Genomic DNA, 72,089 nt, shown 5'->3' with positions numbered 1-72,089 from the left:
ATGCAACTTGCAACCCATTAGGAGTTCAGCAGGTGAAGAACCAGAGTCTAAAGGTGAGGCTCGGTAGCTCAGCAGGGCGAGATAAGGATCAGACTTGCTTTCTGTCGCTTTCTTCAGTAGCTGTTTGAGAACTTGAACACCTTTCTCTGCCTTACCATTCGACTGAGCATACAGAGGACTGGATGTGATGTGTTGAAAGTCATAATGTGCTGCAAACTGTTGCCACTCCTTACAGTTGAAACACGGACCATTGTCGCTAATGGCAATCCTAGGAATTCCATGTCTGGCGAAGATGGATTTCACATGCATTATGACATTGCTTGCTGTGGTGCTTGAGAGCAGCGCCATCTCAGGATAGTTAGAATAGTAGTCAATCACTATTAGATATTCTTTACCATTCAAATGAAAGAGGTCTATGCCAACCTTTTGCCATGGTGCTGTTGGTAAGTCAGCTACTATCATTTGTTCCTTTGTTTGTTTGTTTTGGTGTTTCTGACATGTCTCACATTTGCCTATCATGTTCTCAATGTCCTTATTTATGCCAGGCCAATAAACAGTGTCTCTTGCTCTCCTTTTGCATTTTTCAATTCCGAGGTGTCCCTCATGAATCCTTTTGAGCATGTCTTGACGTAGAGCCTGTGGCATGACTATTCTGTTCTGTATTAGTAATCGTCCACTTGCGACACTCAATTCTGACCTTATGTGAAAGTAATTTGGACAGGAACCTTTTGGCCAACCATGATGAATGTTCTCTATTACTGTTTGTAACACTGTATCTTTTACTGTTTCTTCTGCTATTTGCTTTGATTTTGTGTCTGACACGGGCAGTGCAGCAGTGACCATACTCACATGAATATCCACGTCTTTTTCAGTACAGCTCACATGACTCATTGTGGGTGCTCGGGATAGTGCATCTGCTAACACTATGTGTTTGCCTGGTGTGTAGATCAGTACAAAGTCATATCTTTGCAGCTTCAGCATAAGTCGTTGAATCCTTGGAGACATCCCATACAGATTTTTTTTTATGATGGCAACCAGTGGGCAGTGGTCTGTCTCAACTGTGAAGGTGGGAAGTCCATATATGTAGCCATGGAACTTTTCTAGTCCAACTACCAAGCCTAGAAATTCCTTTTCAATTTGAGCGTATCGACACTCAGAGTCAGTCATAGACCTGGAGGCATAGGCAACAGGCTTCCAATCTTCACCCTCTGCTTGTAGCAAGATCGCGCCTAGGCCATCTTTTGATGCATCCGTTGACACTTTGATTCTCTTTGTTGGGTCAAAGAAGGTGAGTACAGGTGTGGTTGTCAGCACTGTTTTGAAGTTCATCCATTCTTGTTCATGTCTTTCTGTCCATGCGAACTCATTTGTTTTATGTAGCAGGTCTCGCAGACAGGCTGTCTTGGCTGACAAGTTAGGAATGAACTTTCCAATGAAATTTATCATCCCCATGATGCGTAGCACTCCTTTTTTGTTAGTGGGTCGGGGCATTTTGAGTATGGCATTTACTTTTTCCATATCTGGCTCTATTCCTTTACCAGATAGCTTATCTCCTAGGAAAGTGACTTCCTGGATGCCAAACTGACACTTGGCTTTGTTGAGCCTCAGTCCATTCCGGCGTATGCTCTGTAGCACTTTAGTCAGTCTCTCATTGTGTTCTTTCAGTGTGGAGCCCCAGATGATGATGTCATCAACATAGACCTGAACTCCTTCCAGACCTTCAATTATGTGTTCCATCGCTCTATGAGAGATTTCAGATGCAGATATTATCCCGAAAGGCATTCTGAGGAAACAATACCTGCCAAATGGTGTGTTGAAGGTACAGTATTTGGTGCTTTCTTCATCCAGTTTTAGTTGCCAACATCCTTGTGAGGCATCGAGCTTTGTGAAGTATCTGGCACCTGCCATTTCACTGGTGATTTCTTCTCGTTTGGGAATCTGGTAGTGTTCACGTTTTAAGTCCTTTGGATCCATGCATATTCTTAGATCATTGTTCTTTTTCTTTACACATACCATGGAGTTAACCCAGTCTGTTGGCTCTTCGACTTTCCTGATGACTCCTAGTGTGGTCATTCTGTCCAGTTCTTTCTTGAGCCGGTCACGCAGGGTTGCTGGAACTGTCTGTGGAGCATGTACCACTGGCTGAGCATTCTCCTTTAGCTGGATCTTGTAAGTGAATGGTAGAACTCCAAATCCTTTGAACACATCCTGGAAATTACTCACTACAGAATTCATCGAGTCATCTGGTCTGCTTATGGCACAGTTTATACGGTAGACTCTCTTGACCAGTTCTAAGTCCTCACAAGCTTTGTCACCTAGTAGTGAATCAAGTCCTTCAGCCACAACAGAATACATGAGATGATGCACTTTGTCTTTGACTGTCACTTAAATCTGCATACACCTAAGCTATCTATTTTCTGTCCATTATAGACCTTCAGTAGTACTGACTTTTTCTGTATTTTGGGCTTTTCTTTCATATTTTTAATGTCACTCATACTGATTATGTTTGCTTTTGCCCCAGTGTCTAGTTTCAATGTAACGAATGCTCCATTTACCTGCAGTGGGATCATCCATTTGTCCTCTTTTACTGCATTAACTTTATGTTCAGCATTGTCCCTTCCTGAGGGCTGCACATTTTCTGTATCCTTTTTGATATTGTCACGTGACACCATTCGTACAAAAAATGTCTCACTTAAATCAGTGTCCTCAATCACATTAACTCGTTGCCCTTTCTTAGTTTTTACTTTTGAAAAGCATTTTTTGGCAAAGTGATTCTTTCCATGACATTTTGTGCACATTTTCTCAAACACAGGGCATTGTCGTGACTGGTGTTTGTAACCACAGCGTTTAGAATTAAAAATTCCTTCCTCCGATTGCTTTTCATTTCTGTTCTGCCCATGTTTTTTTCCTTTGTAGGACACAGCACCGACAGCAGCACTATCACTTACTGCAATCGCATCATTATTAATTTCACTGAAAGTCTTTGCGTGCTTTTGAGCTAGCTCACTGGCTTGGCATATTTTCACAGCATTTTCCAATGTTAGTTCTCTTTCTCTCAACAGACGTTCCCTGGCCTTTTTATCATGAATACCAAACCCAATCTGGTCACGAATCATGGATGATTTCAGTTCACAGAAATTACATGTCTGTGCTTTCAGTTTTAGATTGGTCACAAAGCTATCAAAAGTCTCATTTTGCTGCTGTGTCTGTGAACAGAACACGTACCTCTCATAGGTTTCGTTCTTTTTGGGAGAACAATGTGTATCAAATTTCTTTAGCACATCGTCCATTTTTTCTCTGTCCTCCTCTTGATTAAATACAAATGTATGAAATACCTCTATCCGATGGCAGCAATGTAGAGTTTGAATTGTTGTTTGGAAGTCCGCCAATTGCAGTCGACATTCCCCGTGAGTTTCAAACCCTCCGGTGGCTTCAAAGTCTCCATGTCGCGTTTCACAATTTTCAGCAGATTTTTTCCAATCCTGGTACCATGTTATGTTCATTAATAACTAGACATTATCATTATGAACAGCTAGCTTCAGCGAGTCACTTTATTCATGCCATGTGGACTTCTACAACATCCATCTTGACTACTTCCTTCTGGGTAGCCTAGTGCATCATGGGTAGTCCACTCTTATATATACAGCTCCTACATATAGCAACATACAGCTCCACCTAGTGTACCATTCCAGAATGACATGTTACTGATCATTACATTGATGTCTGATGGGTTTTGGAAGACCAGTGCTCCCTTTTGCAGCCGAAGCTCCTGACCCCAGTTAGGAACCTCCTAAAGCAGCAGAACACAGTTATAACAACTCCCATTCCACCACCCAACTCACTGCAGAGCACACGATATGGATGCTTAAACAATGGTTGTGTTATTGGATACTTTGGCATGGTGCTGTTCTACAGTCCAGCCAAGATGGACAAGTTATCACCATCTACGGCAAGCTACTTATGGAGGACACCAAGGTTGAACTTAATATCTTGTGCTCTTGCATTAACCCATGTCTGAAGGCAGGCACAATAGAATATCAATTCCTTGTCCATCCTGTCATCTACTTCTCATACTTTTTCCACTTGCTCCTCCTTACTTGTAAATAATGCTTCACTCGGCACCTTTTCCTCAAAGTATTAGTTGCTGGGTACAAGCGAGAGGGCTTTACACAATGCACTGTGCTGCGTGAGAGGCCCTGTTGTCACTGTGTCCAGGACTCTCATCTTGAGAAAAACCTACAGGAAGAGAAAAGAACAGCCAGTTCTAATGGATCCCAAGACATGACCTTCAAAGAGAGGTGGAGGAAAACAAGGAGTGTAGGAAAGATGTCCATAACATAGAAACAGAGAAGATAGGAGCAGGAGTAGGCCATTCAGCCCCTCAAGCCTGCTCCGCCATTCAATGCGATCATGGCTGATCATCCAAATTCAGTACCCTGTCCCTGCTTTCTCCCCATACCATTGATCCCTTCAGCCTTAAGAAATATATTCAACTCCTTCTTGAATATATTTAATGAATTGGCCTCTACTGCCTTCTGTGGTAGAGAATTCCACAGGTTCACCACACTCTGGGTGCAGAAATTCCTCCTCATTTCTGTCCTAAATGGCTTGCCCCTTATCCTTAGACTGTGACCCCTGGTTCTGGACTCCCCGACCAACAGGAACATCCTTCCTGCATCTAGTCTGTCCAGTCCTGTCAGAATTTTAAAAGGTTCAATGAGATCCCCTCTCATTCTTCTAAACTCCAGCGAGTATAAGCCCAATCGACCCAATCTCTCCTCATACGTCATTCCTGCCATCCCAGGTATCAGCCTGGTGAATCTTCACTGAACTCCTTCCATGGCAAGAACATCCTTCCGCAGATAAGGCAACCAAAACTGCACACAATACTCAAGATGTGGTCTCACCAAGGCCCTGTACAACTGCAGCAAGACATCCTTGTTCCTGTACTTAAACCCTCTCACTACGAAGGCCAACATACCATTTGCCTTCTTAACCGCCTGCTGCACCTGCATGCTTACCTTCAGCGACTGGTGCACAAGGACACCCAGGTCTCGTTGCACTTCCTCTTTTCCCAATCTATTGCCATTCAGATAATAATCTGCCTTCCTGTTTTTGCCACCAAAGTGGATAACCTCGCATTTATCCACGTTATATTGCATCTGCCATGCTTCTGCCCAATCACCCAACCTGTCCAAATCATCCTGGAGTTTCTTGGCATCCTCCTCACAGCACACACGCCCACCCAGCTTTGTGTCATCTGCAAACTTGGAGATATTACATCTAGTTCCCTTGTCCAGATCATTAATATATATTGTGTATAGCTGGGGTCCAAGGACCGATCCCTGCGGTACCCCACTAGTCACTTCCTGCCACTCAGAAAAAGACCTGTTTATTCAACAAGGAGGATGCTTGCTGGGTGGTTGGAAATGTGGTGCCATGCTTCCAAAATCAGCATCATCAATGCCTTCAACTGTCTCCATCAGGAATAGAGTGGAATCATTTGGTTGTTTGGAGTGAGGATCTTGATAATTGCCAGCACACCACATGTCATCATCTTCTTCGGGTGTTTATGTGCAGCCTTAGCCTACAAGCAGGACCCGGCAACTCATCCTGGATTGCAAACAGCACCCCTATGCTGATGACATCTCTGTTCTGGGGCCAACACTTTGCAAATTACATAGAAAGTACAATAGAGAGACAGGCCGTTCAGCTGAACCATTCTGTGTTGATGTTTATTGTCTCACATGAGCAGTAGTCCTAATCCCATGTGCTTTCTCCATTCCCATATCCCGTTAACCCCTTTTCCTTCAGCTACCTATCTAACATTTACTGAAACCTGTCATCGTCTCTGCTTCAATCATTGGCCCAGAAATTTGGGTCTCCACAGGTGAGTATGCATGGGGTACTCACCCGTAGGCCCAATGGAAGTGCCGGTTTCCTGCATGCACTGATCCCCTGAACGAAGGGGTTCAGAGGTCGAACGCGTGTGCATCGAACTTCGTTTTTTTTTGCAGGTTTTCCCGGGAGGGTAAGTCTGCAGAAGTTAGACATATAGGCCTAGAAATTCAGCTGTTTGCGCCAGCCGTTAGCGCCAGATTTCCGGCGCTATCCACTTAGCGGCCGGGCACCGCCGGATCTGCGCCTACGCCGAAATTCAGCTGGGCTTTAGCGCCGGCGCAAAGTGTTAGCGCCCGCTCAGCTGCGCGCGCATCTTATGACGTCATTCCGTCGTGCAACGCCGTTTGTGCGCCCCAAACCGGAAATTCAGTGGCGCCCGGCCGATGTGGGCGTGGCGCTGCTAAGAACTGTGAAATGGAACTCAACAGAGGCCCTGTGGGATTCGGGGAGCGCTAATTAAAGGGCACATCCACTCACCCATAAAAGCCAGCCATTTCGCTGCAATGACTTTACTGCTTTGGACTTCTGCACAGAGAGCAAGGCACAGAGATTACTGATTTCGGACACCATAGGAGAGGTATTTTTGGCTTCTAGCCAGTGCTTTGACATTTGCATCCTTGTGATTTTGCTGTTTGGAACTTTGTAATGGGGGCTGCATGGGGGGCCAACCCTCAGTTGCTACATTTTGTGCGAAGGGCTCGCAGACGCTTTGAGAGAGGGCCAGGCATGCCTAGACGCAGAGGGGCCATTAGGCGTCGCCAACGTAGGCCTTACCCAGTCAGGCAATACCGGGAGCAGGTCTCATATCTCACCATGACTGCGGCGCATTGTGTTAAGAGGCTGCGCTTCAGAAGGGAGGTGGTTGGAGAGATCTGCCAGCTGCTTCACGCAGATTTGCAGCCACAGCTCATGTCCAGGGCGTCTCTCTCGGTGGAAGTGAAGGTCACGGTGGCTCTCAGCTTTTATGCAAGCGGCTCCTTCCAAGCCGCTGCTGGGGACATTGCGAACATCTCCCAGTTCGCCGTGCATCGCTGCATCCGACAGGTCACCGAAGCACTTTTCGTGAGGAGGCACCAATTCATCTCCTTCCCCATGACCCAACACAAGCAGGAGCAGCGCGCAGTCGGATTTGCCAGGATCGCGGCCTTCCCCATGGTGCAGGGCGCCATTGACTGCACACATGTGGCTATGCGGGCACCTATCCACAATGCCGAGCAATACCGCAACCGGAAGGGCTACTATTCCCTAAATGTGCAGCTGGTGTGTGACCACAGGCAGCGCATCCTAGCTGTCAATGCCCGCTTCCCAGGAAGCAGACACGATGCCTTTATCCTGCGCCAGACTACTGTGGCTGACATGTTCCAGGCACAGCCTCCACCAAGGGGATGGCTTATCGGGGACAAGGGCTACCCTTTGTGCACATGGCTCATGACCCCGCTCCGCGCGCCCAGGACCCCAGCGGAGCTGGCATACAACGAAAGCCATCAAGCCACAAGGAACCTAATAGAGCAAACGATAGGCGTCCTCAAGCAACGGTTCCGTTGCCTGGATCGTTCGGGCGGATCTCTTCAGTATTCGCCGGATAGAGTCTCCCAGTTCGTCGTGGTGTGCTGCATGCTCCACAACCTGGCTATCCACAGGACTCAGGCACTGCCACCTGACATTGGCCCACCACCTCAGGAGGACGAGCAGGAGGACCCTGAGGAGGAGGAGCACCAGGCCAGGAGGGAGCGACAAGGTCCAAGGGCCGTCCGCCGGGGGCTTATTGCTCGACACTTCTAGGCCCCCTGTCAGGGAATGGCCTGGGCCACTGAACGCAGCTGAAGGCAGCCGCTCCGCAAGCCCTCAGCCGGTTAACCCAACAACCACTTGAAACATGACACCTGCACATGGTGAATAAATAAACATCTTTATTTCAAAAACTCAGGGCCCTTCCCACATGGAAGAGCAAAACAGAGAAGACCCCCAAAAAACAGTCACAAACTTCTGTCACTCCCAAAACCTGGGGAGGACTAACAAAACATCAACATCCAAATGGCCTTCCTCACTGGCCTAACAAAAACAAGCCCCCCCCACAACACAAACACCCCCATAAAACCAAACAACATAATGCCCCCCAGAACAGAAGCCCCCGCATCACCCAAACCCTCGCTCACCACACTCTATTCGGTGTGGCGAGAGGGCGAGTCCGTCGACAGCCGTCTTTTGCCCCGGCCCCTCCTGCTGCTGCGCCTCAAGCTGGGCCGTGAGGCTGTGGCGAGGCTGGGGGAAGGATCTTCAGGGCGACAAGGCGTCTCGCCAGATGCCCTTGGGGGTCGGCCTACACGAGGGTGGGCCCGGGAGGGGCCGGCTGGTGGCTGCTGCAGCTGTGGGTGGCCCTCTTCACTGCCTGCAGCAGCTCCTTGCACCCTGGCTGGGGGAGTGGCAGGCTCGCCTGCACCAATGGGGACAAGGTGGGTGATGCCAGGCGCGCGCTGCTCGCCAGACACACGTGCACTCGGGCGGCCTGGCCGGGGAGCAAGCGCGCCAAACTGTTGGTCGCCAGACCGGTGTGCGGCAGCAGGGCGGCGGCTGGCCTGGCGACGCCTCCGCGCCAGTGCGAGGGTGGCAGAAGTCAGTGCCCCAACTGCGCCGGCATGTGCCCGCATCTGCAGTGCCATTGTCTGCCCAGCACCTCTCAGCTGGCGACTGGCGTGCTGCGCTGCCTCGAGTTGTTGCACCCCCCTCTCATGCGCTGCCACAAGGAGCTCCACCCCCCTGGCGTGCGCTGCTGCGATTTGCTCCAGCCCCCTGGCCTGGGATTGGCCGAAAGCCACCACACTTTGTGCGAGGCTTTCGATGGCGTGAGGCATCTGTGCCACCACCTCCATGAATTCGACGTGCCGCCGCTCCGACGCCGCCGACATCTCGTCCAGGAGGCGCACCTCCTGGGCGACGTCCGAGTCCGGACTGGAGGGCACCTCCACCCTCTGGCCAGAAGGCTGGCGTGCCGCTGGAGCCTTGCCGCGTGCGGCCACGCCACTGGGAGCAGGTTCTACCCTCCCCTCCACCGCCTCCCCCCTCTGGGCAGAAGGCTGGCGTGCCGCCGGAGCCTTGCCGCGAGCGTCCATGCCACTGGGACCAGGTTCGGGGCTCCCCTCCCCCGCCTCCCCCTGGTTCTCCGGCACGCCAGACGTCTCCCCTTCATTGCCATCTCCTGGAGCGGAGGAGGGTTCCCCCGAGGTGGCGCCTTCCTGCTGCTCCTCGACGTCCTCCTCCTCCGAGGGCCTGGCTGTCTGGGCTTCAGGGAGCACCTCCTCCTCACCAGCTGAAAGCAGGAAGGCACAAGTGTAGCTTTAGAGTGAGGACAGGCCGACAGCGAGGGAGGCCGCACTGGTGCATTATGCGCATTTTTCGGCCAGTGGGGAAGGATGTAGATCTGATGCGCGAGGGCAAGGAGAGAGGTGCACCCGGTCCTGTCCTTACCAGTGGGTTCCAGTGTAGGGTCGGCGTCGCCGAGCGCCACAGGCCCAGTCACCGGGTGACGCAGGAGTCGGGCCACCCTCTCTTCCAGAACCGTTAGCTCCTGGTAATCGTGAGGGCCTCCACCAGTGACACGCAGGCTCCTGGCATTCCTCGCCAGCTTGGCCTGCAAGAGAAAGGAAGGCGTCTAAGTACAGTGTGGTGCCCCGTTGGTGTGTGTGAGTCCTCCCATGGTGGAATAGCTTGGACAGTGTGGTGCCCTGTTGCTGTGTGTGAGTCCTCCCATGGTGGAATAGCTTGGACAGTGTGGTGCCCTGTTGCTGTGTGTGAGGCCTCCCATGGTGGAATAGCTTGGACAGTGTGGTGCCCTGTTGCTGTGTGTGAGGCCTCCCATGGTGGAATAGCTTGGACAGTGTGGTGCCCTGTTGCTGTGTGTGAGGCCTCCCATGGTGGAATAGCTTGGACAGTGTGGTGCCCTGTTGCTGTGTGTGAGGCCTCCCATGGTGGAATAGCTTGGACAGTGTGGTGCCCTGTTGCTGTATGTGAGGCCTCCCATGGTGGAATAGCTTGGACAGTGTGGTGCCCTGTTGCTGTGTGTGAGGCCTCCCATGGTGGAATAGCTTGGACAGTGTGGTGCCCTGTTGCTGTGTGTGAGGCCTCCCATGGTGGAATAGCTTGGACAGTGTGGTGCCCTGTTGCTGTGTGTGAGGCCTCCCATGGTGGAATAGCTTGGACAGTGTGATAAGTGCAGAAAGAGCTATTGATTAACATGCAAGTGCCATTGCAGCGGCAGGAGGGCTGGGCATTAGACCTTTGACGTCCCTTTGGCCCTAATGGGAGGTGCACATGCAAGGATGAGGGGGACACTGGAAAGGGTACTCACCTTGACCAGCCGACATAGGTCATTGTATTTCTTGCGGCACTGGTCCGCACTCCTGGGAACATCGGAGTTGGAGGAGACCCTCCGGGCAATTTTGGTCCACGCCTCCCTGAACTGGCTCCTGGGAGCCTTCCTGCCACTAGCCGGGCACACGACCCGTCTTCTCTTGCGTACCCCATGAAGGAGCACACCCAACGCATGGTCAGAAAACCGCTGGGCTCTTTCACGGGCCCTCTCCATTACCTCCAGGCGTTGATTTGGTACACAACCAGTCCTGAGGCCTACTTGCAGGGCTACAGCATGCAGGGCGTGGCTGCAGTCAAAGTTGACCCTTCCCCCTTTAAGAGCTGGCCGGCGTCAGGGTGTCTGCTGACACTCACCACATGATCGCACCTGCGCTGCGCCCGGAATCGGCGTTATCAGGCCGCATCGCCGGATTAGCGCCTGAACACAGGGTTCCAACGCCTATTGCAGCGCTCGGCCAAAAAGTTGGCCAAATCTACTGAATTTCGGCGAGCTCGCCTGCACTTTCCGGCGGCTGCTAAATTTGCCGAGCGCCCGACTTTAGCGCCGCAATAGCGTCCGAACTGAATTTCTAGGCCATAAATTTTTGAAAAATGAATTACAGTTTCTAACATGCTAAAAATAAACTTACCTTTCTTTAAAGTATTTAAAAATAATAAACCTGTGGAAAAAATGTTTTAATTTTACTTAATTCACCACTTACTGTGTTAAAAGCAGGCCTTGCAACTGCTTTTTATAAGCATAGCTGCTGGAGACTTACCCTCCCGGAAAAACCTGGGAAAAAAATGGAAATTCCAGGCGTACACGCTGCCTCTCCGGCGCATACGTTTGACCTGTGAACCCCTTCCTTTAAGAGAACAGAAGTTCCGGTTTCCCGCGCATGTGCAGTGCATGCACGAAACCGGCACTTTCGTTGGGCCGACACGTGAGTACTCAGTGCGTACTCACCCGTGGGGACCCGAATTTCTGGGCCTTTAAAGTATCAAGTCTCGCTTACACTGAATAAAGTTTAATCACTGTCACCAATAAGGGTCAAGTCGAATCTTTCGAAACTTAAGAGTGAAAGGGTTAATTGGGACAGACCCAGAAACTCAACGCACTCAAGGAAATTAATGCATTATGTGTGTTTTTCCATTTTTCCCACAAAAGACACTGTGGTATGTGAAGAGTTTCTAGAACCTCCTTCTGTATAAAGTTCCCATTACCTATAACAGGTGTGTTGGTGTTAACACAATTTGCCCGCTATACACAGAGGACGGTTAAACCATAATAGCTTGTACTGTACACCAATGTCCAGTGCGAAGCCTCATTATTTTGTTTCTATGCAGCACCGCACTGTTGCTCTAACAGACTGAAGCTTAATAACATATTCTCGACAGCAAAGGAATTCTTTTCAAGGATGAAATCAAACAATATTCAGGTGCTAAGGATTAAACGACAGCCTGTGAGTTCATGTCCCATTTCGATTATGCTTTCCTTTCTTGCTCTCTTCCCCCCCTCCATGGCTCTATTTTGATGCCTTTGATGAATGGAAGCCTTGTTGGAACTTGTTTCATTCTCAGCTGGAATCCAATTATCAAGACAAAGGGCTGATTTCACAAATGCTGTAGTTAAAGGGTATGCATGCCATTAGCGCTTTACATGCATAAATCGATAAATACAGGGGATTAATGAGGTGCAAATTTATTGAAGAACCAACCGAATTGCCCAAAATAGCCTACATGCTTAATATGTTATAAGCAACACCTTTGTAATTGACTCTTATGATACTGGCAAATGGTTGGTGCCATTTTCCCGATATAGACGGCTGCCTGTGATAAGCGTGGACGGTGTAAGTGGACTTTAATCGATTTGGATCTATTTCAAGTTTTTTCTAAACTAACCCAAATCTCAGAATAAAAGTGGGCCATATTTATATATTTAAAAAAAAATAACAGCTATATTTAATTTTGCTATGCTTATGCCAAGAAAACAAATTTTAAAACAGTACATTTTTTCATTACTTTTCTAAAACCAGGTTATTTTAGATGAATTTACATAGTGATAAATAGAGTGAGGTAGATGGTATTACTCATATGATTTATATTTCATTCTAATATTAAGATACATATATTCTCCATTTTTATACCCCAGATAGGACTAGTACAGTGCAATGCTGAGCTGACAGACTCAACTGGCTGCACCTCGATCTGCATCATGCTCCGGTCGCATTTGCACAAATGCGCGGTCTGCTCTCGGCCAGTTCATTATTAAGGTTATGAGAGCACAGGCAGGAGTGTCCTCTTTCTCCCAACAATGAAACGACGGGATACTGAGTTTCAAAAGCTCCCAGTAGGTTCAATAAAGCACTTTTTAAACTCGGCTTCACACCAAACTGGAACTGTACTGTTCTACGCCTCATGCAAAATGCATTTAGCATAAAACTACATTCTGAAGGTCACCTCACAGCTCCTACTTTGGAGCATCCAGCAGTCATATTGCTGGCCTGACTCCCGAGTTATATTGTTACTATTGACGCACACCCAAAACCACTTTCAATGTACATCCGATACCATTTTGCATTGCAGTGAACCTTGTGGTATACCAGCAGCCTTAGAAAGATGAGGGAGAAAAGGATAGAAGGATATGCTGATAGGGTTAGATGAAGAGAGGTGGGAGGAGGCTCGTGTGGTACATAAGCGCCGACATGGACCAGTTGGGCTGAATGGCCTGTTTCTGTGCTGTAAATTCTATGTAATATGTATATGTAAAAAATAGCTGCACTGCACTTTCTTTTGTGAATGAAATTTATAATTAAATTTTACCCTTCATTTTGCCTTTCAGCCAATGTAACAATGGTCCTATTTACATGAAGGCACCAGAGAAATGACTAATATCCTTGTGACCAGGCTTGCTTAATTCTTCTGGTCCAGTGCCTAAACGTTTTGTGAAGTGATAGTATAGGCAGAATTATAAAATTTGTACATGAAGCAACAGGATTAATCACCACAAAATAAATGATCCCCTGCACCTAGCGATGCTTAACAATTGAGCACCTCGTTTAAATGGAGCATTGCAATTGGTAGCCAATTACACAACCTCACCTAAAGTGCTTCGTTTAATGTATGTCAACTTCTTTAGAACTTAGGGGGAATTTTAACCTGAAAAAACAGGTGGGTTGGAGGCTGGGGGTGTGGGGGAAAAGTTAAGGTATTAAAAATCTAAATCCCGATCCCAACCCGCCTCCAACCCACCCACTTCCAGGTTTAACGGAGGCGGGACGGGGCGCGGGCAGCCAACCAGCTGCCAGGAGGTGGGTTGGCACTTGAAATATGATAATGAGGCCCTGAGGCCTCTGATTTAACCTGCTGTGTAGGTTTAACTGTGGCCAGCCGGGGACCCCGGGCCTCAGGATGCCCGGTAGCTGCAGCGAGGTGAGGACAGCTTTGGGGAGCAATCCTTGTGGGTCGGGAGGAGCTGGAGCTCCCCCCCACCGGGGTCGAGGATTGGACCTCCCCCCCCACCCCCGCCAGAATCGGAACTTCCCCCCCCCCCCCCCATGCCCCACGCCTCCCCCCCACTCCACCACTCCAGGCGGGTCAGAAACTTTAAACTTCTGGCCAATATGAGGCAGAAAAGGAAAAAAAGGATAGTTGGCCCATTGAGTCTACTCCTTAAAATGTACAACTGGCACTGCCATGGACTCACACTGTTATAAAATCTCCAGAGGAAAGCTGATTACCATGAATACACCCTGATAAATTTCACCTTAAACCCCCAAAGGTAATCAAGTGGAAACTTCAGGATATCAATTCCTTCTGACCTTCAATCCAGCTCCTTGTTAAAGGAGCTATTCAACGTGGCACTAATTACATTAAATGGGAACATATTCCTCATAATTTCTGTTACTTTTTTTTAACTAGATTATATTTCCATCTGAGTTTACATATTTGGGTAAATCCTGGTGCATACTAGAACATTTTTACATATATTCATATTCAAATCCAAATTTTAGATCTAAATGATTCATGAGAAGGCATACGGGATACTTTCCTTTATTAGCTGAGGCATAGAATATAAGAGCAGGGAGGTTATGCTTGAACTGTATAAAACACTAGTTAGAGCACAGCTAGAGTATTGCGTACAGTTCGAGTCACCACATTACAAGAAAGATGTGATTGCACCAGAGAAGGTACAGTGGCGATTTATGAGGATGTTGCCAAGACTGGAGAATTTTAGCTATGAGGAAAGATAGGCTGGGGCTGTTTTCTTTGGAACAGAGGAGGCTGAGGGGAGATTTAATTGAGGTGTATAAAATTATGAGGGGCCTAGATAAAGTGGATAGGAAGGACCTATTTCCCTAAGCAGAGAGGTCAATAACCAGGGAGCATAGATTTAAAGTAATTGATAGAAGGATTAGAGGGGAGTTGAGGAGAAATGTTTTCACCCAGAGGATGGTGGGGGTCTGGAACTCACTGCCTGAAAGGGTGGTAGAGGCAGAAATCCTCAGCACATTTAAAAAGTACTTGGATATGCACTTGAAGTGCTGTAACCTACAAGGCTACGGACCAAGAGCTGGAAAGTGGCATTAGGCTGAATAGCACTTTTTCGGCCGGCACAGATACGATGGGCCAAATGGCCCCCTGCTGTTCTGTATATTTCTATGATCCTATGAGATACAAACTCGCACATAATTTGCAAATATATATATGGAGACGGATCCATTAATATGTGTACAGTTAGATGGGTTGAGGAAGCTTCCTGCTGGCTGGCTGCAGCCTGAAAAGGGAGGCGGCAACCCTAAGGCTTAAACTGCAGAGGAGTGGCTCTGAATTTGTTGTAATGTTTGGGAAAATAAAGGAAAGCTGGTGATTCCCCTGTAACTCTTGACTTTCCTGAGATATAGGGGTCGATTATCATTAAGCTGTCGGGAAGGAGGCAGGACTACAACTTTCGGGTTTTAGTCCTGCCTACATCGAGATGCGGCCAATCCACGTGATTTTCCCTTGATTGACCTTGTTGAGCCCGCCCAGCGGGCTCAGCAGGCCAATTAAGGGCCACCCGGCAACATCACAGGTGACATCACAGACTGAAATTTCATCTGTCAAGAGGTCTTGACAGATGAAATATCAGTGTTTCACAGCTGTTTGAAGCTGTCAAACACTGACAGTCTGACTTCTAACCTGAGTCCTTCTACACAGACTCAGTTAGAACTGTCACCGGCACTCAAAGCTGAAGGCTGCCACTTTTGACAGCTCGCAGCCATTCGGCTTTCAGTGCCGGCTGAGTGATGGACTCCCGACGCCTACAGGAAGAAAAGCTGTTAAGGTAAGTACAGGTAATTTAAACTTCTTTACACACTTTAGACACACCAAACACACTTACCTTTGCACTCATGCACCCATCACTCACCTGAACACCGACATCTCGACCCCTCCAAGTCCTTCAACCCGACGGCCCGTCTCCTCTAACATGGCGTGGTTTGGAGCCGTCAGGAATCCCACACGACACCCCTCAAAATAGGGATTAGGCTAAAAACTGCCTGTTAACTACCTGGTAACAGGCAGTTAATTGGCATTAATCCCTTCCCGCCTCGGGTCGGCGGGTCCCAGTGCGGGGCGGGTACCCGCCTCCTCTGAAACTTACGTGGAGGCGGGTTTTGGGTGGTTATTATTTGAATGGCAATAGATTGGGAGAAGGGGAAGTGCAAAGAGACCTGGGTGTTCTTGTACACCAGTCGCTGAATGTAAGCATGCAGGTGCAGCAGGCGGTTAAGAAGGCAAATGGTATGTTGGCCTTCGTAGCAAGAGGGTTCGAGTACAAGAAGAAGGATGTCTTGCTGCAGTTGTACAGGGCCTTGGTGAGACCACACCTTGAGTATTGTGTGCAGTTTTGGTCGCCTTACCTGAAGAAGGACGTTCTTGCCATGGAAGGAGTGCAGCGAAGATTCACCAGGCTGATACCTGGGATGGCAGGAATGACGTATGAGGAGAGATTGTGTCGATTGGGCTTATACTCACTGGAGTTTAGAAGATTGAGAGGGGATCTCATCGAAACCTATAAAATTCTGTCAGGCCTGGACAGACTAGATGCAGGAAGGATGTTTCTGATGGCCGGGGAGTCCAGAACCAGGGGTCATAGTCTAAGGATAAGGGGTAAGCCATTTAGGACTGAAATGAGGAGGAATTTCTTCACCCAGAGAGTGGTGAGCCTGTGGAATTCTCTGCCACAGAGGGCGGTGGAGGCCAGTTCATTAAGTATATTCAAGAAAGAATTGGATATACTTCTTAAGGCTAAAGGGATCAAGGGATATGGGGAGAAGGCAGGGACCGGGTACTGAATTTGGATGATCAGCCATGATCTCATTGAATGGCGGAGCAGGCTCGAAGGGCCGAATGGCCTACTCCTGCTCCTATCTTCTATGTTTCTATGTTTCTATGGGATAGTGTCGGGATCCCCGAATTCGGGATTTTTGCCCCCCGCCCGCCTAAAAGCCCGCCTCACAGCACACTGAAAATCTAGGCCTAGAGTCTGGAATTGGGGGAAGCAGTATAGTAGAGTAGAATAAACATGCGGGAATGAAGTGCACATGTTTTGGGGCTTTTCTAGCTCCAGGTTCAGCATGTGTATTTCTTTTTTATTGGGCAAATGTCCCACAGATGTTTTCTCCCCGTTGGCTGTACTGTAGTTATTGTTCATGTTGCAAATAGTGAGAATTATGCAAGTTCCTAAATAAATATCACAGGGTGTGGTGGGCAGGGTGATGGCCCTTATAACTTTATGTCCAGAAGGTTTGGACTTGGTGGCATGACACGAATGTTTGCAGTAGCACGCACTTTTAGCTGTCACCTCTCCAGCACATATTTAACCAGAGTTTGTGCAGAATGAGTTAATTTTGGCGCACGACTTTAAAGTGGTCCTTTCTCATTGGGCTGAAGCTGGAGCTCATGGTGTCTCGTGCCTATACTATTTACCACAGCTTCCACCATGAAGGGAGGGTCTAAAGATTTGGTGATAACATTTCTAAATTTACTTTTCACTAATTTCCTCTGGTCCTACTTGTTAGATCCGTGATTCTGAGAGTATGATGTTTTTCAATAACCACACGGATGCTGTAACTTAACAATCAACAGGTATTTACTGGAGTAGGGTAGTCTCAAGACTGGGGTACAGAGGCATGCTCAAGGCTTATATACAGGTGTGGTCACTGCCGGTACTACAGTATACAGGAGCTGTAAAAGTAGTTCTCTCTTAAAGGTACATACACTACAATTCCTCCCCTTTTAGATTAGTAGTACCCATAATATTCAAATAACAATTAACACTTTAACATGTACATTAAACAACAAAAGTCCATTTATAGATTCAGTCTTTGGGGCGGCTTCCTGATCCTTTCGGGATAGTGCCTTTCCTGAGTTCTTGTTCTTGGTGCGGAGGCGATTCTGGTCCCTTTTTATCGGTTAGTTCATCGGGTTCCACTGCTACTGGTTCGGAGGTAGATGCTATCGGTATGTCGGGTTCATCCCCAGGTACGCAAGACATGGGGTTGACTCGTTCCTGTGACGCTAAGATCTGATCAACGTGGCGTCTCACAATGTTCTCCCCGACATCCACTGTGTACATTAATGGCCCCTGCCGTGTGCATATCGTTCCGGGTTGCCATTTCTCTGTTCGGTAGTCACAGGCCAAGACTGGTTGTCCTACATTGAAGCTCCTTGTCGGCTTCTCATTGATGTGCTGGAATTGTTTATCCTCAACATTTCTTCGCACATTTGGTCTAAGCAACTCCAGACGAGATTGCAACCTTTGGTTAAAGAACATCATGGCCAGGGTCTGGTTGGTAACTGCATGTGTCGCGTTTCGGTAGGCTAATAAGAAATTGCCCACCTTATGCTGTAGTGGAATTTCATTGTCGCACATGGCCTTTATCGCCTTCTTAAAGGTTTGTACGAACCTCTCAGCCAATCCATTTGTGGCTGGATGATACGTGGCGGATGTGTAATGCCTTACCCCATTCCTTCTCATAAATTTTCGAAACTCTTCGGACACAAACTGTGGTCCATTATCAGAGCAAATCTGCTCTGGCAAGCCGCTTCTGGCAAATATGGTCCGTAGGACTGCAATCGTTTTCTCTGTAGTGGTTGAGGACATTTTTATCACCTCAGGCCACTTCGAATTAGCATCCACTGCTATTAAGAACGTTGAGTCCATGAATGGACCAGCAAAATCAATATGCACCCGTTGCCATGGAGAGGAGGACCACTCCCATGGGTGTAGAGGGGCATGTGGTGGTGCATTTTGGACCTTCTGGCATCCTTAGCAGCTCTTGGTTAGGTCTTCGATTTGTTGATCGATTCCCGGCCACCACACATAAGCCCTAGCAAGGCTTTTCATTTTCACTCCCCCCAGATGACCTTCATGTAGCTCATTTAGCACTCTCTCCCTTAACTTGGGTGGAATCACCACTCTGGATCCACACATTACTGTCCCCTGGCATACTGACAGCTGTTCTCTTCTGGATGAGAATGCTGGCAACAGTGAGTCGCCATGTGTTGGCCATCCCCTCACCGTCAAATCATATACCCGAGACAGCGTCGGATCATTGCGGGTCTCCTTCTCTATATCCGCGTTTGTTACTGGCAATCGTCAATTATTGACGAATAAAATATCTCGCTAGGGTCCACTGCTGGTGCTTCCTCCACAGTAGGCAGTGGCAGGCACGATAGCCCATCAGCGTTTCCATGCTGTTTCGTGCCTTTATATTCTATTTCATATTGATTCGCCCCTAGAAACAGGGACCATCTTTGTAACCGTTGTGCCGTCATTACTGGAATGCCCTTCTTAGGATTAAAGATGGAGACAAGCGGTTGGTGGTCAGTCAGCAAGGTGAACTTCTGCCCGTGCTGATAGTGGTTGAATTTTTTTACTCCCCAGACTAGGCTGAGGGCCTCCCTGTCAATCTGGGCGTAGTTGCGCTCGGCTGAGGTTAGTGACCGAGACGCAAAGGCTACTGGCCTCTCCAACCCGTCTGGGAATTTGTGCGACAGCACCGCTCCAATACCATAGGGTGATGCATCACATGCCAAACGAATTGGTAGTGCTCGGTTTGAAATGGGCCAACACCTCTTTTGATGTGATCAATTCTTTACACTTCTGGAAAGCTCGTCTACGTTCGTCATTCCACTTCCATGGTACCCCTGTTTGCAGTAGGGTGTTCAGTGGGTGTAATACCGTGGACAAATTTGGTAAGAACTTATGGTAGTAGTTTACCAGCCCGAGGAACGACCTCAGTTGTGACACATTTTCCAGTGCTGGAGCCTTGACTACTGCCTCAATCTTTTCAGGGGACTTATGTAACCCCTCTTCATCGATGACGTGGCCACAATACGAGATCTGCTTCTGGAAAAACTCGCACTTGTGGCGATTAGCTCATAGCCCATATTCCTTTAATCTGCTGAGCACCTTCTCCAAGTTGGCGCGGTGATCACTGTCATTTTCGCCCGTGACCAGGATGTCGTCCAAATAACACTGGGTCCCTGGAATCCCTTGCAGGACTTGATCCATCGCCATTTGCCAAATAGCCGGAGCCGATGCTACCCCAAACACCAGCCGGTTGTATTGATAAAGACCTTTATGAGTGTTAATCGTAAGGTATTGTTTCGAGGCTTCTTCTACCTCCATTTGCAAGTACGCCTGGGCTAGATCAATTTTGGTGAAGCGTTTACCTCCAGATAGTGAGGCGAAAATATCCTCAATTCGAGGAAGCGGATATTGTACCATGTGAAGGACTGGGTTCACTGTCACCTTAAAATCCCCACAGATGCGGACCTTCTTTGGTTCCCCAGGCGTATTACTCAATGACCTCTTCATTACAGGAACGATGGGTGTAGTCCACTCGCTCCAGTCTACTTTGGACAGTACTCCTGAACGTTCCAACCCTTCCAGCTCTGCTTCGACAGCTGGTCTGATTGCATAAGGCACTGGCCTGGCCTTAAGAAACTTTGGGCTTGCATTTTCCTCTATTTTAATCGTTGTTGTTATGCCTTTTAGTGCTCCTAGTCCCTCCTGGAACACTTCTTTTGCGTCAGTTAGCATTTTTGACAGTCGTCCAGGTGTGACGGCGTCATCCTTTTTGGCCTCAACCTTCAGTGCCTGTATGGAATGCCAATCTAATTGTATCTTCCAGATCCATTCACGTCCTAGCAGTGGTGGTCCTCCATCTGGCAATACATATATGTAGTGTCCGTGTGTAGATAAAGACACTGAAGACAGGAGTTGGTTCATAGGTATTTACTAAGCAAGTCTGGGGGGGGGGGTTCTAAAGGATATACACAATACACAGGCTTATATAGCCCAAGTGGCAATTACCGGCATTACGCACACCTGGAGCTCTTAAAGGCACATACACCACAATTGCTCTTAAAGGCACATACACCACAATATATATCCATTTTAGGTATTTCTTGGCCTTTATATATCACTTTCACCCTTATTTTTCCTTTGGGGTAGACTTTTTGCCCCGTGTACATCTTCAAGACAATCTCTGTAGCTTTCAAGGGTATATGTGAAAATAGCTGCTTGTAGTCCCTTTGGTTTATGACTTTTAGGGCTGATCCTGTGTCCAATTCCATTTTCACTTGGACTCTGTCTATCTTGAGTGTAACCCAGATAGTCTGGTGATCCTCCATTTTGGTTACCTTATGTAGTTTCAGACAACTCAGCTCCTTGCTTCCGGAGTCTGTGTCACTCTTCTGTTCGTCTGAACTACTGTCCATCACCTGGTGTACATTTTTGTACTTCTCCTGTGGAGATTTCTTACCGTTGGTTTTCTTCCCAGACCTGCAGACTCTTGCTATGTGTCCTCCTTTTCCACACTGTCTGCACACTTGGTCCTTGAACCAACAATCCTTCTCGTCATGTGTTGTTCTGCCGCAGCGATAGCACTTCCCTGTTCCATAGGACATTTCATTGGTGCCATATTCTTGCGGTCTTCGTTGTATCTCTGCAGCGCCCCTTGCGGCTGCTTCGTGTGATACTGCCATACTGAAAGCCTTGTCCAGCGTAAGATCCTTTTCTGATAGAAGCCGTTTCTGTGTTCCTTCACTTTGCAGCCCGCACACAAACTTGTCTCTTAACGTATCTGCTAGTCCCGCTCCAAACTGGCAGTGTTTCGATAGCTTGCGCAGTTTCGTTAGGTACTCAGCATTGCTTTCGTCTTTGTGTTGGTTCCTTTTATGGAACTTAAATCGTTCTGCTATCAGCAGCAGTGTGGGGTTTAAGTGGTCCTGTAGGATTTCTACTATGCTTTCAAAATTCTTGTTCACAGGCTTCTCTGGGGTTATTAGGTTTCGCAGTAACCCATAAGTTTTTGCACCCATGGAATTTAACAAAACCAGTGCTTTCCTAGCATCTGGCACTTCATTCACCCTGCAGTACACCTCAATACATTCCACATATGTCGCCCAATCTTCGACTTCATTGTCGAACGTAGAGATACTGCCACTCTTCTGCATCCCTGGGTGTGATTTAACTGTCAAAAATGGCGTCTCCCGCGCTTCCCCTTCTTCTCCGCTGGCACAAAATGGCGTCTCCCGCGCTTTCCTTCCTTCCCGCGCTCGCCCTTCTTCTCCGCTGCGGCTTCTAAAAATGGCGTCTCCCACGCTCTTCCTTCTTCTCCGCGGCTCAATGGCGTCTCCCGCGCTCTCCCTTCTTCTCCCCACGGACACTGTTCAGCCCTTGAGCCCTGGCTGTGCTCTGCGCGTTCTTTTTTTTTTTTTTGTGCTCCTTTCCCGTTTCCACCACTCGGTCCTGAACCCGGCTGTTGCTTTACCCTCTCTCTCTCTGTTTTGTTTTTCCTCGACGCCGCTCGGTTTTCAACCCCCAGCTGCGCCCTGTGCGCTTCACCCTCTGTCTTACCCCGTCGACGCTGCTCGGCTTTCTCTCCGCCATCGGTCGGCTCCAGCCGCCGCTGTCCGGGAAGGGTCTGCGCTGTACCTGTCGTCAGTCTATTGCTGATCGTCGTGGCTGGGGAACCAAGCCCGGCTCTCCACAGCCTCCCCTGCGATGTTCACTCTCTGCCGGACGACTGGGCGGTTGCTCGTGGTCGACGCCTGTGTTTCTGGCCTCGACTTTCTTCCACCGCCCTCCCGGAGCGAATCCTCGAAGGGAAATGTAGAGTTGCAGGTAGATTTGAATCGACACTCGTCGCCACTGTTAGATCCGTGATTCTGAGAGTATGATTTTTTTCAATAACCACACGGATGCTGTAACTTAACAATCAACAGGTATTTACTGGAGTAGGGTAGTCTCAAGACTGGGGTACAGAGGCATGCTCAAGGCTTATATACAGGTGTGGTCACTGCCGGTACTACAGTATACAGGAGCTGTAAAAGTAGTTCTCTCTTAAAGGTACATACACTACACTACTTGCTTGTTATTTCTTGAAGTAATAAACTTTACCCTAATGGAAGCATTTAATAATATTTTAATAATTCAACGGTTTCCCCCCCCCTCCCGACTTAAATGGCTGCACAGCTTGAGCTTTTCCAATCTTTCCTCATATTTCATCCCCTTTATTCCTGGGATCAGTCTTACTGCTCTTTTCGGTCGTCTTTTTAATGCAAATGTACATTTTTGTGGTATGGTGCCCAGAACTGAACACATATTTGTTCTGACCAATGTACCATAAACCATAACTTTTTGCAGGTTTATAATCTATTGTTCTTGCTGCCCATCCTGGGTGCATAGTAACATTAATTATGTGGCTAATAATCCTGTTGATTAAAACAGTATCTGGTTTTATAAACTGATGCTTAATTTGCAGTGGCTCTTTCATTTAGCCTATAATATCACTTCATTTATATTAGCTTTTCTAATTGCTTTACCACGCTGTCAAATGGGCAAGTTTTTTGTGACCATGTCATTTATAGCAATTAGAAAAAAATAGGCATCCCAAAGATGCTCACAGCGAACAGATTTAAGCTTTGGTATGTATTAGGCTTTACTACTGGTCTGTGGAGGATAGAAGTGTGCAAATCTCCAAGTCTTACTTGAAACACCCGTGCCTTTCAATAATTTACGGCCCTGGTTCTTCACAGCCCCTCTTAATCTCTTCTTGGGGAGTACAAGTTCAATTCTGTGAGTCCTCTTCATAACAGAGCTTTAAGTCTCAAAATCATCCTTGAAATTCTCATTACCCAGAGTAACTCCAAAGTAATCTCTCTGTTTTTCATGGGTGTTACAAAATGCCATAAAGAACAAAGACCTATGAAAAATAACTTTGTAAAAGCAGTCAGTGTCATTTGTGGCCTCAGATCAGTTGTATCACCTGGCTCAGAGCTCATATTACTTGAATTGATGGAATCATACAGCACAGAAGAAGCCCATTTGGCCCATCGTGCCTCTGCCAGCTCTTTGAAAGAGCTCTCCAATTAGTCCCACTCCCCTGCTCTTTCCCCTGCAAAGTTTGATAGCTTGATGTATATGTTAGATGCTATGAAATTATATAATTTCTCAACATTTTTAAGAATACACAACATTTTAACAACCAAACTAAAAGTTGGCAATAGACTAGTGAAAAATGTCCACTAGTTAACTTGATGCACTCTAAGTGATTGACAACTAAATGTACAACGATTTAAAACTAAGCCTTGACTAATATATGTACTTGGCTGTCCTCTGTACTTCACTTTTAACAGTTTGTGTTAGCCAAATCAAGTGTAAGGTGCAAAATAGGAGCAATATGCCTTCATTTGGTGCAATTGGGATGCAATCATTAATATTACCACTACTAGCAATCTGACACCTTAAAATAAATATATGGGCCTCATTGCTGAATTTTCAAACACTTCTGTGACGCTAAGATTAATCTTGCACTTTGTTATGAGTTGTCATTCATAATAAACGTAACAGTGCTAAGGTCGACTCAAACCAAGAAAAATAAAACAACAACGTTTCAAACTCAACCAATTGTGTAGTTTGCTTTTTGGTCTTGTTCCACTATCACAGTCACACTGCAAATCCATCTGTCTTACCAGACATTCTCCTTGTCCCACTTTTGCTGTCACACCTGTATTGCTTTTGTTTTGCTTAAAATGTGTGATGGCAACTTATCTTGTTGCAAGTGTTCACTACACAATTACATAAATCTTGTAGAATAGAATCTCCACATCTGTTCAACAAATGGTTTACGCTGCAGGAATAAAACTATGGCTTGGCTTGTGTGGATGTAATGTAACAAAATAATGGCATTTTATTTTTTTTCTCATATACAGTGTTTTCTCATTTTGTTTTCTATTTGTTTCTCATTTTGCAGAATACCATTACATATATGCAGAGCTAGGAACAGAGATCAACTATAAGATATCAATCCAGTTACTTCAGTTAAACTAGGGTCCTTCAGCTAAATCAACACTATAATTTGGCTATATCTCAGCACCATGCAATGTAATAAAGCAGTAATGAAAATTGTCTAAGTTCCCATTTCAAATGCAGATTTGAAAGTACAGTAACTTCACTTACATTCCACATACTAGAATGTACGGTGGTAAACACAATCTGTGATTTTTCTCATACTGGATCAATCAAAAAATATAGGAATCTAAATAAAATAATTACAAAACAGCATTGCAATCCCATTCATACGGCAAGATTTAAAACTAAGCCTTGACTAATATATGTACTTGGCTGTGCTCTGTACTTCATTTTTAACAGTTTGTGTTAGCCAAATCAAGTGTAAGGTGCAAAATAGGAGCATTATGCTTTAACTTGGTGCTATTGGGATACAATCATTACCACTACTAGCAATCTGACACCTTAAAATAAATATATGGGCCCCAAAAATCCACAGGGACAGCATCCCAATGTAAGTGTTGGGATGCGCCTGCCGGGAATCTCCAGCACTGACCCCACCTGAATAGGCGGGGTCAGGGGGATGTTCCCTCATTAAAATATCGCTGGCGGGATCACGGCCCGAGGATCCAGTCCAGGAAGGCTGCTAAATGCACGGAAGCTGTGCCCATTCCAAGGACTGCTGCCTTCATAAGGGTGGGGAGGTTAAAAAAATCTTAAATAGTTTTTTTTTAAATCACCAGGGCTGCAGGCAACACCCTAGGCCTGCACCTCAGTAGGCTCCACATATCCCAGCTAGAAGGCCAGCCTGCTTGCTTTCCCTGGGCATACTGGCCCACCAAGGCGGGGACGGGAATACTCATGGCCTGGGTATCCCCTCCCTCGCTAAAAATTGTGTTCTTTGTCAGTTAATATGAACAGTCTAATAATGGCCACAGAGAAGGTTATAGTTCAGAACGGTTCTGGGTGAAGGAGGACAGAGAAAGGGATAAAGCAGAGGGTAAAATTCAAAATATATTTTCTAAGTAACTATCATTTTGTCAAAAAAAACACAGATTTTCTTTTTAAACATTACACAAGTGCCTTTTGCTTACGAGGGAATTTTAAGCTTTCCTGCCCATTGTTTGAGAATTTTGACTAAGCTAATGGATGTCTGTGGCAATGAACGTGTGTGGCATTCCTTTCTCAGTGGGGTTTGATTTATTTGAGAAAGTTCTATTTTCATCTTCCTGTGCCTTCATCTTTCTCATTCTAAATGTCCCTTCTCTCTTTCCCTGTATTTTCCTTGCTTTCGTCCATGTTGCTATCAGATCTGTTCCAATTTTCTATGTGAGCATAGTTACTCTCCATCTCTCAGTTCTGTCTGCACCTTCAGCAATTTTCCTTCCCGAGAAAGAAGAATGACAAAATTCCAAACATAAGCATGATTTCACTAGAATGTTCTCAAGTGCAGTGTGCTCATTTGGCACTGTTGCATTAGAATCATCAATATGGCCACTACTAAAACTCTGACACATTAAAATAAATATTCTTAGGTAACTCACCAGACAAAAGATCTTGGGGGAAAAATTCGGTTGCTTTGCGCCTCCTGTTAGCACCCTAAGAGGGCGCTAATGGGGCGCAAAGCAACTTGCGCCCGGGCATGCCGATGTTTGCGCCGCTCACGAAATTGACCAGACATTTTGCGGCGGCACTAAACACTACCGCCACGATCTCCTGCGCCCACAGATCATGATGTCAGTCGAACGTGCAACGCCCCAGTAGCGCCCCAGACCGGATATTGAGTGGCGCCCCCTGCCTTACCGTCTGCTGCTAGCAACGACAGGTTGAGGGGAACGTTTTGCAATTAGAAAGGGACTGGGGGAGCACTATTTAAAGGCGACCGCTCCTGCCTTTTTTTGTTGGCGACATTTTTGCACCACGCATTCTGAGAGAGAGAGAGAGGCTTCTGGAGAGATTCAATGCTGTGTGAAGGAGTTTTGGGTAATGAGCAGCACTTTGCAGGTTCATTTTGGTTTGACCTCCCTGCATCGATTTAGAAGACTATGGGGGCTGCACTCTAAGCTCTTTCCCTGGGTCTCTCCATTGTTCTTTCCAGCAGATTTGATGTACAGGTCTCTCCAGGCCGAGATTCAAGGTTGCAATGACCAGGGTGTGGATAGAGAGCAAGATTGACCCTCCCCTTTAAGAACTGCCCGGCGGCAGTGTGTCTGTGTTCCATTGCTGACTGACAGCACATGAGCTTCGCCAGCGCTCTGAGATAGCGCCTCGCTCCTCGGCATTAGTGCCTTAAGAGCGGTGTGCAGCGCCTGATTTAGCGCTCCAATCACCTCCAGGGACGATAGAAGCCAAGTTTGCAGTCGGAGGCGATAATTAGCACCAGGCGCTAAACTTTGCGCCCGGCCGATAATTGCGCCCCAAACGGGGTGATACCGAATTTCTCCCCCCTTGGGTGCAAAGCCATGTCCTACCATTCAATGTCACATTGGGGCTCTAATGTACTGTACTACCACACCACCACAAAATAAAGGTACAATAAATATATGTAAATTAATAAAATAACATCATATAGATTTGTTAAAAGCGAAGTTGCATGTAATCATTCAAGTAGAATAGCATTTATTCAGTGTTAGTCCCTCCCCCCTTTAAGCCATGCACTGTTCCCAAGCCAAGAGGGGAAACAGGAAACCTACAGCCAAGCCCTTGCTGCTGCTCTCTTGAGCTGGGGCCTAATTGGAGCACAGCTGTGACCTGTTCCAGTTTTGCCTTCCTCTGTACAAGGAAGTAGCAGGCTGTCACATGATCCATGCTCCTCAATTGGACAAAGGAGATCAGAGACTCACCTTGTCGCGACCTCTGGAAGTGAACCTGTATCCCACCATTCCATGCCATAGTGTGTGGGAGCATTAAGCCACTCCAGTTCTCTATTTATTTATTTTTCTTTACAGTTGAAAACAGACACAGCTTTCAGCACAAGTTTCAAAGTACGTGAATTATGTATCACCTTGGGGAAAGTTAAATACACCAGTTAAGCAAATCGAGTTGATATTTAAGGGGGGATTTTAACCCACCCTGCCTGGTAGGAATGGGACGGGTGCACTGTTAAATGGCCTGGGAGCACTTACCACCCCATTCCCGCTTGATTTTCACAGGCCGCTATTTTAACCCTGCATGTTTTTTTAGTTAGCCAAGGCGCCTGCCAGAATGAGGCGGGTGCCTCCAGAATATATGCAAATCAGGGTCCAATTATGTCATTAAGACCCCGAAGGCATTTTTGTGGCCTACTGAGCAGGGTGCCCACCATAGGGGTCCTGCTCGGTAAAACTTGGAAAGAAAGAAGAGGAGGCCCTCTGAGGTAAGTCACAAACTCCTGGAGGAGCAGAAGTGCTCCTCTGGGCTCCGTAAGGAAAGTCTGAGCCCCAGGCTCACTCCACTTCTCACCTGGAAAATGGCATCAATCCCCCACCACGTACCTTGGTGCTAGTGGTTTTGGTAGCTGACCGGCGGGACGTAAATGAGGACTGGCTTTTAAAATCAATTCAATTCAATTCAATTCAATTCAAATCGCTTTATTGGCATGACAAGTTACATCTTATGTTGCCAAAGCATCAGAAAACATTCATGTTTGTTCACAAAAATACAGATCTATCCATACAGTGTATAAACAGGTATATCCCTGAGTGTATAAATATATACTTTCATATAATTTATATATACTCTTTTCTTATATTTACTGGTTGTCCCTCTGTTTATGGCAAGTTGTAACATAGTGTGCCGCTAGTGTTATGCAATTTCTCTCTTCCCCTAGTAGGTATGGGAGTTTTTGGTCGTCATTCAAATTTCTGAATCCCGGGCATATTTTTGTGAATTTTGGGTAGAAATTCTCCCTTATGCCCTGATATTTTCTACAAGCTGTGAGGAAGTGCATCTCTGTCTCCACCACTCCCCGACTGCAGTGAGAGCATATCCTGTCACCCCACAGAGACTCTCGAGCAGGATTCTCACACCTCACTCCGGCTTCCTGACCCGGAGTTAAAATCCAAATCTTAATGTTTTGAATTGGTCCTTAAATTTTGGAATGCAGCGATTACATTTTTGAACTCTAATTCCACAGATGAACTTTTTAAAATCTCTGGTGCGGTGGCAACTACCTACTAGGGTTTCCAACCCACCTGCTCTGGGCAGGAGTCAACCAAAATAGGCGATTGGTCTCCCAAGTGGTGCTGCTGGCGACTCAGGTGCAGTACCCCAGCTGTCGTGGCTTGCAACCAATTCATGTTGCCTGGGCACTGCTGGACCCACTGCTATTCGGAACACCGCTTCCTTACTGGTTGTGATGATGGCGGTATCAGGGCCAACAGAAATCGCCTGGAAGCTCTGAGTCCTGGGGGATGGAGAGAGAGAGAGAAAGCAACACAAACTGGGGGAGGGAGAGAGAGAAAGCAACACAAACTGGGGGAGGGAGAGAGAGAGCAACACAAACTGGAAGAGGGAGAGAGAGAAAGCAATACAAACTGAAGGAGGGAGGGAGAGGGCAACACAAACTGTGAAGGGAGAGAGAGAGCAACACAAACTGCGGAGGGAGGAGAGAAAGAAACAAACTGGGGAGGGAGAAAGGGAGCAACACAAACTGAAGAGGGAGGGAGGGAAAAACAACCTGAGGGATGAGGGAGAATTCATGTGGGCCGGTGATATGCGCTGTTGTAGAATGGCCCAGAAATTCGGGTCGGGGGCTTCCCACGGGTGCAAGCCTCCAACCTGCACTTACCTACCGCGCCGGCCGTTGAGCTGTGGGCCCCCGTGGAATTGCGATCCTGGGCCACCTCCAACTGCTGGCGCGCAGTGCTTGCGTATCCCAGGGGCGCAGTTAGTTCGATGCGTCCCCTGGGATCGCGTGGGCCACGGGGAGTCAATCAGAGCAGGGAATGCTCCATTCATAAGTTTGACAGGAAGAGCTGTCAAAACTATAAATACTACGGGCCCCAAAACATCACTAAATCTTCAAATAAATTTTTTAAAAAGTCACATTTTTAAAATAAACTATAAATTACATGAAATAACTATCTAAAACAATAATTTAAATTTTTGAAAAAAATAATTTTATTTTCTAACGGGGCTAAAAATAAACTTACCTTTCTTTAAAGTATTTAAAAATAATAAACCTGTGGAAAAAATGTTTTAGTTTTAATTAATTCACCACTTACCTTGTAAAAAGCAGGCCTTACGACTGCTTTTTAAATGTGTAAATTTTGGAGACATACCCGCCCGGGAAAACCTGCAAAAAAAAATTAAGTTCGATGCGCACGTGCAGCCTCTCTTGTGCACACGTTTGACCTCTTAACCCCTGCTTTCAGGGGAACGGAAGTGCCGGTTTCCCGCGCATGTGCAGTGCATGCAGGAAACCGGCACTTCCATTGGGCCTACGGGTGAGTACCCCGTGCGTACTCACCCGTGGAGACCCGAATTTCTGGGCCATTAATGTGTTTTATTACGGAGTCAGGCAGCGTTGGTGCTTCTCCCTGACGACTGAGCCTCACCTCCCTGAAGATGGGTTTCCACGGTGGGGTGTGGGACTCAGTAAATTGAATTAAGTTTGGTTTTGGTTTTATTTATTGTTTTTCTAACTTGCTGTGTATTGTAAAAGGTCATAAAATTGTACAAATACTTTAGTGAGAAAGTATTTGTATCGATGATGTTTTTGTTGAATCAGTGAAATTTACTTGGTGTTTCCCACTGCGATCGATACTGTAGAAACATCGCAGAAGTATTTTTTATTTAAACAAACTTATCCTTAAAACTTTCTAATCTTTTGTGTTCTTTCTGTGATTTATAAATTATGATTTTCCCCGGATACTTTAGGTGCTAAAGGTCCAAGATGGGGCTTTACACTTAAACACCGGTTTAGCCCGGGTTTAGCGCTAGTTGCTGTCTTGGTAAAGGAGTTGAAGCCAGCGCTAGGAACGGCTCCCAGAGGATTCTTAATGGGCTGATTGCCACTTAAATTGCCAGCTAGCACTCATTAATGAGGCTGCACGGCATTTTGGTGGCTAACAGTTGACCTAATGCCCTCTCCTAACAGCGACCAGCTGATTGGGAGTAAACAGTCATTGCTGAGGATTTCGAGCGCTACTTAACGGGAGGCGAAAATCAACCGAACATTTATTCCGGAAATTCTCTGAGGACTTCACCTAAAGAGAGTAAGTGCTGTGCTACTCACCTTATTGGACACCTTATAGGAGTCTCCAGGAGAAAGGGAGTGCTTGGTCATGGGCATCTTGTTAGGGCTCCCCTTGGTCAGCATGAGGAATGGGAGGAGGACGGCATGAGGCCAGGTAGAGCAGCACCAGCTGTTGCAGGAGAGAGGAGCAGGAGGGACAGGAGGGCGAGGTGGACTCCATTGCCCTGCGGGTACAGGACATTCCTCCTCCTCTGGACCTCCTCCACCAGGATTTCAGTGCCACGTCCGAGAACCTGTGCGGCCTCTCACTCAGTCCCTGAGCCATCCTGAAACCTGCCGCTATGGCCGCAATTTTGCCGGTGCTCAGAGGGCGGGTTTGGAGGCAGGTCAGAGGTTAAAGTCATTTTGATTGACGGCGGGTTCCGCATCCGCCATCATCCCGCCTCCACACAACCTTCCCAAGTGTCGGGTGGTCGATTTGTAAATGGACCCAACACCTAGCAGCGGGAAACGGATTAAAGGCAATTAACTGCGTATTAACAGGTACTTGTGAGCAGTTTTCAGGGTCTTTTTTGATTTTCCAGCTTCTGGATCGGGTTTCACGATGTCCGGACAACATGCCAGGTAAGTGTGGCGTGTTGAGAGTCTGGTCTGATGTTTGTGAAAAGATGACAGCTGCAGAAGTGGTGTCAAGGATGCCATGTTGCACATGGTGAGTTTCAGAGCAAAGAAAATGTTGGTTACTGTATTTTTAACACATATACAGATTTCTTTAGCTTACAAGTTTATTAATCCAACTGTATGTCCCGTGCCGCCTCATTGGGAGAACCTCTCTCACCATTGACAGATCGCTTCTGTCATCTCACCTGCAGCTGCCATCTATTCCAGCAACATCAGAGCCAATGAAACAATCAGACCTTGGTCCTCTGAATCCTTCCACAATCATCCACAACATCAACATCACCAACCTCACCACCAACCTTCTTCGCCATCACCTGATGCTGCAATGGACACAGGGCATCAGCCCCTGACAGAATTGCTGGCCAGGAGGCCAGCAATGGTATCACCATGGCCAGACTTTCTTCACTTGATGTTGTAAACCCTGGATGCCACATGATGCACCAGGTTGACACCATCCTACACCAGCACTGTGAAGCATCCCTTTAATGTCCAAGCCATTCCATGCACTCACATCACTGTAGTGGGACGGGGTGGGGAAGTTATGACTGAACAATCACTGGAACTCAGTAAGACACTTCTCAATGTGCACTCAGATCTGTCCAATAAGGGGCACTTTTTGAAAAAGAGATTTCACTGTATGACAACACATTACCAGAAACTTCACATGGACATTGGCTAAACCTCTCAAGTGCCCACCCTTGTGTGTTGTTAGTTGGTATGCTTGCAGTAGAATGAGGGTGAGTGTGAGGGGTGGCTAGTGAGATGGAGAAGTGATAAAGTAGATAGAGAGGGTTGGGTAGAGGTGCAAGGTAAGTTGGTGTCCTGGGGAGGTCTCTTCCACCTTTGGAAGGGAAGAGAACCTCTCTGCGTGCTGTGACTCCCTCCATAAGCATATGGAGTGAGTCATTGAGGAGCCTGGGTGCAAGAGTTCACCTCAGCGCCTCAATGCTATCAAACACTGAAAAATCAACTGTCAAAATAAAATTGTGCATGGTCGCTTTAAGGAAACTGGCAGATGACGCATCATCAAATGACGTCATCAGACCCGCTTCCTGTTAATTGGCCAGTAACAGGCTTACTAAGGCCAATCAAGGGAAAATCACATCTGAAGAGCGGAGGCAGCTGGGGGTGGGACTGGAACCCGGAAACCAGCTGACCCACCCCCATCCCGACACCAATAAGAAAACCGTGGCTTTTGTGTCAGCCAGTGGAAGTGAGTACCTGGAGCCGACATATGTTGCTGTATTGAAATTGTGTCTAATCAACGCTTGATTGCTAAACCTGCAGGTGTCCATTTTAGTACCTCCGGGCAAGTTCAAATTATGGTAATCAGCAATTAGGATCAAAATTGCGTGCAAAACCCAGACTTTCAAACAGGCCTGTCTTATTAGCACCACACCCATTTAGTGCCTGTTTATACCCTTTCACCAAAATAACCCCCCCAAGTATTTTATTCAGGGCTTGGTGTTACTAAGACAGTCAACTAAGGTAAATGCAATAACATTTGCAAACAGTGAGCAAATGTCACATGATCAAATCTCCAGTAATACGTCAAGCCAGAGTTGCCAACCCTACTATCTACATTTCCCATCTTTGCAACCTCCCACCAAAGTTCTCGTGCCAACCTCACTGTAAACCTTGAGCACTATAGGATTTGAGCATAAAATCTAGGCTGACACATCACTGCAGTGCTGAGAGAGCGCTGCACTGTTGGAGGTGCCATCTTTCAGATTAATCATTAAACCAAGGTCCCGTCTGCCCATTCAGGTGGGCGTAACAGATCCCATGGCACTATTTCAAAGAATAGCAGGAGAGTTCTCCCCAGTGTCCTGGCCAATATTTATCCACAACAATTCCTAAAATCAGATTATCTGGTCTTTCTCATTGTTGTTTGTGGGACCTTGCTGTGTGCAAAATTGGATGCTGAGTTTCCTACATTACAACAGTGACTGCACTTCAAAAGTACTTCACTTTTCTGTAAAACGCTTCAGGATGGCGTGAGGTCGTGAAAGGCGCTATATAAATGTAAGTCTACCTTTCTTTCCCTCTCTTCAGACACTACCAACCACTGTTCTCCCCTACTTGAAGGCAAACTGTCCAAAAGCATTGTTGCTGCAATTGTGGATCCCAGCCACGATTGAGTGGAGTGCGTTCTGTGAAGCGGATATACTTGCCTGCACGGTTTGAATTGTAATCTGCTTAATGTGACTTTCTCCACATGTTCCATTTTTTAAACTGTTCAACCTAGCAGCAAAATCCATATTTATCTGATACTACGTAACAAGGGGAAAAATAGACTTGAGTCAAAAATAAGTCGTAAATGGATTGAGACTTTCTACAGAGAATTAATTATCAAACAAGTGCAAAATGAGGTGTGAAACAGACAAAACAAATCAAAAAAGTGAAGAATAGAACCGCAGCATTTTGAGAGAAGAAAGGCAGAGGCGGGTAGAATCTCCACAGGGATCTTTCTGATCACCCGGCATAACTTTGCAGAAGATTTGCAGAAACCTCAGAGAAATGGAGTGTGCTGTTTCTTGAGGTATCCGCAGATCTTCCATCGAAGTTACGGCGGACGATCAGAAGTCCCTGTGGAAATTCTAGCCCTCTAGAATCTTGTGTTGAGCTGTGTTCTTTTTCCACAATCAATGTGAAAATTTAAAATATAAACAAAACTACCAATGTCCTGTGACATTGTTCGCGATGAGTTGAGGATATATGGGGTGAAACTGGACATGGACAGGGGACACAGATCGCATTTGTTGCCTGTAATTTCAGACCATCTGTCTCTTTTCTCTAATTCTTTCCCCATCTTGCTTCTTTTTATTTCCTATGAGGAGCTTTCCCGCACTAAATTAGGAGGAACAGTAAGTTGTGTAGATTGTAGCAGAAAGCCACAAAGGGACATGGACAGAGTGGGCAAAACCATGGCAGATGGAGTTCAGTGTGGGAAAGTGTGAGGTCATCCACTTTGGATTCAAGAAAGACAAATCAGAATATTTTCTAAATGGCAAGAGACTAGAAACTGTAGAGGATCAAAAGAATGTGGGTGTCCATGTACACAAATCACTAATATGCTGGTGCAAGGTACAAAAAGAAATCAAAAAGGCTAATGGAATGTTGGCCTTTATCTCAAGGGAGCCGGAATTCAAAAGTGAGGAATTAATGGTTCAGTTGTACAGAGCCTTGGTCAGACCCCACCTGGAGTATTGTGTTCAGTTCTAGGCACTGAACCTCAGGAAGGATATATTGGCCTTAGAGGAGGTACAGTGCAGATTCACCAAAATTATACCGGGGCTTAAAAAATTAAATTCTGAGGATAGGTTGCGTAAACTTGGCTTGTATTCCCTTGAGGTTAGAAGGCTGAGGGGTGATCTAATTGAGGTGTTTAAAATGATAAAAGGATTCGATAGATTAGATACGGAGATGCTATTTCCTCTGGTGGGGGACATCTATAACAAAAGGGTACAATTTTAAAATTCGAGCTAGGCTATTCAGGAGTGACATCAGGAAGCATATTTTCACACAAAGGATAGTGGAAATGTGGAATTATCTCCCCCGAAGGCTGTGGATGCTGGATCAATTGAAATTTTCAAGACTGTTATCAATAGATTTTTATTATATGAGGGTATCAAGGAATATGGATCAAAGGCGGGTAAATGGAGTTGAGGTACAGATCAGCCATGATCTAATTAATGGCGAAAGGCTTGAGGGGCTGAATGAACTACTCCTGTTCCTATGTTCCCACACTTTCCACTACCTTAACTACTTACACATTATTTTGTGCTTTTGATATTTTGTCATTGCCTCCCTTGCAGCTCTTTTACACCATCCAACAGTTTCCTGTTTATCTATTAAGCAGTTCGGGGGGCCGTTGAATCTGTTAACTTCCTCTCTCTGATCAGAGTTTCTGTTGCCTCTTTTCTTTCTTTCTTTTTCCCTCTTTCTCCCTACAAAGGGTAATACCTAAAACATTCATGAACTCATCTTAGCTCTTTACAGATGCTGATTGACCTGCTGTGCATTTCCTGCATGTTCGGTTTTTAGTTCAGATTTTTAGTATTTGCAGGCTTTTTTCTTTTCATTTGAACTTCTGTACATTCTTAATAAAACAATAGAAACCACAAGTCGATGGGAAAATGTCATAATATACATTTATCTGCAAGTGCATTTTAGTGTTCTGTCGTTTTCTGGCTTTCTCTCTCTCTTTGTTCCTCTCTCTTGCTCCCCTGTCAGTCTCCACCTCATCGATTCTCCTCACTCCGCCCATCCGACCTTTGTCTCTCAGTGCACCCCAAGGTTTCTCTTTTAAAGATTCACATTTTAAGATTTTTTAATGATGTGTAAATTTGTGAATGTATCAGACAGGATTTGTTAATTTAATTGGAATTTGATCAAACACAGAAATAAAGCCATCGTGGATTCCTGTAGCCCTGTAATGTAACTCCATTTCCATAGCAACGCTTTCTATGAGGACATCTCATGGGAAATTTGCATTCCTCCAGACACTCCCATTTAGTTTATGTTGCCTTTGTATAAACAACATATTATAAACACATCCCCACCTATCTTCACGGTACAGACGAAGAAGAAGCAGCAGTGCGTGGAATCACAGCACCTCCCCCAAAAAGCAGTCACACTGAGCCTTTTCCTGGCAGCTACTTACAAAGTGACATTGCCAGAGGCTTTAGAGGAGACAGCCTGCCTGTCATCTCAGCCTGTACAATGATGTGACTCTAAGACCTGGGAAAAAAAGGAGGAAGAAAATACAAAATAACTATCCACAAAAAAGGTAACTGGAGGAATAGTGACTTACCAAGGCAGAGCTGCTTGTGCCTCTTTCTCCGGTCCACACCAGGAAACTGGCCGTGAGACATACTCAAGCACCCAGCCATCCAATTTGACCATGAGATCTATACATTTCTTGATGTTGAAGTTGGTGATTTGTACAAATCAGCCTAGACTGCTTCTATGAACCTCTGAAAGACCAGTTACACAATAAGAATTGGCAGAGCCTTGCCCAAGCTTTTTGACCAGAGAAAGCTTGTTGGCATGGGAAAAAGGGTAAATACTTCCCAGTGAGTGTGACATTCACAAAGTCTGATCCAGAAAGTTCATGTTAAACTGTACAGATTCAGTTATAAAAAATATTTTATAATAACCTGAGTGCATGCAATACTAAAATTAATTTAAAAACTGGGTACAAATATAACTACTGTAATAACACAAATACACAGCTGGTTGGCTGTGATAGAATATTCAATGCTACCAAATATTATATAAAGTCACTAATGAATTCACATGATGTTGATCTTCAGCTATAGCAAGACAGTATTTAATTTAACAGAGACAGAAGAACATCTGTTTGCTGGGTTTTAAACTAATTATGTCTTGAGTTCTTCCTTCAATTTGGGAATTTAAACTAGCTTAAATTTTATCAAATCACGCTTTGGCTCATTCCATAATCTGTTTTATTAATTAACTAGTTATAAATTAAATAGAACTGCAGTTGTTTTTATGCTGATAACACTCATTCGGCTGACGTGTATTCCGTTCTGTCCCTTAAGGAGGCTGGATTTGTGATAGTCTTAACCAAAGGCTTAGAATAATAAACAATAATAGATGCCAATGTGACCGGATGGCAGACTGTGATAGGTGGATCTATGTGTATCTTTCAGTTCCAAGCTTAGCTTTGTACTCCCACTGCTTTTCAGTGTTTGACGAGGCCTTTCTGCTACTCACAGGTGTCTCATGAGAAATGTGTTATTAGTTCCTACAGCCCAGTAAATGATGTCATCAGATGCCTTTGCGCCTACAATTTTATTTCAAGTGGTTAATGTCTATGTAAAATGAAGTATTACAGGGGTCTCAGAAATGTGGATAAAGATTTGTGGAGGAGTATGTATGTGAGGGAAGTGCTGAGTAATCTGAGGCAGTTTCTAATTCCACTTTCAAACATTGTTAATTAATCCTTAATTGATTGAGCAGATACCGTTTAAGAAAACAGTTAAAGCAGCCAATTATTTTCATTCAGTTATTATCAATAACATTTGACTTTATTTTAGCATTTTTGCCGCTCATCTCCTTGGATCTCTCTTCCTGTTGAGACTGCAGGTCAAAGGAACCATGGCTGATTCTTAATCATTCCGGCACTGGTGCCAATCCTTATGATAGGTAAACAAGAGCTTGATTTTGATTCTGAAACTCAACTGCTTTAAAACTAATTACACTTACCATTTCATTTCAAAGTCTCTACCTATAGATGCTATGCTCTTTTCATCACAGTGATTCAAACTAGGAACTTGATTAATATTTTAACACTCTACACGATTAGTTCTTTGCCGCATCAATTGCATTTTCATACATGAGTAACGGCAGTTGGGCTGGGTATCAGAGTGCAACGCCATCCCCATGGGACTACACCTCTTCAATTAGTCAGCACTTCCATCTCTTTATGGGAGGGAAGTGAGCAGACTCCTGAAAATAGTCTTCAACTCACGAGTAGATTTTTTGATCCTGATAAAGAGCTTGTCATCAGATATCATGTATTGACCAGGATCAATTCAGACAGGCAACCCAGAAGCCAGTAGTCGTTTTAGTTGAGAACAAAACTGTGGCTCCTGTTGAGTCTGTATGTCCCAGTTAGGTTTAGGATCAATCACTGGACACAGACAACAAGAATAACTTTTAACAGGTCTTTACTATTCGAAGGTCAGGGCTGAACTGCCCAGTAAATCCTTGCACAACACTTATATACCGGTGTGGTCACCACCGGTATTACAGTATACAGCAGCCAAGAGAAAGTAGTACATCTCTTAAGGTAGTTCTCTTAAGGTGGAACAGGTTACATACACCACAGCTCCGGGTTATGCACTTCAGATTCCAAGGCTTCATTGAAATTATGTTACTAAGTAAAGTAATACACAATTTCCAGCCCACCCACCATGGCATGCCCTGCCCCACCACATCATAGTTAGCCAATTTTGTTCTTTAGATGAGATGGCAGATAAAAGAAAGCATGTACTCCACAACTTGTAACACCAGTGCCATTTCCTGTTCAGCTAGTACAAGGTGTTTGCTTTAGGTTAAGAGTGTATGGTGTGCACATATGTCTTGAGGCAAGCCACTGTTCTGTGAAGTGTCCAATCCTATTGCCTGAATTGCACCAAATAAAATGAGTGGCTTAGCCCACTGTGATGAGTCACAGATGTCCTAAATGAAAATTTGATCTGTTTAAAAAGTAATGGCCCGTATTTTCCGATGCCTGCGGGTGTGTACGAGCTGTGCACACACCAGTAGAGACATCGGAAATACCGTTTCAGGCATGCGAAGCGCATGCGCTGAAAACCGGAACTTCTGATCTGTCAAGAAACCTCTTGACAGATCGGAAGCCTGCCCGGGAGAAGGGCCTCTGCAGAACCTCCGCCCACTGAAATCCCTTAAAAATCTTACACCTGGTCAAAACCGGCGTAAAGCCTGCTTTTACCAGCATAAGAGTTTTAAAAAGGTTTTTAAAAAACTCTTTTTCACTCATTTGAAATTTTTCAATAATTTTTAAAAAGGTAAGTTTATTTTTAGTCCCGTAAAAACTTTAATTATTTTTTTATTAAATTTTTGTTTAAAATATTTAATTTAATGTAATGTTACCTCATTTTAAAAAGGTGATTTTAAAAAAAAGAAGTTGATTTAATGTTTTAGTGTCTTTTTTCAGTGATCCCCATTCATACTTTTGACAGGTCTACCCGTCAAAAGTATGAAGGGGGATTCCCTTCTTTCATTGGCTGGCCTGGCCCACATGACCCCAGGGATGCTTGTGAACCACATGCACCGCTGGGATATGTGGGCCCTGTTATGTTCATAATAAATAGACGTTTTCATTATGAACAGCTAGCTTGAGCTAGTCATTCAATCAGCCATGTGGACTAGTATACAGCATCCATCTTGACTACTGCCTTGTGGGTAGCCCACCACTGAGCATACAGCTCCACGTAGTGTACCATTCTAGAATGACATGTTACTGATCATTACATCCCCCTTCCTTAGAGGTTAAACAAAATCAATATCAATCAATCATAACGACATAAACATCTTCACAACAGTCAACACATTTTCAAAGCTTTACTTTATGAACTCTAAGCTTTTCATTCTTTTATTATAGTTTTCTTTATACTCAAAGATTAAGTCTATCAGGCTTTTTTACTTCACGTGTGGATCTTCTCAGCACAGGTAAGTCTGATGTGTTTTCATGAGAGCCTGTACATGTGTTTGTGTTAGATTGTTCTGGTGGTGAGTGACAAGATTCAGTTGCGGCATTGTCATCGATTTGCTCTTGGATAGTTTCTTGTGTTTTCAGGAGGGAACGGCGGATCCTCCTGAGAATATGTCCTTCCTCAGTTCTAACAGTGTATGACCTTGGTCCTACTTCCTCAAGATATGTAGCTTTCCTGTTCCATGCATCTGGATCCTCAATCCTGACAACATCATCCCTTGTCAATGGTTTCAGAGTTTTGGATGACTTGTCATAGTGTGATTTCTGTTTCAGCTTTAACAGTTGAAGTCTCTGTCTCAGTTCCTTACTCTGCTTTTCTTTTGCACAGCAGAGTAGTGTGGTGCGCAACTTGCAACCCATTAGGAGGTCAGCAGGTGAAGAACCACAGTCTAAAGGGGAGGCTAAGTAGTTCAGCGGGGCGAGATAAGGATCAGACTTGCTTTCTGTTGCTTTCTTCAGTAGCTGTTTGAGAACTTGAACACCTTTCTCTGCCTTACCATTCGACTGAGCATAGAGGACTGGATGTGATGTGTTGAAAGTCATAATGTGCTGCAAACTGTTGCCACTCCTTACAGTTGAAGGACGGACCATTGTCGCTAACGGCAATCCTGGGAATTCCATGTATGGCGAAGATGGATTTAACATGCATTATGACACTGCTTGCTGATGTGCTTGAGAGCAGCGCCATCTCAGGATAATTAGAATAGTAGTCAATCACTAATAGGTAGTCTTTACCATTCAAATGAAAAAGGTCCATACCAACCTTTTGCCATGGTGCTGTTGGTAAGTCAGCTACTATCATTGGTTCCTTTGCTTGTTTGTTTTGGTGTTTCTGACATGTCTCACATTTGCCTATCATGTTCTCAATGTCCTTACTTATGCCAGGCCAATAAACAGTGTCTCTTGCTCTCCTTTTGCATTTTTCAATTCCGAGGTATCCCTCATGAATCCTTTTGAGCATGTCTTGACGTAGAGCCTGTGGCATGACTATTCTGTTCTGTTTTAGTAATAGTCCACTTGCGACACTCAACTCTGATTTGATGTGATGGTACTTTGGACAGGAACCTTTTGGCCAACCATGATGAATGTTCTCTATTACTGTTTGTAACACTGTATCTTATACTGTTTCTTCTGCTATTTGCTTTGATTTTGTGTCTGACACGGGCAGCGCAGCAGTGAACATACTCACATGAACATCCATGTCTTCCTCAGTAGAGCTCACATGACTCATTGTGGGTGCTCGGGATAGTGCATCTGCTAACACTATGTGTTTGCCTGGTGTGTAGATCAGTTCAAAGTCATATCTTTGCAGCTTCATCATGAGTCGTTGAATCCTTGGAGACATCTCATTCAGATTTTTTTTTATGATGGCAACCAGTGGGCAGTGGTCTGTCTCAACTGTGAAGGTGGGAAGTCCAGATATGTAGCCATGGAACTTTTCTAGTCCAACTACCAAGCCTAGACATTCCTTTTCAATCTGGGTGTATCGTTACTCAGAATCAGTCATAGACCTGGAGGCATAGGCAACAGGCTTCCAATCTTCACCCTCTGCTTGTAGCAAGACCGCGCCTAGGCCATCTTTTGATGCATCCGTTGACACTTTGATTCTCTTTGTTGGGTCAAAGAAGGTGAGTACAGGTGTGGTTGTCAGCACTGTTTTGAGGTTCATCCACTCTTGTTCATGTCTTTCTGTCCATGCAAACTCATTTGTTTTATGTAGCAGGTCTCGCAGACAGGCTGTCTTGGCTGACAAGTTAGGAATGAACTTTCCAATGAAGTTTATCATCCCCATGATGCGTAGCACTCCTTTTTTATCAGTTGAGTATGGCGTTTACTTTTTCCACATCTGGCTTTATTCCTTTACCAGATAGATTATCTCCTAGGAAAGCGACTTCCTGGATGCCAAACTGACACTTGGCTTTGTTGAGCTTCAGTCCATTCCGGCGTATGCTCTGTAGCACTTTAGTCAGTCTCTCATCGTGTTCTTTCAGTGTGGAGCCCCAGATGATGATGTGATCAACATAGACCCGAACTCCTTCCAGACCTTCAATTATGTGTTCCATCACTCTATGAAAGATTTCAGATGCAGATATTATCCCGAAAGGCATTCTGAGGAAACAACACCTGCCAAATGGTGTGTTGAAGGTACAGTATTTGGTGCTCTCTTCATCCAGTTTTAGTTGCCAAAATCCTTGTGAGGCATTGAGCTTTGTGAAGTATCTGGCACCTGACATTTCACTGGTGATTTCTTCTTGCTTGGGAATCTGGTAGTGTTCATGTTTTGTGTTTGCATTTAAGTCCTTTGGATCCATGCATAATCTTAGATCATTGTACTTTTTCTTTACACATACCATGGAGTTAACCTAGTCTGTTGGCTCTTCAACTTTCCTGATGACTCCTAGTGTGGTCATTCTGTCCAGTTCTTTCTTGAGCCGGTCACGCAGGGGTGCTGGAACTCTCTGTGGAGCTTGTACCACTGGCTGAGCATACTCCTTTAGCTGGATCTTGTAAGCGAATGGTAGAACTCCAAATCCTTTGAACACATCCTGGAAATTACTCACTACAGAATCCACCGAGTCATCTGGTCTGCTTATGGCACAGTTTATACGGTAGACTCTCTTGACCAGTTCTAAGTCCGCGCAAGCTTTGTCACCTAGTAGTGAATCAAGTCCTTCAGCCACAACAGAAAACATGAGATGATGCACTTTGTCTTTGACTGTCACTTTAAGTCTGCATACACCTAAGCTATCTATTTTCTGTCCATTATAGTTCTTCAGTAGTACTGACTTTTTCTGTATTTTGGGCTTTTCTTTCATATTTTTAATGTCACTCATACTGATTAAGTTTGCTTTTGCCCCAGTGTCTAGTTTCAATGTAACTAATGCTCCATTTACCTGCAGTGGGATCATCCATTTGTCCTCTTTTACTGCATTAACTTTATGTTCAGCGTTGTCCATTCCTGAGGGCTGCACATTTTCTGTATCCTTTTCTATATTGTCACATGACACCATTCCTACAAAAAATGTCTCACTTAAATCAGTGTCCTCAATCACATTGACTTGTTGCCCTTTTTGTTTTTACTTCTGAAAAGCATTGTTTGGCAAAGTGATTCTTTCTATTACATTTTGTGCACATTTTTCCAAACGCTGGGCATTGTCTTGACTGGTGCTGGTAACCACAGCGTTTACAATTAAAAATTCCATCCTCCGATTGCTTTGCATTTCTGTTCTGCCCACGTTTCTTCCCCTCGTAGGACACAGCACTGACAGCAGCACTCTCCATTCTTACAGTCGCACCACTATTAATTTCGCTGAAAGTCTTTGCGTGCTGCCGAGCTAGCTAACTGGCATGGCATATTTTCACAGCATCCTCCAATGTTAGTTTGGATTCTCTCAACAATCGTTCCCTGACTTTCTTATCATGAATACCAAACACGATCTGGTCATGAATCATGGATGATTTCAGTTCAGAGAAATTACATGTCTGTGCTTTCAGTTTCAGATTGGTCACAAAGCTATCAAAAGTCTCATTTTGCTGCCGCGTAGGTCTCATAGGTCTCGGTCTTTTTTGGAGAACAATGTGTATCAAACTTCTTTAGCACATCGTCCATTTTTTCCTCTGTCCTCCTCTTGATCAAAGACAAACATATTAAATACCTCTATCGCCTGCGGGCCTGCAACCGTGAGCAGTAACGCTATTTTCCTTGCGTCTGGCTTCGTACCGAACCCGATGGCAGCAATGTAGAGTTCGAATTGTTGTTTGAAAGTCCGCCAATTGCAGTCGACATTCCCCGTGAGTTTCAATCCCTCCGGTGGCTTCAAATTCTCCATGTCGCGTTTCACAATATTCAGCAGATATTACCAATCCTGGTACCATGTTATGTTCATAAATAAATAGACGTTTTCATTATGAACAGCTAGCTTGAGCTAGTCATTTATTCAGCCATGTGGACTAGTATACAGCATCCATCTTGACTACTGCCTTGTGGGTAGCCCACCACTAAACATACAGCTCCACCTAGTGTAGCATTCTAGAATGACATGTTACTGATCATTACAGGCCCAGCACATTTCGACTGTGGAGAGGCCCTGGATCGGATGTGTCCGAACCGCGGGAGCCCTCAAGTAAGGGCATAGTTTTCTTTCCCGATAGGAGGCAACCGCGCGCAGGAAGGCTCCTATCGGAAATTACGGGCCAATGTATTTCAATACTTTACTCATAGCCATTCTTCCAGCAGTTTGTCTGGTTCATGTGCTGATGTATTGTAGAAGGGAGGTTTTTTCTTTTAAATTAATTTAACTAATCATTCTCTCCCTTTCTCCAATGCTTTTTTCTCATTACCAAATATCTCCTCTACCTTCTTGATTTCTTGCTGAGGTACAGTTCCGCCAGTAATGGTTGTCTTCCAATACCTTGCCCAAGTGGGCATTATTCATGTCACGGGGTGTGGGGGGGGCGGCGGGTTGGGGAGAGGAAGGAGGAGGAAGACCAATCCTGTCCTCACTTGATTTCTTTACAAGCACACTTCCATCAGCGGTCACTGATCAGTGAGCAGAACCCTGGCTGATTTTTCTCCTCCTGAATCTAGGGATGCTGAGGCCAATTGTACTGTCCTCACTGCTGTCCTGGCTTAGAATAGCAAAGGCCTGCCTTAAAACTGGATCTTCCTGGTCTACTCTCACTATATCTGCTGAGTCACAGGGGTGTAGGGGTCTTCTTCTCTTCTTAGGCAGCCCCTCAGAACCGAAGATGACTTGCTTCCACACTAAAAATGTGTTCTCAGGTGACTGATGAGTCCAATGCAGGACCTACAGTCTCTGTCACAGGTGGGGCAGATGGTGGTTGAAGGGGCGGGTGGGTGGGGTTCTTGGGTTGACGTGCACTCCTTCCGTTGTTTGCACTTGGCTTCCGCTTGCTCCCGGCGAAGAGGATCTAGGTGTTCGGCGCCTTCCCGGATGCTTCTCCTCCACTTTGTGCGGTCTTGGGCCAGGAATTCCCAGGTGTCGGTGGGGATGTTGCACTTTTTCAAGGAGGCTTTGAGGGTGTCCTTGAAGCGTTTCCTCTGCCCACCTGGGACTCGCTTGCCGTGTCGTAGCTCCGAGTAGAGCGCTTGTTTTGGGAGTCTCGTATTGGGCATGCAGATGATGTGGCCCGTCCATCTGAGCCGATCGAGCGTGGTCAAAGCTTCGATGCTGGGGATGTTGGCCTGAGCGAGAACACTGACATTGGTGCGCCTATCCTGCCAATGGATTTGCAGGATCTTGCGAAGGCAATGTTGGTGGTACCTCTCCAGTGCTTTGAGGTGCCTGCTGTACGTGGTCCATGTCTCTGAAGCATACAGGAGGGCGGGTATCACTACTGCTCTGTAGACCATGAGCTTGGTGCCGGGTTTGAGGTCCTGGTCTTCAAACACTCTCTTCCTCAGGTGACTGAAGGCTGCACTGGCACACTGAAGGCGGTGTTGGACTTCGTCATCGACGTCTGCCCTTGTTGACAGTGGGCTCCCGAGGTATGGAAAGTGGTCCACGTTGTCCAAGGCCTCGTCGTGGTGTAGGGGTGAGTTGGTGCTAATGAGGTAACTAAGATTGAAATGAATATGAAGCTCACATTAGCTCTGGGAAGTTTTAACCCTTTGAGTACCATGGATTAGTTTAGCATAAGGAGGAAGCTAATGGAAGAATTACAAAGTAACATAATTGGGACAGATAAGAGGTGAAATTTCAGATGGCTAATGTTAGTAAATGCCTCAGTTTTTGATGGCGTTACTTGGCTTCCAACTAGCCTGCTGTGTGCCCACAAACACTAATGGTTTACTGCCGCCATTAGGTATAGTATAAGGCAGACTAGCAGTAATTATTGCCCTTCCCAATTTTCTGGTTTATAAACTGGTGTGGCAATAAGGAACAAAACAATAACAGTTCTCATCACCTCACTAGCTACTAAATGTTTTTTGGTGGACTGTTGTGCTCATCAAAGTGAGGACATCAGTGCTGGAAAATGGACCGGTGGCTGACAGCAGCCTGTGATTTTAAAGTGGGGCTGGGAGGAACACTCCTGCTCCTCCTGGATCCACAATAAGGTAAGTAAAAAACGATTCACTTACCCTTCGGGTGGCAGCCTCCAGCGGTCCCTTTAAGGACCATTGAGAAACTGATCTCAGCATGCACAGCGCATGCTGCAGTCATTCATGGTCCAATGTCGCAAACGGGCCTGAAGCATGCGTCCGCCCCTCTATTTGCATATGCAATGAGCCTAACATCAGTTTCAGGCGTGCACCCTGGGCGCCTACAGAGGAGCCCTAACCAATATGGCGGGCAATTCACTTCCAGCGCGGAATGAGTGTGAACGCCGCTCGCCATTTTAGACCCCTAGGCATAAACGTGCTCCAATTTCTCGGGAATGAAATTCAGTTTAACTGCCTTCTATGATGGGTTTGTGCTACTACTGTAGTACCTTCTGTAATGAACTATTTTAGTTTGTCTTCAGCTTCAACCCTGTTTGCTCCCAAGAGATCTCACTTCCTCTTTGCTAACCCTCTTTGTTGTAATATTGGAAGAATACCTTACTGTTGCACTTAGCTTCTACAGCTATGTCTGCTTCTAATTGCCTCCGAGGCGAGTGAAGCTCCATTTGCTCTGCTTCAACAATGTGCCTCACCCCAGTCTCAGAAGAGCATCTCTACTGCATTCATTTCCCACACCAGCTTCTCCTGCTTAGCTTAATCAAGTTTTTCCAAAATCAGCTGTCATCAGCACTTCTACAATGACCTCGCTCGCCCTAGGATGGCACGTGAGAAAAAGCTTTCAGAGCCTCACACCATTATACAATCAGTCTATTGCATTTCTCTCCATATAATTTACAGTAAGCACAGTTAATCTTTATTCTTGTGGGGGGACTTAGGTATGTCCTAATTTTCAGACTTGGAGTTTGCAGGAAAACTACAAAAATAACTAATTTTATATATTTTTAAAACAACTTAACAGCTTCCTGGACAAATGTGTAGCACCATTTCGATTTATCACACACCATATACTTTAAGAATGCATCTAAATAAGCCTTTAATGAGTAATTTACAAAGAAATGGAAATTGTTATGAACCCCACAGTGTGCTGATTAATTGCTCACAGCATGGCTTCTTTCAACATAAATCCCACAGTAATAAAACATTTTCCTTAAATTATGGCAGATATTTAATAGTAAAGAAAACCAAACAGATAATTTACATAACAACAGAACAATAACTTTTCTATAATTTATAGAGCTATTATTGGATTGGTTTAGGAGAAAAGAATTGTATCAGTAACCTGGATGCTTAACACCCGACGGGAGTTGTGTGGGCGTGGTGACAAGAATCCGTCTGGCCCTCTGCAGTGTGAGGCCTGGGAGATTTTAACTCCCGGACCACATCTGCATGGGCCACGGCAGTCTCCTGCCCAAACCCGGTGGGAAGGGCTTAGCTAGCCGACGGGCGGGAGTGGGAGCGGGATCTCGGTGGCAGTAGGCAGCTGCCGGTGGCCCAACGGAACGGTCCCCGGCAGCCAGGCAAATGGTGGGTCGGGAGGACATTGTAGTCGGGGAGAGAAGCCCGAGCAGGGGACCCCCCAAGGTTTTCTTGTGGGGCCCAGAGGATCACTCCTGCACCTCCTGGCCCAAAGGAAATTAAAGAAAAACAATATTCACCTTTCTAGGCCTCTTCTGGCCCCAGATCCGCTTGTGGCCACCATGGTTTCTGTGGTATCTTGAGGTGGCCATAGATGGAGACGGACACCGGTTAACTCCTTATCATGGTTTAATCAACACTTGCACATAAAAGCTTCTGCCATGAGACAGCAAAAACAAAGAGTACAACCAGTACAGATCAGACTTAACTCAGGAGAGCAATTGCCACAGCACCACCTGGTGGATCAGGTTACTCATAATCTCTCAGGTTACTACACTCCTCCCCCCTTAAGATTGCCGTATGCAATTCTTAAACAATAACCCTTACTAGGTACTACGTTTTAATTAACCAGTATGCTCTAACCATGGTTAACCCCTGATTAATTTAACAGGTTTGTATAAGTCTTTCTGGTTGCTTGTGAATCCTTTGTGAACGTCTTAATTCCACTTGTGGTGGATTCTCAGATTCATTCGCACTTGAGATTGGAGTAGTCTCTGATGTTGGTTTTACTCTGTCGCGCTGTGGCCTGGCAGTACCAGTGTCCACTGGCACCTTATAAGCTGTGCTGGGTCCTGGAACAGCCTCCTCTACTGCCCTTTGTTCCATCTGAGGCAGTTCCCCCTGCTGCCGGCTAAAAAGCTGATCCACATGCCGACAAACCCCTCGACCATCCCCTAGTAACACGGAGTATGACACAGGTCCTGTAATGTCCTGGATTAGTCCTGGTATCCATTTCGGTCCATAACCGAAGTTCCGGGTGTACACAGAGTCCCCTATGGCGAAATGGCGAGCTTTAGTATGTTTGTCATGGTACGCTTTTTGGTTTGTTTGTTTTGTCTCAACCTTGCTTTTGAGATCTGGGTGTATCAGGTCTAACGTGCACTGCAACTTTCTCCTCATCATCAACTCAGCCGGAGAAAGCCCCGTGGTAGCTTGGGGTGTTATACGATAACTAAACAAGGCTCTATTGAGCTTGGTCTCCAGGGTGTCACCTGAGCTCTTCCTCATGAGCTCCTTAAAAGTCTGCACGGCTCGCTCGGCTAACCCATTTGAGGCTGGGTGATATGGAGCCGAGGTGACATGTGTGATTCCATTCCTTACCATGAATTCTTTGCTCCCTTCACTAACAAAACACTGTGCATTGTCGGATACAATCATTTCTGGAATACCATGCGTGCTGAAGCTATTCCTGAGACAATTCAGTGTGGCATCAGTCGTTGCAGAGCTCACTGGATAAATGTCGATCCACTTTGAGTGAGCGTCAACCAGCACCAAAAACATTTTGCCCATAAAAGGTCCAGCATAGTCTATGTGAATTCTCCTCCAGGGTTTGCTGGGCCACTCCCAGGGATGGAGTGGTGCCCCGGCAGGTGCTTTCCTCTGTTCCTGACATATAGTGCATGACTTTACCTTTGACTCAATTTCAGCATCCAAGTTAGACCACCACAGGTAGCTCCTAGCCAGTCCTTTCATTCTAGTCATTCCTGGGTGCGATTGATGCAACTGTTCCATCAAAGTAGAGCGTCCCCGCTCTGGGACTATGATGCGTGCTCCCCATAGCACACATCCATCTTGGACACTGAGCTCGTGCTGTCTCTGTCTGTACGGCGCGAACTCCGGTCCCTCACGGTGATCTGGCCAGCCTTTCAACACATACTCACGGACCCTTGACAGAACAGGGTCCTTGGCTGTCCAGCCCTGGATTTGCACTGAAGTCATCAGGGGACTGATCTCCTGATCCAGCATCAGGACGTGCTCCTCAGGGGAAGTACTGCAAGGAGATTTTGAGAGGGGCAGGCGGCTGAGAGCATCCGCGTTCCCATTTTCCTTGCCGGCTCTGTACGTGATCACATATTCATAGGCTCTTAGTATTACTGCCCATCTCATTATTCTCTGTGATGCCATTTGAGGCACCGCTTTCATCTCATTCAGTAAGCTAATAAGAGGCTTGTGGTCAGTACTGATTACAAACTTCCTCCCATATATGTACTTATGGAATTTCTTTACTCCAAATATAATGGCCAACCCCTCTTTATCAAGCTGTGAATAGTTCTTTTCCGCAGCTGTGAGCGTGCGTGAAACAAACCCGATGGGCCTTTCCGCTCCATCTGGCATGCGGTGGGCCAACACTGCCCCCACTCCATAGGGTGATGCGTCGCAAGACATTATCAGCTCCTTCTTCTCGTCATAATGCACTAACACCCTGCTGGACTGAAGTAGCTCCTTTGACTGCTCAAACGCTTTCACTTGCTCTGGCCCCCAATGCCATGGCTCCTCCTTTCTCAGCAGTTTGTGCAGGGGTGCCAGCAGCATCAATAAGTTTGGAAGAAACCGGTTATAATAATTCAGGAGCCCTAGATAGGCTTTCAGTTCAGTCACTGAGGTGGGTGCCGTGCATCCTGCACTGCCCGCACTTTCCCTGGTAATGGATGGAGGCCTGTGGCATCCACCCGATGTCCCAGGAATGTAACTTCCTTCTCCATGAAATTACACTTACTCTGTTTCAGGCATAGCCCCGCCTCTTCCAGCCGCTGTAGCACTTTGTCCAGTGTTTTTAAGTGATCCTGATCGTCACTTCCTGTTAGCAGAATATCATCTAAGTACACGGCCACCTTTGGAATGCCCTGCAGAATGCCCTCCATAGTCCGTTGGAATATTGCTGGGCTAGAACTGACACCAAGTGGTAACCTGGCACACGTGAACAGCCCCTTGTGCGTGTTCACCGTGACAAACTTTTTTGATTCTTCATCTAGCAATATCTGCTGATACGCATGACTCATGTCCAGTTTGCTGAATCTTTCTCCCCCAGCGAGCGATGTTAACATGTCCTCCATTCTCGGAATGGGGTACTGTTCCAGTGATGATACTCTGTTCACTGTTAACTTATAGTCACCACACACCCATACGTTACCGTCGGGCTTCAATACCGGGACTATTGGTGCCGCCCAGTCTGAAAATTTCACTGGTTCTATTACTTTGTCCCTTAGCAGGCGATCTAGTTCCGCCTCAACCTTGGTTTTCATTGCAAAAGGTACCGACCTTGGTTTAAAGAAATGAGGCGTGGCATCACTGGCTACATGAATCTTGGCTGTGGCTCCCCTTAAGGTGCCCAGTTCGTCCTTGAGCACTAATTCATGCTTCATCAGCACTTCTTGCAGTGCCTCTGTACTGTCCTCCATTTTATTCATTGCCTGCCAGTACACACTCAACTCACTGATCCACCCTCGCCCTAACAGGTTTGGCCCTGACCCTGCTACCACTACCACCGTAAGCTCTTTGGTGACTCCTTTGTGTTCCACTTGCACTTCGGCCGCCCCCAAAATGTCCACCTTCTGTCCTGTGTAGGTTTTGAGACTAATGGGGCATGTACCTAGCTCTGGTACTTTTGCTTCCCCCCATAGCATGGTGTACTCAGTCTGCGACATTATGGTTACACTACATCCGGTGTCAATCTCAAACTTTACTTGACCTCCGTTCACTATCAAATGCTGAGTGAGAGGGGGTACGTTGGGCCTTGAAGTGTCTATACTGTATACAGTGAAAACCTCCTCACTAGACTCACTAGACTCTTCCTCCTCTTGTATGTAATTTGCCCGCTTTGTGTACTTCTCCCTCCCCCCTTTTGCATGCTTTGCCCCTTTAGCACTGCTTCTCTCACTCACTGCCCTTTTACAGACTTTCTTTAAGTGCCCTATTTTTTCACAATTGTGGCACTTTGTCTTTGCAAACCTGCAGTCCTTTGCATAATGGCTCGTCCCGTCATATCGGTAGCAATCCCCAACCCCGACTGGTGGACTTTTCGCGCCAGCTTCCATCTTGAAAACAGCTCCTCCGACTGGTTTACTCCATTTCTCCTTGCTCATACTGTTTAAGTCCTTAATGTCCTTGTTAGCCGTCTCCATGGCTTGTGCTTTTTTAAGTACCGTCTCAAACGTTAATCCTTCTTCTGACAGCAACCTTTGCTGTATACTGTCGTCGTTAACTCCGCATACTAGTCTGTCCCTTAACATGACTGTGAGCGTATTTCCAAAATTACAGTCCTGTGCGAGCTTCCGAAGCTCCTCCACATACTCAGTAACGCTTACTTCCGGCCTCCTAATCCTCGAATTCAATTTCCATCTCTGTACTATTTCACTAGGTTTCGGATTGAAATGATTCTTTAGTAGACTCACCAACTCGTCAAAAGATTTTTCTCCTGGCCGCTCCGGGCTCAGCAGATTCCTCATCCGTGTATAGGTTTGCGCTCCCACACAACTCACTAAAATGGCCCTTTTCTTTTCAGCACTGTCCACCTTGTTTGCCATAAAGAAATGGCTCAGTATTTCAATATACTCCTCCCAAGACAGCGACTTGCTGTCAAAAGGTGCCACGGAGCCTACCGTTCCTGCCATCCTTGGAGTCCGGTCACTTCAGCCAAAAAATCAAACTCCGTTTCGAGTCCCGCGGCCTAGCCTCGTGCTTTTCCGACTAGTTTGCTAACCAACCCGAGCACCTCTTCCGAATACTCCAAAACTCTTCCGTCCTTTATTCTCGTCGCCATATGTGGTATCTTGAGGTGGCCATAGATGGAGACGGACACCGGTTAACTCCTTAACATGGTTTAATCAACACTTGCACATAAAAGCTTCTGCCATGAGGCAGCAAAAACAAAGAGTACAACCAGTACAGATCAGACTTAACTCAGGAGAGCAATTGCCACAGCACCACCTGGTGGATCAGGTTACTCATAACCTCCCAGGTTACTACAGTTTCCCCGAGCAGGTCTCGGGTTAAAATTGCTGTGAGGCCCCATTGACATCATCGGAACCTAATCTGCATATTTAACGCACAACTCCGCTGCCTTCTGGCGTGTGTCCCGCACGCCTGCTCAAGAGAGCAGGTTCAAATTTCAACCCACGGGAAGGCAGCGGGATGACACTAGGTAACTCGCTGCAGTCATTTTAACTGTCCGCTGGCCTGGTTTCTGCCGGGGGTTGTGGGTGGGTGACAGGGTTAAAATCAACTCTAGTGTTACTGTTCTTTGCAATAACTGAATGTTAAATTTTACAAAGTTAAAAAAGTCTTCACTTCATTCAAAATTGTGGGTAATAGTCAAGGTTACATTCCATGTATGTACTGGTGTTGCTAATGGTAGTTCAGGGTATGGGACTCCGTTATAATATGCTGTAAAGCACCAAACCACACCACAGCTTTGGTACTACATTTCAGTGTTGTTTCAGGCTGCAAATGGAATTGCCACTTCAGAGTATTTGTCAGATGCCTGCACCATCCATCTCTATCTAACTGCATGTTAGACAAATGGGAGAGAACTTTCGGATCATTTACAGTTAATAAACAGATGTAAAGTGGCTGCAACAGATCTGAAAAATGTGCAGAGAACCATTATGCCAGATTTCCGCCCATTTAGCACCCCATCTGATTTTGTTGTTAGCGGCACTCGTGGTACCGCCCACCAGCTTGCAGTTTGTGATGTTAAAATTATCCCCTGATCACCTCACTTAGATGTCGATGCAATTTCTCATATAGTGACCAGTCATCTATCTGCCCATATAAAATGTGTATCCAGGGTGCCTCGGAACTATGCTGTTTATTGCAGTGAATTAAAAAAGTTCTAGGGGGAGAAATCAGACTGCAACACCCGATTTTTAGGTGCTAATTGTCCTCCTAAAAATTGAAAATAGGGTCCTAGATGCGCGCGTATACTTCCGATGAGAAGTGCGCCAGATGCCATCCTGGTACAGGAGATTACGCATGTTCCTAATGACCGCCGGCAGCATGCAGAGCAGGTAGATTATGATGTCAATCAGTGTGCAATGCTGATTTGATGCCAGTGGTGCCATTTTCGAACAACAGACTCCAGCCAACGGCCTCTCTTAAACTACCATAGCTGAACACGCGTTCAATGGCATGAAGGATCCCCCCATCAGCGCTATTTAAAGGGAACATGAACTACTTACAGGTTGGTTGCTGGATTATTTCTTCTGGATACTGGTGCAATTGCACATGTTTTTGCAGCTTTCTGATGCTTGTCTAAAATTTCAATAGTCTACAGGGAGTGGTCTGGCTGGTGCTGAAGTACTGTTTTGGTGGTTTAAAGGCATGAGTTGAAACAAGTTGCTTCCAGACATGAGTGGCCTGGTAGGCCTTCCTCTTGGAATTGAGCATGAATGGGAGAATGAAGAGAGGCCATGCAGAGCAGGACAAGCTGCTAGAAGAGGGAAGAGGAGGGGGAGAATGACTCTCAGCAGGAGGCCATATCTGCTGAGGGTCTTTAGGGAGCAATTCTCTTACCTCACCTTCAGCGAGGAGCAATGCTTGAGATGACTTTACTTCACTAAAGAGGTTGCGACTGAAATTTGCCAACTGCTGTAGCCACCACTGCAACTTCAAAGCAGGGCAAGGACCGCATTGCCTGTCAAGGTGACCGTGGCTCTTAACTTTTAAGCACCTGGCTCCTTCCAGGCTGCTGCTGGAGATTTAAGCCACATCTCACAGTTCACTGCTGCATAAGGGAGGTCACTGAGACTCACTATACACAGAGAGACAGATTCATCTCATTTCCTCTTGCCAGAGAGAAGCAGGTGGAGCGAGCACAAGGGCCTGCTCGGGTTGCAGGCTTCCCATGGTGCAGGGTGCCATTGACTGCACACATTGTTTTGCATGCGCCTCATGTCAACTCTGCCATTTTCCTGAATCAAAAGGGATTCCACTCTCTCAATGTGCAGCTGGTGTGCGACCACAGGCAGCCCATCATGCAGGTGAATGCCCGTTATCCTGGCAGTATTCATGATTCCTTCATTCTGCGGCAGTCCTCGGTGCCCCCTGTATTTGACCCTCCACAGCAAGTCAAAAGCTGGTTACTGGGTGACAAGAGTTATCCACTCATGACATGGCTCATGACTCTGGTCCAGAACATGTGCACAGCAGGCCTACAATGAGAGCCATGCTGTCACAAGAAACATTATAGAGCACACCATCGGCGTCCTCCAGCAACGCTTCCCTTGCCTGGACCGCTCTGGAGGAGCCCTGCAGTACTCAGCTGAGCGGTTATCAAGGTTTGTGGTAGTATGCTGCATGCTGCACAAGCTCGCCATTATGGGGGAACAGCCCTTACCACCACCTATCTGGTAAGAAGCTGAGGAGCAGGAGCACGAGGGAGAGGAGGAGGAGGAAGTGGAGGAGGAGCAAGTGCAACAGGAAGTGGAGGAACAGGAAGAGGAAGAGAGGATACAATGTAGACAGCCCCTTTCTGCCCAGGCTCCACATGATCAAATCATTGATGAGCAATACCTGTAACCTCAGCCACATCTCCCCGTTCACCAACAGTCTCACACTCCTTACCTTTCCTCTATCATTGACCAGCACATTGTCCTCTTTCCAACACAAAAATAAAATCCTACAGAAAATACACATTCCAATCCAAATTTATAAATTAAATCATGACACAATGCATACAAAAATAAACTAATCACCCTTGTGCATTCCCTTAATGCCTCTTCTATGCGCCTTTGCCTCTCCTAGTGCTTCTACGAGGTGCTTTCCCAGTGGCTATAGCATGGGCGGTGGAAGGCTGCTGAGCTTCAATTGAGGAGACTGCAGATGGCCTTGGAGGATGACCTCGAGCAACTCTGGGCCTAGAAGGCCCAGCTTCAGACTGCACCATCTCGGCCTGGGCTGCAGCAGTCTGGGCTGGCTGACAGGCAACAGCAAGGGCACCCACAGAGTGGCAGGAGTGGTAGCAGGAATACTGTCACCCTGAGAGAGGACAGCAGGTTCGTACTCCATGGAGCCACTGCCACTCTCCCAGGGCGGCGCCACAGCAATCCTAGTAACCTGTTGTAGAACAGGTTGATGGACAGCTGTGACGCCCTGGAAGCTCTTTGAACGGCGGTATCCAGCACCATGATGGCAGCACTCAGACCTTTGGTGGAAGCTGCTTGTACTGCAATGGAAGCTGAGGAATCAGATCCTGCATCACGGTTGGTTCCACAGGTGTGCTGATGATGGTGACCACCCGTTCCATGTTGGAAATGATGGGCTCCAAGATCTGCATAAAGTCCTGTGCCAAGTTGGTGCTGGACTCCTCCATGCTCCTTGACATTGACTTTCCATTGCACCAAGCATTTGGGTGTGTATAGACATCAGCCTTCTTCTGTAGCCTGGCCCATCGAAGTCCTCATCTGAGTCCTCTGCAGCAGAACTAGAGTGCGACCTTGCCCTCCGGTGAGCTGGCACTTGTGCTATCCTTTCCCCTTGCCCTGGCTCCTTCGTACTTGTGTCCGATGTCTCACCATGTGCATATCCCTCCTCTATCCTAGTCTCTAATATACACACAGTGTCAGTATCTGAGCTGGTGGGTACAAATGTAAGATCGAGTGGCGGTGTCTCTTCACCTTCACTGTCTTCTTCCATTTCCTCCACTGCCCAGGCAGATTCCAGTTCTTTGGTATCTGAAATGAAAAAGGGACAAGACTAAGGTTGTGGTGAGGTGAGAGGAGAAAGTAAGAAGTCTGTGCTTACACCCCCTGCAGCCTCTCAGTCAGAAGAGATTGAGGGATGAATGAGAAGTGGGATGAAGAAAGGAGGGTTAGGTATGTGGATACCCTTATCACCAATCGCTTCAGTGCCGCAAGTGGCTACATTCTCAGTGACGCCGCTTCCCATGCTGGCCAGCACTGTCTCCTCCATTGGTGTTAAAACATGCAGCCGCACTTGTCCTCCTCCAGTTTTTTGTTGCCGCCTACTATTATGCGCCACCTTCTCCTGCAAGAAAGAGGGAAGTGTGTCAGTGTGTGATGTGCAATGTGTTTGGGTGACGTGGCTGTCATCGTTCAATAGCTGCCAGTGTGTTCAAGCTGTGAGTTGTGGGTGTGAGGCTTGCAACAGTGCTAAATGTCTGAGGTGAAGCTATGAATGTTAGAGTTGAGCCCTGATTGATAGAGATCATTAGTAGGTGAGTGGTGGGGGTGTGGTGCATTGAGCAGTGGCTGAGGCTATTGGTGCAGTTGGTAGGAAATGCCATTTGAAGTCACTCACCTTGACAACTCATGTGAGATCATTAAACTTCTTCCTGCACTGCATCCATGTTTGATGAGCAACATTCCTGTCATTGGCATCCCCTGCTATTTCTTCCCATTGCCTCCTGAGCATGTGTCTGAAGGGCCTCTTGCCCACCCCATTCCTTGCGGATACAGGACATCTCTCCTCCTTTCCACCTCTTCCATCAAGGCCTCCACTGCATTGTCTAAAGACCTTGGTGCACGCTCACTCGCATGTTCAGCCATTGCTCAAAGTATCATAGCATTGATTCAGTTTTGAAAAAACACCCACCACTTGTTGCAGCCACAATGCACCTCCCCTTTAAGAGGTGCAGGCTGCCTTTAAGTAGCACTAGACACTCGCGATATTGGGCCCCCCTGCTGATGTGTCCAACCAATGAACAGCGCTGATGGTCCTGGCTGCACACATAGATCATTTAAAAGAGCAGGCAGCAGGAATTTACTGTGCTGCCTGCAATGCTATGAATGGGCACAGGTTGATCATGTACCGTGATCTCTGCGCCCGTTTTCAGGTCTGATCCAAGTTCTCCCCCTATAGTAAGATTTCTGGTAGTATTTTAAGACAATTTCTGAAATCTTTTTTGGTTGGGTTTTTTAGCCTCAGTGGGCAGGCAGGAGGCTTTGTGCCACTGGCACTGCCATTCATTTGATCTATCTGTGATATTGGTTCAGTGAACTTGCCAATGTGATTTTGGAAAAGGGAGAGGATCAATGCATGGATGCCAGGCAGGTCCAAAGTGGATTGTACCCACCTGCCAGTACTCTCCCACCCGCATTTATGGGCAGAGGTGCATCTACCTGGCAGTGACTATGTGGAACTGGTTTCACAGGCCATGGATCAACAGTGTGCCAGATACAGAGATTAGTCAAATGCAGCTAACATGCTCCCCATGGGGCTGACACTGCCAGTAACTGTCAGCTGCGCCCTCAAATTTCTTTTCTCTGCTTCCTTCTAGGCATTTTGCGGTGCTGTTCTATGGGGAGGGTACCCTGGAGTGGCAAACATGGCCACCCTCCTCATTACTACTTAATTCAACTTTACCTCCACTTCACCAGCCACCACAGGGTTCAAATGCTGTCCCATTCTATCGCTTGGCCACATTTATCATGTCAACAGTTAGGTTTTGTCAGCCATTTTTGTTCCCCAAAAAGCCTTTGCAAAGGATGAAATATAAACCATAAATATTAGCACCCTTGTAAAGGATGCCAACATTTTCATCCCCATCCTTGGCCACTTACCTTTTGAGTGTTCATATCCATTTGAATTTATACATTACCACTCCTAAGCAGAAGGGGTGCTTAGCAACCAAGCAAAGTCATAATATAGGTGAAACAACCAGTTATAGTGTTGTTTGCTAAGCAATAGTTCTACATTACTATTTGGTAAGTGGTTCTCAGGAACCCATAAAAGATGCTGCTTTCTGACAGATCTTTTACTGTCTTGTGAAGGATGGCACATTGAGCAAGATACAACAGGCTACAAAAGAATAGCGGATTTTAGGGTTCTCCTTTCATTTTTCTGCCCAATGAAATCTAGACAACCAGATCTTTATAACAAAACTAAGCAAATTGTTTGGCTTGTCTTATTACATTAGTTAAGTTCAGAGATTTGGTTTTAGAATTCAGAACAAACCCTTTGTCACCTGTAAACGAGAAAGGCAATCATCTTATGAGGAGCACAAAAAACATTCTAAACGGCCAACCCAAAACTTAAGAACACTCTTGAATCTTGAATAATGGCGTGTATGTAATACTCAAAGTATATACCAAATTTCTTAAATAGGTCTAGAAGTTGGCACACATCTATAATATTTTGGCACTGCACCTTTACTGAGCTAATAGGTGCACAAATGGGTATGCAAGCATAGATAATAGCACCCAGGATGTTGGGGATAGTAGCCATAGCAAACAAATTCTGCTTGGTTCTGAGTTGTTTGGGAACATCAAGTGAAAGGAAAGGTGGAAGTGATTGTATTTCAGACAAACGGATACCAACAGTGGGGTTTCCATCAGTGTAGGATAGAAAGTCAGTGTTGTTGGTGGAAATCAGTTATAAAATATCAAATGGTTTGTAGTTCATTGCAATTAAACAAAGACAATAACAATAAAAACTGTTGGAAAAAGAGGCATTAAACAGATCTATTGCTAGAATCTGCAGTGTTAAATTAATCTGAGTGAAACTCCAGGCTCCCTCCATCCCCAGAAAAAGACATAACTGAAAATATATGAAAGGATGACTAACAACCCACCCACTGAGTTCATGGAATGTCGACTGGAAAATCGTGATGCCCCTGCCAATGTTCTATTCTAAAAACGCACAAGGGAATTGCAGTGTCAGAGAGCTGTAAATGCAGGCTACTTTATTCGAGTGATTGCGAGTTAGACCGCGATAGAGCAGACAGCAGGAAAATAACAGTGTGAGAAGAGAATGCATCTCGCACTGAAATTTTCGCAATTAATTAAATAAATTTTACAAATGTGCTTTTTTTTGTCAATGTTGTGCTCTTCAAGCTGAGACGTGACAACAGCAGAATAGAATGAACAACATTTTTGTACTAAATCATAATACCAAGGACTCATGCTGAGACATAGTGTAGTCAGATGAAGTATAGAGTTTTTTTCCACGCAATACTGCTCCAAAAATAAGCCCTCATCCTAACCTCAGCAGCAAGCTTCCTGCTTCACCAGCATGACCTTTCCATTTCTCAAATTTTATATATCCTTAAGTTCTGTCTAACCAGTCAGTTCTAATTACTACTGAACTAAGTGCAGCTTTGCTTTGCAGACTCTTTCCCACTAGGAACTACATTGAGACAAGGTAATGAAGGCCGAATCGGTTTTGTAGCCCAAAGTAGCTGGAAAAGCCTGACCTTAGCCGATTTCATGTTCAGCAGTGCTCGCAGTTCTCAGAACTCTCCTGTTATCTCTGGAACCTGGTTTTCAACCTTGGGCATCTGGAAGGGTCTTCATTTGAAATTAAACTCAATCCAGTCCTTAGTGAGTATGGTATCTCAAAATAATACACAACTGCCAATAACGGAGCAGCGATAGGCACGCTATAAATTCATTTACCAATCAGAAGACCAGCACTAGCTGTAAATGCATGTAGAAGATACAAACCTGAAAAGAACCCATTATTTACGGTAAATCCATGTTTGCTGGGCAGTTGGGTTGTGATTTGAAAGTTTTAAATTGTAAAAAAAAAATCCACCAGTATATTTCAAGGCTAGGAATATATATAAACGTATATATGAGGTTCACAACATGCAGATCTGCTCGCAATTTCTACCAATTTTAAATTAAAACTAATTTAAATGTAAGTAAATTACATGTAGGTTTAATTGGAGTTTCTCATACAATAGTATCCAATCACAAAAATGTAATAAACAATTTAAAAGATAATTGCAAATTGCCAGTATAAGCACTCTCTTCACTGCTGTAAGCTCCTATGAGAATATGTTCAAAGGTTGTTGAGGGTATTATAATAATGTGTGTATATGCGTATTTTTATAGACATATTTTAATAAAGAAGCTGCACAGAAACTGGAAGTTATGGAGATTGACTATTTTATTCTGTGCTTTCTGCACCCGCTGTATAATTAATTTAAATTTTCTCTCTCTGGTTATGTGTTTACAGGCATTTATACTTTTTTGAGGGCATTCACCCTTTTTTTTCTCTCTGTTTTCTCCCTTCTCAGTCCATTCAACTTCTGTGTCCAAGAGGTGCAAGCTGCCTGCCAATAGGAAAACATCTGACCTTCACTCAGTTTGCCTCCTAGTGTTGCACAACTATTATCAGCAACTCAGTGGAATGGGAAGGGTGAACCAAAATCCCTCCATTCTGTGGCACAATCAAGTGACAATAATTTCTCAACTACCTTTAGTGAATTAATAGTGTGAGAATGCTAATGAGCACCGAAGAAAGCAAAACTGGTATAAGAGTTAGGTTTTATGGTGTTTTATTGGGTTATTCTAAAATCTGCCATAAGAGCTGCTCCTGGATGAGAAGACTTCTAGCTTCCACTCACTCTCTTCTGCTGGTCCTGATGTTAAATTTCTATTTTGTAACTGACTGAAATTTTTATTACTCCTACACTATGTGACCCTTTGCACTGAAATTGGAAGTTTTAGTTTATATCAGCATCCTATTAGAAAAACTTGCCTGATCCTGTTGATTCACCGCATGCAGGAATTGTAGACATAAACCCAAGAGTTACTGTTTTGTAGCACGGTGCAATCGAGGTCCAACACACACTATGTCACTGGGCCAGCCCCAGTGGTTCCTGATCATTCTTGCTATGGAAAGATTGCTATTTTATTGCAGCATATACTGTGTTATGATGTATTCAAACAATGGCTGTAAACATTTATTTTTACTGCTGGGTACTTCTGTTCTTTTTATTATCATATACAGCAATTGTAAGCTATGAAATGGTAGTTTTGGGATGACGTTTACTGTAGCTATACCAGATACGTTGCCTTTTACCCTTGAGCAATTTTTATAAAAACTTCAAGTAATGAGTGTAATTGCAATAACTTTTCTGACAGTATTCTGCTGGTCCTGATGTTAAATTTCTATTTTGTAACTGATTGAAATTTTTATTACTCCTACACTATGACAGCTAAGTGACCCTTTGCACTGAAATTGGAAGTTTTAGTTTATATAGTCATTACTTCAGTTCCTTTCCCTCAGAGTAATGTGACGCAGACTCTGATCTCCAGAGCGTGCTGACACTGATCATTGCATGTGGAGGCCCAGGAGGATGAGAATTCGATCGGCATGGGGTCAGAGAGATTTTAACTCCAAGGCCTTGCCTGCATGCTCTGCCTCGGTCTCTTGCCTGAACTCAGCGGCAAAAGCTACCTGACCAGCGGGCGGGAGCATATTGAATGAAGTGACCAGGATAATGAGGCCCAAAGCAATGAGCAAACCAACAATGGCAAAGAAGCCATATTTACTTCTCATTTGCTGTTACTGAGGTGCTGGAAATTTGATACTTAGTGCCACTATTTGAACAAAACAGCAGTAATTTCAGAAGTCATTTTGCATATTGCTAACACTCACAGTTGATCTAACTGAAAAGTGCTAGTAATATAGTAGGTGAGAGCAACAATCATTGGCACCAACCGAGCATGATTTGTGAGAGCTGGCAATCCAATCCTTTTAGAACTCCTCACACCAGTTCGAAAGCATGGGGCTGATTTTCACTTGAGAAAAATCAGCGACTAAAAATGGGGCCTGTAGTCTTACCGCCCCATTAGTCCCAATGATCAGCCAACTATGACTTTCATAGGGGCCTACTGCTGGACGGCCGAAGCGCCTGCCTGACCTCTTTCCCATGCAAATTAGGGTCCTAATGCTGTCTAAATCTCAACAGAGGAAACTACAAAGGTATGAGGGATAAGTTGGCCATGGTAGATTGGGAGACTACACTAAAAGGTATGAAGGTGGACATAATATGGCTAACATTCAAGGAAATAATGCATAATTTGCAACAAACATATATTCCTCTAGGGCATAAAAACCCAAAAGGAAAAGTGATCCAACCATGGCTAACAAAAGAAATTAAAGCTAGTATTAAGTCAAAGGAGGAAGCTTATAAAGTTGCCAGAAAAAGCAGTCAGCATGAGCATTGGGATCTTTTTAGAAATCAGCAAAGGGGACCAAGAAATTGATAAAGAAAGGGAAAATGGACTATGAGCACAAACTAGCAAAAAATATAAAAACGGATTGTAAAACCTTCTATAGGTATGTGAAAAGGAAAAGACTGGTGAAGGTAAATGTCCTTTACAGTCAGAGATGGGAGAATTTATAATGGGGAATGAGGAAATGGCAGCTAAATTAAATAAATACTTTGTTTCTGTCTTCACGGAGGAAGACACAAAAAACCTCCCAGAAATATGAGAAAATGACGAGAATGAGGAACTTAAAGAAATTATTATTAGTAAAAAAACAGTACTAGCAAAATTAATGGGACTAAAAGTCGATAAATCTCAAGGACCAGATGACCTACATCTTAGGGTTTTGAAAGAGGTCGCCATTGGGATAGTGGACACATTGGTTGTCATCTTCCAAAATTCTATAGATTCTGGAACAGTTCCTGCAGATTGGAGGATAGCAAATGTAACGCCGCTATTTAAAAAGTGGGGAACTACAGACCTGTTAGCCTCACATCAGTAGTCGGGAATATGCTGGAATCTATTATAAAGGATGCAATAACTGGGCACTTAGAAACTAATAGTAAGATTGGGCAGAGTCAACATGGATTTATGAAAGGGAAGTCCTGTTTGACAAACCTATTGGAGTTCTTTGAGGATGTAACTAGTGGAGTAGACAAAGGGGAACCAGTAGATGTGGTGTATTTGGATTTTCAGAAGGCCTTCGATAAGGTCCCACACAAGAGGTTGGTGAACAAAATTAGGGCACATGGAATTGGGCGTAATATACTAGCATGGATTGAGAATTGGTTAACAGACAGAAAACAAAGAGTAGGGATAAATGGGTCTTTTTCAGGATGGCAGGTTGTGGCTAGTGAGGTACCACAAGGATCGGTGCTTGGGCCCCAGCTATTCACAATCTATATCAATGATTTGGATGAGGGGACTAAATGTAACACTTTCAAATTTGCTGATGACACAAAGCTAGGTGGCAGTGTCAGTTGCAAAGAGGATGTGAAGAGGCTTCAAGGGGATCTCGACAGGCTCAGTGAGTGGGCGAGAACATGGCAGATGGATTATAATGTGGATAAATGTGAAGTTATCCACTTTGGTAGAAAAAACAGAAAGGCAGAGTATTTCCTAAATGGTGAAAGATTGGGGAATGCAGATGCTCAAAGGGACCTGGGTGTCCTTGTACATGAGTCACCGAAAGTGAATGTACAGGTGCAGCAAGCCATTAGGAAGGCAAATGGTATGCTGGCCTTCATTACAAGAGGATTTGAGTACAGGAGTAAAGAAGTCTTACTCCAATTATATAGGGCCTTGATGAGACCACACCTGGAGTAGTATGTACAATTTTGGTCTCCTTACCTAAGGAAGGATATACTTGCCATAGAGGGAGTGCAACGAAGGTTCACAAGATTGATTCCTGGGATGGTGGGACTGTCATATGAGAAGAGATTGAGTAAACCATGCCTGTATTCTCTTGTATTCAGAAGAATGAGCGGGGATTTCATTGAAGCATATAAAATTATTACAGGGCTTGATAGGGTGGATGCTGGGAGAATGTTTCCCCTGGCTGGGGAGTCTAGAACCAGGGGCCACAGCCTCAGGATAAAGGGTAGGCCATTCAGGACTGAGATGAGAAGAAATTTCATCACACAGAGGGTGGTGAACTTTTGGAATTCTCTACCCCAGAGGGTTGTGGAGGCTCAGTCATTGGGTATATTCAAAACAGAAGTCGATAGATTTCTAACTAGTAAGGGCATCAAGGGATATGGCGATAAGGCCAGTGAATGGAATTGAGGCAGAAGTTCAGCCATAATCTCATTGAATGGCAGAGCAGTCTCGAAGGGCCGAATGGCCTACTCCTGCTCCTATTTCTTAATTTCTTATGCAATTTTAAGGGACATATGGGTGGAGCTTGCGATGCAAATACTCTGTTCATGTGTACAGGCTGTTCCTATTAGGAAACAGCCAGCAATATTTTAAAACTTGATCTTTTGCGGAACCAGAGGAAGCAGGAGTGGTCCTCTTGACCCCACAAAAATGTTGCGGGCCACGACCGGACCAGTCTCTCACCATCCCTCCCCATCTAGGCTTCATCCCCCAACCTCACCCCACCCCCCCCAGCAACCCCCACCCCGCAGAACTTACCTGTAGGTCTCTTCTGGCGACCCAGCCAGCTGACATTCTTGAGGCAAAAGACCGTCCGCAGCTCGCCTGCCAAATTTAAATGAGGCTGGAATAAAATGCAGCCCAGTGTGTATAGGTGTCCCAGATATTTATTCTGCTTAAATGAATTGCTATTGATTCAGAAATAATCAATGGACCCTTTTAATAAAATTGAAAAACATCCCATTGCAGTCAGGTTCATTTCAAACTCATATTACAATGGAAGCATAGCCATTGAGAAAGCACTAGCAAGGTGGTATTATATACTGGGATACAACAGATAAGATCACAGGGTAGAAATTGGACCTCATCGCCAATTTCAGGGACCAGCAACCTGTGCCCCAAGGACGCATGAAAGATTTCCGACCCAAAATTGTGACGGATGATTTTTTTAAGCATCCCTGGCAATAGGCCCCTTACACATGTAAATGAGGGGCATATGTTTTAGGACCCCTCTGCCCAATTAGGCAGTGCGGAGCGGAGCAGGTGCTGGGCTGAGGATTGTTCAGCAGCTGCTGCATCCTAAGCAGCAGCTGCCACAAAAAGGCCAGTTAAAAAAAAAACTTTAAAAAAATGTTCCTGTGGTGGTGGGAGGAGCAGGACTGCTTCCCGACTCCACGGTATCCCAATTTCCCCTCCTCCCCAGAAGCTGCTCCACCCGACCTCTGGAGACTTACCTTCGGGTCACTGCAGGCGAAGCAAGCAGTACGCATTTCATCTGTCACAAATGGATGAGCTGCCTGTGGAGGCATGACAGGCACTGGCAGCTTGCCCAAATAATATTTATGAGGGCCAAGGCCCAATTTCAGGCCTCCCAGTTGGGGTGCCCTCTCCGTGTGTGGTTCCTGGCCCGAAAACAGGTCTGAAGCAATTTCACCCACTCCATCTGCCTGATCACAGTTACAGCATGTCCCAGTGAAGTGATTGTATCCAGTTTGGATTGTATTTTCTGATCGGTCACCTGCAATTCTCCCTAACATTTTGAAAATAAACAATGTATATATTTTCTACAAAGACATCTTACTAAAGTGTTCAAGCACAGCAGGACAATATCAAAGGTAATACAGAGAATTGGCCCAGAAATTCGGGTCTCCACGGGTGAGTACACACGGGGTACTCACCCGTAGGCCCAATGGAAGTGCCGGTTTCCTGCATGCACTGCGCATGCGCAGGAAACCGGCACTTCCGTTCCTCTGAATGAAGGGGTTCAGAGGTCGAATGCGTGCACGGGAGAGGCTGCGCGTGCGCATCGAACTTCGTTTTTTTTTACGGTTTTCCCGCGAGGGTAAACCTGCAGAAGTTAGAAATGTAAAAAGCAGGCGTAAGGCCTGCTTTTTACAAGGTAAGTGGTGAATTAATTAAAATTAAAACATTTTTTCCACAGGTTTATTATTTTTAAATACTTTAAAGCAAGGTAAGTTTATTTTTAGCCCCGTTAGAAAATAAAATTATTTTTTTCAAAAATTTAAATTATTGTTTAAAATAGTTATTTCATGTAATTTTTAGTTTATTTAAAAAATGTGATTTTTAAAAAATTTATTTGAAGATTTAGTGCTATTTTGGGGCCGTAGTATTTATAAGTCTTGACAGCACTTCCTGTCAGACTTATGAATGGAGCAGTCCCTGCTCCGATTGGCTCCCCATGGCCCACGTGATCCCAGGGGACGCATCGAACTAACTGTGCCTCTGGGATACACAAGCACTGCGCGCCGGCAGCTAGACCAGGCCCCGGATTGGAATTCCATGGGGGCCCAGAGCTCACCGGCCGGCGTGCAAGGTAAGTGCAGGTCAGGGGCTTGCACCCGCGGGAAGCCCCCGACCCGAATTTCTGGGCCATGATGACTGCTGGAAATCTGAACTAAAGACAAAAATTACTGGAAATGCACATCCAGTTAGTCAGTGGGGGTTCCCTAAGACTTTGTTCTCTTTCCGACTCTGTTATTTCTCTATATTAGTGACAGTCATCCAATTCTATCCATTTTTACCTAACTGATGATTCTATTCTACATTCATCAACTTCTATCAGAGAGGACCCTATGGTCCACATAACCTCCATTTCTCGCAATGTAATGGCTGAATCTCATTGATGTCCTTTCATGAGGCAGTGAAAATCTTGTTTCTTTCAATTCTTTTAAGACACAAGTCTCAATTATAACCCCCCTTCACCTGTCGGGAATGGGGCGTGTGGGGGGTTAAAAACGTGGCAGCGCCTGTACCTCCACCTTCGCGCCGATCTGACGCCCACCACCATTTTTTCTCCCAAGTTTCGGGTGACCTCATCGCAAAAGTAAAGAAGTTACAAAGAATTTGAACAAAACATTGGATAGGCTACAGTCAGAGTATTGTACTCAGTTCTGGGTTCCCCATTATAGAAAGTACATTAAAACCAGAAGGAGTGTACAGCATAGCTTCACCAGAATGATGCCAGGGATGGGATAGTGAGAATATTGTCACTGGAGCAGAGAAGGCTGAAAGAAGATTTAATAAAGGTTTTTAAAATAATGTGAGTTTTTGATAGTGAATTGGGCAGGACAGTTGCCTCTGGGGAGTCAGTGACAAGGGGTCATCAATGTATAATTATCACAGAGAGTGAAAAGAGTGGTTAGGAGAAATGCCTTTGGGGTTGTTAAAGCATGGAATGCTTTGTGGCAAAAGGTAGTGACCCTAGGATCTGAAGGGAAAATTGGATAAATATTTGAAGCAGAGGAAGAGCTATGGGTTGAGCCTGTAGCGATGGGATTAGTTTTGGATTGCACAAGCAAAGGGGTGGCACAGACACAAATGGACTCTTTCTGTGTTTTATGACATTTCTTTTCTTTTTCTTGCTAAGCTGTAAATACACCACGCGACAGACTCCTCTTTCTCCTTATATCTTATTTGTGTCAAAATTAAGTCACAAAACACTGTCTCCTATTCTAACTTATACTTCCAGGATATTAATATTCTGGAAATGCTTACCTCCCTCAGTCTTCCCTTCTTTCCACAATCTACAGACGTTTAAAACCCGAGCTAGGCACACCTAATCATTACTTCCTGAATTATTGAAGCTTTTTTTCTATCCTGCTATGTGAGCCTCGCCATTTCACCTAGGTTTTACAAATGAAAAAAACCTGAAAAGAAAAAGTAGGTTAAGGTTCAGGATGAGAACCCTCAGGGCTAAAAATTCAGTTTGGGGCGCCCAGCTCGCCTGGGCGCCGGAATTACCGCTGCGCGCGGAGCCACTTGCGCCAGCGGGATATTCAGTTTCAGCGCCCCAAGTGGAAGCCGGCCGCTAAACAAGGGTTTCGGCGCCCCGCTTGGGGCGCTGAAACTGAATATCGGCGCGCAAAGTGCCGCAGCGCCACCCGCTGCAGCACGGCAGGCTGCGGTACTGCAGGCCTTCCTCCCACTGTTAAGGGGGAGGTGCCTGCAACAGCGCGATCCCCGCTCGCGAGTGCCGGCAAATGAGCCCGGCACCAAGGAGAAGTGCCGGGCTCTCGGGAAACAGCCGGCAATGCCGCGGCGGGGGGGGGGGGTGTAGGAGGCCGGGGACGGAGGTGCGGGCAGGCGGCCGCCGAAAAAGCGGCCGGCCGCATCTCCACCTTAACTCGCCCCACTACCGCCACAGGTAGGCCCCTGTGTACCGGTCGCTGTTTGCGGCCGGCGCGGAGGAGGCGGGCGCGACCAAATATGGCCAGCGGGGCGATAGCGGGGCGCTGCGCACACCGATGACGTCATCGGTGGCGGCGCAGCGCTAGAGGCTAACGCCGCCATTAGCGCCCCGCTAAATATCGCGCTGGTTGTGGCCTGAGGCGCAAAAGCCCTCTTTGGGCGCAAGCTGGTGGCGCAGGCCACTGAATTTCTCGGCCTAACTTTTTTGTTTCAAGTGCTGATTGACTTGCTGTGCATCTCCAGTTTTCTGTTTCTAATACTGATAACATCATCATACATAAATTCCATTTAAAAATGACTGCTTGAATTTATTGCAGATTCACTGTCAATGTGAGAATGTGTTACATGCAATCAAATGTAAATCATCTTTAGACTATAATTTGATGGTGACTGTGTGACATGGTGGATCAGCATTTCATTCTCTCACCTCTGGAATGAACATTTGAATCTAAACTAAACTAATGGGATGAAAAGTTTCCTCTCCCAGTTGCTGGCTCTGAGGGCCATACATGAGTAAGTTTAAGCAGTCTCAACACAATTCCCAATGGGCATGAACCCACCACGAAAAACTTCCCAGAACCTCACAAGTTGACAATCCCAATCTGAGAGATCATAAGGATGGCTTGTTTGAGAAATGGAAAATTCACACTGGTGAAGTTGGGTTGGTCTTCTGAGTTACAGTTACCACACATTGTTGGAGCAGAGTAGAGGAAGCTTTACACTTATGATTATGTTAATAGCTAACATGACGTGCTTGACTTTTCTACTGGATGTAAATAATGCAAAAGGGTTCCATCCAATCGCATTGAAATCCTTTACTTGCTGACCCCCCCCCCCAAAAAACAAAAACAAAATCTACAAAAGTGCCAATTTTAAAACTAGCTTTTGACATGCTGTGTGCATTGAGAATCCCATAGAGGCTCATGGCAACCATATTAAGGGACTTCAAACCTCAGATCGCTGCATGAAATGAGATGCCAACAGGTAATTTTCCCGCAATATCAGAATGAAGTCATATACCTGTATGGACATCTAACCCTTAAAGGCAATTCATCAACAGAATCATCAGAAGTGCTATTGTATCAATTTTTTGTCTTATAATACTCCTGTGAAGCACCTTGGGATGTCTTACTATGTTAAAGGTGCTATAGAAATACAAGTTGTTGTAGTTGTTGTTGTATCCTCCCTGTCTTGATGTCAATGGTCATATCAATATGAATATGACTTACTTACACGTAAAAATACTGCAATACTATAACTGTTACAAGGTAAATTTACAATGGGAAGCAGCTAGTGCTCTAAAACATCGCATATACTTTACCTTTTACAACATATATCCTGGTACATGTTCCATTCACCACGAAGGGACAGAAAATGTATGTTATTCAGATATACTCATGCTTCCATTGTTTACAACAGGAGAAGATTGTACACAAAGATCACTTCTGCAACCTAGCCTTCTGGAAAGAAAACCTATCACACAGTTCTTGACCAAAGCACCCAATAGGCTGCATTACAAAAAAAAAATTATTGATCAATACCAGCTTAATACTCAAGTGTATTATGCAATACCTTGAACACATCATCAAAACAACAGCAATTTATTTTAAATTGGCATCTATTTCCCAGGCTACTACAAATACTCAACATGTGAAAAGGCTTTCTTGAGATATTTGCTGGTCTTTTAATTGGACTATTATAACACATTCATTAATGCATAATGGCAAAATACTTTTTTAATCTCAAGAGCTGCCAATGCACCATTTTTATTTCCATTTAATATATCAATTTCCCTTAAAGTTTAGACTGCAGCCTGGATGAGGCAGAATAAAAATTCTAAAGTGTAATTGATTTTAAAATCGTAAATAATTAAAATATGTTGGGGATATAGCTTTAAAAGTTTGGGATGAAACTGCACCATTCATGAAATGTATTCTTTCCATACTCTGAATGTGACCCATACTTTAGGCACAGATTCTGTTTTGACTTTCAAACTGCACCGACAATTTTTCTTGAGATTCGCAGTTAAATTACTGAATTCAGTTGGTGCCCTTTGAAGGGTCTGTTGCACCATTCAGTTCACCTACAGGATTTAGTACTGGAAGAGTGATTCTGAAAATTGTATTAAAAACCCTCTTTTTCTGGTGAATTTTAAATTTAAAAAAAATCAAAGCTGTGTCTAAGAGATATAAATAATCAATGCTGAACCAGAAGAGTTCAGCTTTTGGTAAAGGAAGTGCACTCATTAGTGCAAAACATAAAGGTCATTGCTTACCTTACCTGCACAGCATTTAAAGCATTCAGTGTGCAATTTCTTACAGCTTGGTAGGAAAAACACTTATTAACATATTTCATGACACTGCTGCAGATTAGAGTGGTGTCAGGAATATTTATATTGTTGAACAAGAAAGTGAGACCACAGGCCAAGCATGTGACTTTCATCACCAGTTTAAGGAAAGCAGCAAGAAACAGATGTAGGAACAGGAACGTGGAGTGAATCAGCCTAAGTCTTAGGCCGCGAATTTGCCGGCACTCAGAGAGCGGATTTGGAGGCGGGTCTGCTGTCAAAATAGCAAAGAATGACAGCGGGTAGGAAAGCCGCTGTCAACCCGCCTCCACGCAAGTCTCCCAGGTGTCGGGTCTGTCAGCGGAGAACTGACCCGATACTAAGCGGTGGGGAATACAATTGAGCTTGTAAGAGCCATAAAAGCTTAAGAAAATACTTTAAAATAGTGGTTAAATGGCATAATACAGTTAATTTACCTGACCGACTTATTGTATTAAGAAACCCCCTATTTTCTTGCTCCAGTAGTATAGTCCGAGACACCCCCTTCATCCTTGCCATAATGGAACAGTCCCTAAGCCACACATGGGTGCAGCCATTTTACAGTTTAAACTGCACGTGGTTGAAGGAGGCAGAAGCTGTGAGGTTTGGAGCAGTACAGTTTTTGACCGTGTTCGTTTATACGTGTTTGCTTTGTAATTCCGTTTGTTAAGTGTTATAGTAAACAGTTTAAAAGACAAAGCTACGTTTGGGAACGTTTTATTTCGACACGCGTCTACTCGTTGTTAAAAACCCCACAGCTCAGTGGCTGCCTGTTTGGAAACTAAGAAGCGCCACTACAGAGCTAATTAAATGGCTTGTTAAGAGCCAATTTAAGACTATTTTGAGGCTTCCTTCCAATTTTACGTTCTCCCCTATGGGTTACCAACCGTTCAGGGAACACGCCAGCTCAACCTGGCGTGAGTTGAGTCTGCTCTGATGTTTGTGATAAGCTGACAGCTGTGGTGTAAAGGATGTCATGTTGCAGATGGTGAGTTTCAGAGCGCAGAAAATGTTGGTTACTGCATTTTTAATACATATAGAGATTTCTTTAGCTTACAAGTTTTTAGATCCAACTGTATGTCCAGTGCCACCTCATTGGGAGAACCTCTCTCACCATTGACAGATCGCGTCTGTCAACTCACCAGCAGCTGCCATCTATTGCAGCAACATCGGTGCCCTTGAAAAAATCAGACCTTTGTCCTCCGAATCCTTCCACGATCAGCCCCAATACCAACATCACCAGGCACACCAACATCACCAACAACATCACCAACCTTCTCCACCATCACCTGATGCTGCACTGGACACAGGGCATCAGCCCCTGACAACATTGCTGTCTGGAAGGCCAGTGATGGCATCACCATGGCCAGATTTACTTCACTTGATGCTGTAAACCCTGGCTGCCACATGATGCGCCAGGTTGACACCATCCCACACCAGCACCGTGAAGCAAACCTTTAATGTCCAAGCCATTCCATGCACCCACATCGCTATAGCGGAGGGGGGGGCGGAGTTATGTCTGAACATTCACTGGAACTCAGTAAGACACTTCTCAAGGTGCGCTCAGATCTGTCCAATAAGGGGCAGTTTTGGAAAAATAGATCTCACTGTATGACAACATATTACCAGAAACTTCACATGGACATTGGCTAAACCACTCAAGTGCCTACCCTTGTGTGTTGTTAGTTGGTATGCTTGCAGTAGGATGAGGGGAGTGTGAGGGGTGGCTAGTAAGATGGGGAAGTGATAAAATAGATAGAGAGGGTTGGGCGGAGGTGCAAGGTACGTTGGTGTGAGTAAGAATGTGCAGGAGAAGGCTATAGAAGGCAGAGTGATG

The sequence above is a fragment of the Somniosus microcephalus genome, chromosome 4 (genome assembly GCF_052327205.1).
Source record: "Somniosus microcephalus isolate GS21.2 chromosome 4, FLI_Smic_1.0, whole genome shotgun sequence".
In the NCBI taxonomy this organism is placed as follows: Eukaryota; Metazoa; Chordata; class Chondrichthyes; order Squaliformes; family Somniosidae; genus Somniosus; species Somniosus microcephalus.
Note: the sequence above shows the minus strand (reverse complement) of the source record.